A 59,135-nucleotide genomic window follows, 5' to 3' on the forward strand; every position below is an offset into this window, starting at 1 on the left:
TTTATTTTTATTTTACTTTCACATACATGATTATTAGAACATTTTTTATGTTGATTTCTTTTTTAAAATGTTATTTTTGTTCGATAAAATTTTATTTTTAATTTTCAAATATTTAGTTTAAAAATAAAGTTAATTATTTCTGGCAAAAAAATTTAAACTTATTTAATTTTATTTTGAGAGAAATAAAATATCTGAAATTTTATATTTAAAAATATCAAATTAACATTTTGAGAATACATGTTATTAATAATATTTTTAGCTTCTATGTGACCACTTTAAATAACATATAGCCTCAATTTTAAAATCATATGTGCTTTAGATTCATATTTTCTTTATTATTTCAAATTCTTTTATTTTTTAATATTATATTTTGTACGTAAAATTTATGTTATTCTTCCAAATATTTAGTTTATATATCAATATGATTCCTTTAATGATTTTGGCTTTTTCTAAATTTTACATTGATTATGAAAGAAACAATTTTTGAAAGTTCTATAAGTAATATATAAAATGGTGATTAACATATTTTTCTTGGTGCTTCAAGATAATATATGGATATTCTCAATAATTTACGGCATCAAATTATATATAGTATATGTTATTTGTGAATATTTTCAGTTATTTCTGTTTTTTAAAGCATATAGTCCATATCATATTAAAGGTTACATACATAATTATATTTTTAGTAATAATATGCGATCAATACCAATTCCTATAAGGTACGTGAACAATCTCTTATTATATTAAGTTTTCAATAATTAGCTACAAATATCAATCTAACTTTAAAGATAAGTTTTACAAATTTTGAATTTATCTTTTTATAGTTTTGTGCTGATTTTTATTTATTTTTACATACGTGATTATTTATAAATATATATTTTTTAAACTTTGTTTCTTTTTGAATATTTTTATTTTTGTTAATTTTTTGTTTAATTTCAAATATATAATTATTTTATATATCAAGTTAATTATCTTTAATAATATTTTTATTTACTTTATCAAATTAAGATGCTGGCTTTTATATTATTATAATGATATTGTTAAATTCTATGTGAACACGTAAATAATATATATCCTCAATTTTGAAATCATATGTTATTTAGATTCATATGTAATGAAAAAGTGATTTAGATTTACATTGTCTTTATTATTTGAAATCCTTATATTTTTAAGATTATTTTTGTTATTTAATTTTATGTTGATCTTCCAAACATTTATTTCTAATAATAAACTGATTCTTTTAGTTATTTGGCAATTTTGCTTACAAAATTTATCATTGATATTTTTTTGAAAGAAATAGCTTCAATTTTGAAATCATATTTTGTTAGATTCATATGTAATGAAAAGTGCTATAGATTCATATTGTTTTTATTATTTTAAAATCTTGTATTCTTTAAGATTTTTTTTGTTAGTTGATTTTATGTTGGTCTTTCAAAGGTTTACTTTATATATCAAATTGATTCCTTTAATAATTTTGCATTTTCACTAAATTGAATAGTAGTTTCCTTTTTATTTTGAAATAAACATTTTTTGAAAATCTTGAAATTTTTAAAATAATAATTAAAATGGTAATTTGACATATTTTGGTGCTTTAAAATAATATGTGGATATTCTCAATGATTTATTGCATAAAATTACATATAGTACATATTTTTGTTGAATATTTTCAGCAGTATATAACCTAAATTTTGTAAATCATGTGTTTTAGATTTATATAGTTATAATTGTTTGAAAGTATTGCATTTTTAAATTAACTATTATATTTGTTTGTTATTTTTATGTTAATTTTCGAAACTTTATTTTATATAGTATAGATTTTTACATGATGTTTTTAACTTTGTAAGTTTAACTTATTTGATAATTATTTATATTTTATTTTGAAATAAAAAATTTCGTAATGTTAATATTTTTAGAAATACCAAATTGAAAAATGATTTGGTATATTTTTGGTGCTTTAAAATAATATGTGAACATTCTTAATGATTTATAATATCAACTTATATATAGTATATGTTAGTTTGAATATTTTCAATAGTATATAACCTAAACTTTGAAAATCATGAGTTTAAATTTAGATTTATATAGTGATACTTGTTTGAAAGTCTTGTATTTTTAAATTAATTATTCTTTTCGTTATTTATTTTTTAATTTTTTGAAAAATATTAAACATTATGTTAACTTAATATAGTATTTATATTTTTGTAAATTTACCTTATTCGATATTGATTTATATTTTAGTTTGAAATAAACATTTTTTTGGTAATATTAACATTTTTAAAAATAGTAATCTTAAATAATAATTTGTCATACTACGATTGGTCGTTTAAATCCTATGTGGACGCTCTCGATGGCTTATAGCCTCAACTTTTATATAGTATAGATTTACTTTAGAAACATTTATAATAATTGAAATCACTCTCTTTTGTTCATGCGAATGTAAACCTTTTCAATCATAATCTTACATGTTTCATTCAGACAGCTCGGAGCTAGGAAGGACCTTATGTTTTGCTACTGAAATTACTCCTACAAACTTGTACTCTAAACCAATCTTCAGAACCGTGACTCATCTTATCATTCTCTTCTCACTGGCAATGAAGATGATCTCGAGAGTGGTTCCATAGGTTCTACTATTAGCTCTGGGGTCGTTGCTGAAGAATCGAGACACAAGGTCGAAGAAGAGGTGTTCCAGCTCTACTTGAAGATTCATTAGCTGCAGAAGCAGAAGTATTACGAGGTTGGATTGGCTGCAACTCAAGCTCAATCCCTTGTTGCTGTTGTGGATAAGTTTCAGCAAAATCAAGCACTTGATGGTCATATTCTTCAATAGAAGCAACCGTGCTTGTTTCTGTCCTAACAGTTGAATCATCGCCGTAATAACCATGTCTTCTTTTCTTTCTGGTCGCTTTCCCCCAACCTTGAATTGTATCTCTTATCCTCTGAGGTATCAGAGCCGCTTTATAGTTTGTTCCCATCTAGGAATCAAACAGATTAAACTATCCATTATCAAAAGAAGAAAGCTTCCATGGACTTTCTCATTACCTGGGCGACCAATGCATATAGTGGGAGTGTGCTGTAGCTGCATAGAAACTGTCCAGCAAACCTACAAAGAGAAAATCAATTGGTAAACAGTCTTGAGACTATTTTGTGAAGGAAAAAAAAAAGGTTTTATTACCCTAAAATAAGTCGGAAGTAAACAAGGAGATGATTCTTAAGGAAGCAAGAGTTGTAACCAAACTGCCACTGAATGAAAAAAAATAAAGCCAGTATGGTTCATTTGTTAAGTTGAAGAAACAAACTTATAAGCTCAAATCAATTCAATGTATGGTTCATTTGTCATACCCAGAACCAGAAGAATGAAGCCAGTTCAAAAGAGTTCTGTGGAAGATGGAAAGCAAATTAGCTGCAAGTTTTACAAATACAAAAGTGGTTTGATGATGAGTTATGTCAAACCTGGAATAGGATGAAGTGGATAAGGGACAAGAGTAGTTCTGGTTTATTGAACCAGAAAAGTTCATCCCTAGGTCTCAGCTTAACTCCAGAAGGATATTCTGTTAAACCAGCATTCTCTAATGCCAAAGTTGCTATTACATGTTGCAGCTTGGTACCAACCAGAAGAACAAGCTGACAAAAACAAGTGGGAAGCTGGTGTTTCAAATTCAGAAAGAGGCAATGCTGAAATCAAAATGTAGTTCTTACAGTAACAGGTATGATTGCTATCCAGAAATAGAGATTTGATCCTGCAGTATCAAGAGGCAAATATTTAAAGCTAAATCTAATACACTATGAAGATTGCTCACATTTGTTTAGTCATACCTTTTATGTTAAAGAGCATGAAAGCAACTACAAACCCCCAAAGCGGCCCACTGCAGAGCATCATTGCAGAAAATATTGTTCAGTCATTTTATATGTGATTTTGCTAAAATAGTAAGAGAGCTGACCTTACACCAACGATCCTTTGGAACTCTTCCTCCATAGAACGAATCATGTAGCTGTGAAAATCGTACTTTAATGTGAGGTGGTGATTCTGCTCATCAAAGAAACCAAAATATGAAAAGGGAATTAGCACCAGTTATATATGGATTAAAAGTATCACCCACCACAATGAATCCTTTCCGAAGAGTAAGGTAGTCAGAACGAACAACAGAATGTCCAAATTGCCTGAAGAAACATGTCTGCAAGCACAAGCACAAGAACAAAGACATCTCAGTCTGTCTGAACCAACAATATCTCCATGAGGTGCAAAACGTACCACCCATATAAGCAATCTATTCTTGGCCAGAGGTGCAGATGTATGATACTGAACAAACGTTGTTTGCCTTCTTAATACTTTTTGCCTTGTCACCGCTGCCACCAAAAAAAAAAAAAAAGATCTTATCTCACTTGAGACATGAACAATAAAGTCCTTGAACCACATCATTGAACAAACTCAGCATCAATGCTAAAAAAATACTGTGATCATGAAGACAGAAAATTTGGTCTCACCAGTTAAGCAATCATGACGATCCATGCGAGCTACATCCTCCCAGATCCTCCAACTATGAATCTGGATAAGAAAAGCAGGCCAATCAACAATTATTAAATAACAAATGAGCTAGAACTTGAGCTGAAGAAAGAGATACTACCTTAACGATAGCAAGGAGCATGGTCAAGCAGCTGTAAGTAACATGTGTAACCGCCATTATAAAGATAAAGCGATGCAACTGTTCAAGGCCTTCGTATGAAACAAACGGCTCATGCCCCTGCGAAGATTGAATATACAAGTCCTCAGAAATGAACAGCAGACTCTAAATGTCTAAAGATTAATGGAACAACCTCGCTGCAAGTAGCTTGGTGAATGCCTTCCAACCTTCTTCTCTTAAAGATGCTGAAGAAGAAGGATTTGGTCAAAAGATTCCTCTGGACAGATGATTCGTTTCCAAGTTCTTCCTCTCTAATCTCAGAACGTGTGCAAGGAACGAATCTGTCGTTGTAAAAACTTGAAGGGACACAGATGTTGGCTATAGTGCTAGAGGTAGCTGTAAGAAGAAGTGAGATGAAGCCAAGCAGCATCAACTCTGGAAAAAAGGAAATAAAAATTTATTCAGAAAACCAAACGCATAAAGGTTTCATTTTTGGTGAATCAGAAGAGAACCTTGTTTCATCTTCTCCAAAGCAGCAAACAAAGGTTTCCTCTTTGTCTTCCTTAACCACTGTGAAACAATAACAAAAAAAGTCAACAAAGAAGGTTCAAGATCCTGAGGAAGTGATTTGAAATGGAGAACGGTAGTACTACTCACAGTGCTGAGGCGATGAATGGAGCGCTCAACGATCAAAGAAACAAGAACGAAGACAGACAAGACTATAGCAACAGACCATGTAGGTGATAAAGCCAAGGATCTCTCATTTGACTCTGCTTCGTTTTCGTCTCCTTCTCCCATTTCTTAAATCTGATTCCTCACACTCAGGATTGATTTTTGCAACTTCTTCACATTCCTCTTGTTAAGATTTGTGGACTCCAATAAAGTCTGAAACCGCAGTCCCGTAACGCCGCCGGTGTAAATGTCTCTAAAGCGATCACCGGAGCAACTGAAGAGTTAATGGTGATTCAATAAGGAACACAGTGAAGAAACGCCGTTACAGACTTACAGGTCGCTGAGAGAGAGTGTTTTGCTAAGGTGGGTATCAATTTGAGTAATTAGAAAGCTCAAATTATTATTTTGTTCAATGTAGAAAGCAGAAACAAACATAAGCCGACCAGATGAAAATAATTAATAAATGTTGACAAAAGAAAAAGAAACAGCAAAGGAAAGGGAGAGGGAAGATTCAGACAGATACCCGAAGACAAGCTTCTCCCCACATGATACTCTCCACTTTTCACTCCTATGGGTCCCGCTTTAGACTACTCTTTTTCTGGTCATTTGCTCGGTTCTTATTATTATTTACAATAAAGCCTCTATATCTTAATAATAATATAAATACGATATTTCATTAATTAAAAATATTTTTCAATTTAAACATTATAAATGTAACTGTTTTCCCTTAAATTATTTAGTGCTTTAAGGTATTAGATATATATTATTTAATGTAAATGTATTTTAAACTTAATTCTGCAAAACACAGTTATAATAAAAATAAGATATGAATTTAAATTTGAAAATTAATAACATAATATTATATTTATTTTATACAAATTTTTAGGGAAATTAATTATTAATTCATGATATTTAGTGAAATTACACAATTATATTATCTTTTAATAAAAGTTTATTTAATTATATGTATCTTAAAACAATATTACTTTATTTTAAATACGTATGAAAAACTAATAAATGTAATCAGAAAGTAAAGGAAGGGAATATAATTATTTGGAAAATTTTCAAAATAACCTAAAACTTAAATTTAAATGGTAAATATTTACTTCATATTCAATCATATGGGAAAATAACCTAAAATGATAATGAAATTATAACTACTTTTTATTTCTTATGATAAAAAAAATATATAAACATTTTTACAGTTTTAGTTTTGGGAATTCTTTTCGAGACAATGAATTCTCGAAAAATCTACTCATGTATTTAATTTTAATATTAATTTATAAAAAAATTGAAAAATATTTTGATGAAAAATAAATTGAAATCATGTAAATATAAACAATTTTAATCATGTCAATTTTAAATTTTGTTTCATGTGGATTAATGAATATAGATTTTAAGTCATGATTGTCCATTATTTAGAGTTTGGTAAAATATGTTCAAGAATGTATATTTTTAGGGTTAGACTTTAGAATTTTGAATCATTCTTTTAAATTAAAATATGAAATATAAGTGTTTAGTTTGCATACATTAAACACTTTAGATGTTTATTTGATGTTTATTGCAGTGTTTTTGTTATCTAATTAAATTATTTAATATTAGTTTTAGGAGTAAGAGATTTCTTAAGAAATCTGCTAAGAAGTTATGCACTAAAATACTATCTTTTTTTCTTAAACGTATTATAACTTTAGGATTGTGAGGATTCTTCAGAAGTCTACTAAATGTAAATAATACATTAGTATATTTATGGAGAATTCTATTGAATTGTAATACAGTAGCAGATTTTTTTAGAAGCTTTCTACACCAATTTTTTTAACCTAATTGAAAATTTGGAAAATTTACACATTCTTTATTTTTTTCTGGATGGCTACAACAAAAATGTAATATGTATTTTTCTTCATAATTTTCCAACCCTCTATAATCTCATTGAAAATTGCAATATTGACCTTAGTAGACTCTTTGCGACATTTCAAAGACTTAGTGTAACAATAAAACGATCTCTCCACCGGTTTACTCAAATTTTCTGAAAGTAGACTTTTGGGCAAAGTATACTTCTCTAGAAGTCTATTCACAATAGACTTATCCAGAAATCTTCTATTATAAAGTCGAATTTCTGCACAGTTTTGATCAATTGTAAAACTAACCTCATTTCTATGAAAATTTCTCGGAAAGTTTTCTCAAATTTTTTTGTTTCAAAGAAAAGTTAGCAAACTTCTTTAGAAATCTTCTATGAAAAACTTACAATTAGTCATTACAAAATTAAAGTTGACTAGGAAATTTCTCTAGAAGTCTATTTGGTACTTTAGATTTTTGGAGAGAGTATGTGTTTCATTCTCCGAGCACCCATAACTTAGAAAGATTTCAATTTGTTATTGACCAAAGAGTAATTTTAATAAAATTATAATTTTGAAATCTTAAATTTTGAATTTTTAGGATGAAAGGAAAACGTAACATTTTTTTTTTATCAGCACCTAACTTCTTAATTGGAAACTTAGAATATAAAAAATAATCTAAATAAAAACTAAAACAAAAAGTAAAAGTCATTTATTGGTTCAATCGGTCTCGGGTTCTGGGTTTTAGTTGATTTATGCGAGTTTCCAAATATTGGGTTTTTCACAAAATTCAAACCGATTTTTTATGGAACACTGGATTTACCGGTTCAATCGCGGATCCAGATCGGTTTCAAAACACTGAAGCTACCTAAAGGCATCAACTGCATTGAAATAATGAGGTCTTGAAATTTCCCTTTATTTTACTTAATCTGCTAATTCGTTATACAATTATGATTTTTGTAGTTATGTTGGGGGAACGTGCCAAATCCATTAAAAATAGAAATTAAAAAGCCGTCGACAGAAAAAGGAAAGTAAAAAAGCAAAACCCGAATGGATTTTGAGGAGGGCTCCACATAAGGCTTACTTTGCAGTTACAACTTTAACAAGTACAAATTTGAATCCATACGTGTGCATGTATAGATTAAGTCCAGTCCATTTTCGTTTTCGTATCCAAAAGCTACATTTGGATACTAGTATTAAAATGTTGTTCGTTTGAACACTATTGTATTAGCATCCAGATACGACATCTATAATATTTAGATATATGAAATGCAAAAGAAATTTAGAGTTTATATGCAATATTTAAATTTCAAAATCTACGAAAAACTTACGTACCTTTAATAAAAATATAAAATTAATCAAATTAGTTGTTATAATTATTATATATTATTCTCAATCAGAAAATAACATTTTTACAACGAGAACAGAAAATTTCATTTTCTCGTCAAAACAAAAAGCATGGTTTCCTTCTAAAACTCACAAAACTGTGTTTTATCCACCAAAATCGTAAAATCGCATTTTTTCGCCAAATCTTAAAAATATGTTTTCCGCCTAAACCACAAAATCATATTTTGCCTTCAAAAAGATAAAATCAAATTTTTTCGATAAAATGTTAAAATATGTTTTCCTCTCAAAACTGAAAAATCATAATTTTCCGTCTTATATTTTCCCGTCAAAACTAGAAAATGTGTTTTCCCTTCAACACTAGCAAGTCGCAATTTCATGTCAAAACCGGAAAATCGCAATTTCCAAAGAATTCTTAGAAATAGATTTTAAAGAGATAAACTTAACGACTTTGATACTCTTTGTATGCTCTCCGAGATCGTTTTCAAACCATTCTACTTGTTGCTCCGAGTAAACTGCTATTTTCACTCTCCACATCCCTTCGCTGGGAGCTCCACTAGTAGTTTAGAATAATAGGTCCTAATAGGAGAATGGAACTAATAGGTCTTTTAAGCGGTTTTGAATTTCGTTCTATTGTACTCGTAAACTAGTTTCTTAGCTGTAACGAGTTCGTTTCGATAATGGAACGCCTTGTAGCCTTTTTTTAAACTCTAATCACACAAGTAATAAAAGGGCAATATACTGATCAGAGAAGACGTCCACGTCGGTAAAAAATCTGTAGCCAATAATATTGCCATGTCAGCAACAATGCCACGTTAAAAATCATTGTTCGAACCAGGCTTTTTGTGGCCTTTGAAATTAATTGTTAACATGTCCTTCCTCTAAACCTAACATTGGCCCATTCTCTGTCTAAAACCTAATACCTGTAAAACGAAAATCCTCTATGGACGTCCTCTCATCCTATCACCACTTCCATCTGTACAGCTTCTCCTTCACCTCTTCAACGTATTCATTCAACATATTAAGCCTCATAAAGCCCAATAATTAACTACAGATATCCTAGCACCATAAATCGATTTCTATCCCACCACCTCCAAACTATATATATCCCTCATCTATTCTTCCCATCCCTCTTCACCAGTCACGGAAATCAATCGATCAAAGCTTCTAATGGCAACCAGAGGACGAAATCAACCTGTGATGCAACCATGACCTTTTCTTCAGTGACGTTGTTGCTGGCTTGGCTGGAGCTTCTTCTTATTAATAAAGAACTTTTAGTTTCTCCACCAGAGTTCTTGGAACACAACAGGTTTGTGTTGATGGTAACATTAGTTTAAAATTTGAATGCACACTCTAATTTTGTTTTTTTTGTTAGGTTGATGCACATATTTACCGGTGGAGATGGGACACTAAGATTGTGATTTCAGATGTTGATGGAACTATCACTAAGTAACAGCTTCTGGATCCTTACTAATTTTTCTTCATATTAGAATTATAATATCTAGACATATGCTAATGTGATGATCCTTTTGCTGCAGATCTGATGTGTTAGGTCTGTTCATGCCTTTGGTTGGAAGGGAGTGGACACAGTCTGGTGTGGCCAAGCTTTTTCAGCTATAAAGGTAATTTTCAAGGTTTAAGTTAGTTTAGCTTCTCAGACTTTAATTTGGTAAAACATGAGATCCAACTACTGCTTATGTAAGATACAATTTGTAATTATGGATCTCACATTATGCTTTACTTTGTATTTCTTTCAGGAGAATGGATATCAGCTGCTGTTTCTGAGCGCTCCTGCCATTGTTCATGCATATCTAACAAGAAGTTTCTTAAATAATCTAAAGCAGGTAAGACTTGACATCTTTTTTACCATTGAATTGGTACTCGAATCCATATTTAACAATACAATAACATTAGTCTAATTACCTCAAATGGTAATCATGTGAGGCTATGTATAGCCTTTTTGTTATGAGATCTCTTTGCTTCTTATGGATTTTTTTCCTCCGGCTTGCAGGACGGAAAAGCTCTACCGAACGGTCCTGTAGTCATTTCACCAGACGGGTTGTTTCCAGCATTGTACCGTGAAGGTATTAATCTTAATACCTTGAAGATTCATTATTAGCATGTTAATGTTTCTGTTACTTGATAATAAGTATCTCTTTTTTTTTAACTCATGTATTTTATAACTACCTTGCAGTAATAAGAAGAGCACCTCACGAATTCAAGATCGCATGTTTGGAGGTAAAAGTTTATCTTTGACATAAGAGAGAACGGTTAATCCAAAGGGATGTGTTTAGATAAGAACAAGTTTACAAATTTAATGATGTGCAGGATATCAAGAAGCTTTTCCCAGAGCACTATAACCCGTTCTACGCTGGATTTGGAAACAGAGACACTGATGACCTGAGTTACAGCAAACTCGGAATCCCCAAGGGAACGATATTCATAATCAACCCAAAGGTAATCAAATTTTCTTGATAATCTGACATGCATTATTGATTGTTTGTTAGAACCAACTGAGAGAGACTGTGTTTTATAAAATTGACCAGGGAGAGGTAGCAGCAGGACATCGAGTAGATGTCAAGAAGTCTTACACATCACTTCATTACTCATTTTAATTGATAGTTGTGAACTCCATCTGACTCAAAAAAATGGTTTAGGGTGGCTCAAAACCAAGACATTTCTGCCATGGTCAATGCATTTGAGGTGACAGGTCAAGATGCTAACCATTCGTGAGATCTTGCCTTATTGAGAAGGAGATGAAATTAACAAAAACTAATAAGTATGTGTTTACTTTTTATTAATATATATGCAAATCAAAACACATCAATCTCTCAAAACTAGAGGAAATATATAATTAATAAAATAAAATAGTTTGTTTATATAGTATAGAAATAATCAGAATGAAGATTATCAGAATGAAAAAAGAAAACATAAATCAAAACTAAATTGTTGCTACGAAGACCAATTTCACCCCACTTATTTATATCCAACAAAAATAACATATTACAGTATTCCAACCAACTAAACCATTATATTACTTTCTTCCACGTGTATTTAAAAACTAGATACACATCCGTGTAGTGCACAGAGTTAATTTGATGTTTTAATTTCATGAAAACATAAAAAAATGATTTTTTCACATTAGTTCTTGGATTTTTCAGTATATATCGGCATAAGACTTATTTTAGTAATAACAATCCATTTCCTTACATAAATTGTGATTAGTATTTATATTTCAAGATTTATGGTGTTTTAAAATAGTATATTATTTTTTATATCTATTTAACTTTTAAATATTTTTCAAAATATTATTAGTTAATTGAAACATATAGAATTGTAAACTCTCTCTATTTTTTATATTTCTTAAGACAAATTAAAAACAACAATTCAAACTATTAATGTTACACACCACCAATCAATATGTATTATTGATAGTCAGTTAAATATTAAATATATTGCAAGACAAACATCAAATTTGTTTACTTTAGCATCAATGGTGTGATTATAAAATTATTTTTTTATTATCTTAATATATATATTTTTTAATTTTAACGCATATCACAATCTTAAATATATAATTCATATAATTTTTAAAAATTATCTTTTCTTTTGAATTTTTAGAAATGAAAATTGGTATTAAATAAATTATTTTACGAATATTTTTTAAGGATATTTAAAAAGGAAATTTTCTTTAAATAATACTATTATATAATTTTAAATTTTATTTTTTACTATTAAATAATTTTTACAATTAATTATTTCAAAATTAATTGAAATAATTAATTTTAAATATCTTAGTATGTATATTTTAATCATGAGGTATCTTAACACATGTCACAATATTAAAAGGAAAATTATTATCATTTCATATTTTGGAATTATATTTTTTTAGTGTTTTGAAAATGTAAAATTACAATTAAATAATATTTTTATAATAACTTCTTAAAAAAATGTTTTTGTTATTATCTTAGTATATATTTTAAACTATGAGATATTTTTTGCACATATCACAATCTTAAATATATAATTGTCACGTACCACCAACATGTTAATTAGAGATTTTAAAAAACCATACTTATATAATAAGATATAAACTATTATATAATATATCTTATATAAGTGTTAGAGTTTTCAAAATTTACCGTATTTTACGAAGATTGTAACCTAAAGACAAAGGAATTGAGTTTATAAAAAAACAATTATCCAATGTTTCACCAACTAATTGATAAATAACTTTTTTTTAACAATGATTTTATTATTAGGTTGTAGATAACAAAATTTATGAGGTTGACAACACAATTACTCATAAATAATTTTTGGTAAATGAATTAAGTATTGTATGTAACACCAACATCTTCAATGATTTGTTAAGTATTATAATTTTCTACAAAATCTAACATTTAACTTCTTTCTTACAAACTTTGCTAAATAATTTAAATATATGTAGAATAAATTAATAAGATACAATCCGCGTGTAGCGCGGAAAAAAGATCTAGTTTACTTATAATATAAACAAGATTTCTCACCTGATTTGTCCCTAATTTACTTATTAATTACTATCTCAAACCTAACTTTCAATAGCTACTCGCCGGGACGTGGGATTAACTCTGGAAAACATGAAGAGGATCTCTTTAGAGCTTCAACTCTGCAGGATTATATTCATATTATCACTTGGATCAGTTATTACGTCTGCTTCTCTAGGAAAAAACAAGATTTTTTCCCTTCTTTTTGTATAGCAAATTGTGATGTGTAAGATCTGGAGCCTGGAGGTGAAACGTTTCAGCGTTATGTTTTAACAAAACAGAAACGTTTCGTCGAGATATATATATATGTATTCATCGCTCATTATATGTACGTATTAAGGCGTATTAATTCTACCATCAGATATATGTCGTATTAAGGCTTATTAAACCATTGCAACCAGACATATTCCCAGCTCCCCTGCAATTGTAGTTCTCACCTCATTGAGAATAATGATTATACCAAAACTAGAAAAAATATTACACAATCAGAATTTCAACATATAACGAATCACTAATGCAAAACTAGTTAACTGAAAACATTAAATGAGAAATGAAAATCAAATAAAACAATAATATTTTGTTTATTTCTCGAAAAAATTGATGTTATAATCAAAGAAATCTTTGTATGAGCAGGTTTGAAGAGAAATGAAAAACATCAAATGAGAAATGAAAATCAAATAAAAGAAATCTTTAGTTTTGTCTAGGTGATTATGGCTCAAATTTTGATTTGATCAGATTTTCTTTTTAACTGGTAGTTTTCCTTTGTTTGGGATTCTATTTTCCCTTTGTTTTGTGCTTTGGCTTTGGAGGTTTGTCTTCTGACATCTTTTGACATAAAAAGCCATCTCTTTATATCTCACCAACTATCTCACCATGTATTTTACTTTGTATGAAAGAATTATATCTTCTGTCTTTTTGTCGTACACAATATCCACAATTTTTATTTTCAAAAAAAAATATCCACAATTTTTTAATATCATGAGGTTCGAAGCTAATGGATGTATCCCCAGAACTGAAACCACATCATATACTATTAGTTTCATTTCGTCTCAGTGGTTATTAAATAGGATCTCCGGCACAATGGCTAAGATCCTTTCCAATATCCACATTAACTAACGAAGTCATGATTAGATTTAGTCTGAACGTATGTAGGATACATAAATAACACTACATGCATTGATGTCAGACTCTCACACGATATGATAATCTCTAAACAAATTAATAGTAGTGTTGAACCCATGGGGACGAAACCGTTTGACTCAAGAACCAGAATCAAACACACAAACTTGCCGATACACTCTCTGATGTAATTAACGACGTAAGTAAGAAAGTTGAGTTTGTAGAATAATAGATATAAGAAGAAGAATGCGGAAAAGATAGAAGATGGACACAAGAAATTGTTTACCCAATGGTTCACCTAGAATGGTTTACGTCCACTGGGGTCTGGCAAGAGGGAATCCACTATAATCTAAAGTACAAAGAATATAGAACCTCTCTTTCTTTCACAAACCAAGCTAGGTCTTTTATTGGACAAAGAAGAAAGAGTACACACGAGGTCCTCTTATCTAGTAGTAGTCTATTAGGTTAACCTAGTCGAATTAGGGCATTCGCCCCTTTCCATATCTCCATAAAAGTGACATTTTCTTTTCCTAACATGATGTTCTTGTCTTGGTTTAAGTAACTCAATCTTGTTTGATTTCCATCACCAAATCCATCCTGACGCTCATGACAGACTCTCTGACGTAGCCACTGATGAATCCCAACAAGTAGTGTTTCATTACTCAACCAACTTTCAACTTTTTTTAAACCGTCAACTTTCACAATCAAAACGACTAAACGAGACAAAAACGCACGAGGTCACATATTAAAACATAGTACCAAACGCAATGGATGATTTTAATATCATGTGGCATTTGACCGAACGTGTATCACTTTTTGGACATATGTAGCTGGATCTTAATAGTTAAGTGTGTGTTCATAAAAAAACAAATGTAAAGTCAAGTGTGTACTAATTAACTAAAGAGAATCAATCTTTCATTTACTAAAATCAACATCACGATTCACGCACACTTGATGGCTTTTTCTGTTTCTATTTTTTTCATTTAGATTCAATAATGTCACTCTCACAAAGCTTTTAGACAGAGACTCATCAACTTTTGCATTCTTTAGGTTTAGGATTGGCGTGAGACACAAATTGCAACTGATGCACGTGGTCTACAAACATTATTACTGATTCAAAACAAATATGTACACAAATATGTACACATAATCAAAACACATATGATCATGTTAAAGATCATCACTTGGTTAGCTATATTTATTTTGTTCTCTAATTCTATAATCAAACGATGGTCCATGTGGTAAGAGAGACTATGAACTGAAAATCAAGATTTAGGACTGTCACGGAGATCTGAAAACCAGATTTAAGAACACACAAACCGAAATATTCTTCAAGAACTTTTAACATATCTTTCACACAAAAAAAAATCTTACAACGTTTTGTTATGGATTTGTTTATGCAAAACCTAACAAAAAAAGTAGTAAAACTGATGATGATGGTGATTAGTTTTAATCATCCAAAAATACTCTGAAAAGTTTCAAAATATCAACAAAAGTAACCATACCAATAAAACAACCATCTTCATCAACCACCCACACATAACTTACCCTGCGAGCAATCGCTTGTATCATCACCGCCATTAACGAGCTTTTCCGGTTACACACTATGGCCACCGACTTCCTCGCCATCCTCGCCGCTCTACTCACTGACCGACCATATGGCTTCTTCCTCCTTGTGGGAGATTCTTCATCCGACGAAGAAGACCCCGACAAGGAATCGACGAGTGAGATCAAACCCACCATCCCTTTCTCTTCAAGACGATTCCTGACGACCCTTACGTGACTCTCCAGCGGACCACTACCGTCAATGTACGTCATTAGCTCTCCGGCGGAGAGTGTAGCAACCGCTGCCGCCGCTGTTTCATCGCAGCACTCGAGTGTCATCGGCAGAATCTCGCCGATTAGAGCTATACGTGGATATTCTACTACATCGCATCCACCATCAACAACCAAGACGGATATATTATTGGCAATGGCAAGAGAAATGGCGGTAACGGCAGAGGCAGCTGAGGAGTAGTAATCCACGGCGAGGAAAGCGCGTGAACTGTTTATCACGCCGAGTTCGGAGACAGACATCGAAGTTAAAGGAGAGAAGACGCTGATGGAACCAAGAAAGAATCTAATTATGTCTTCTTGGGTGATCCAGCAGAACTGGCGGCTGTTCTTGTGTGTTGTTGTTGTGGTGGTGAGCGAAACGACAGCGTTTTTTCGGGTCAGAACCTTGTGCTGTCCTCTCTTTGTCTGAATCGGAACAATCAGATTTTGTGCTCCTCCGGTTATCAGATCAATGGCTTCAGCTAACCTGAAACATCAAAACCAAAATCAATTTTTGAATCTCATGAACTAGAAAAAAAGAAACCCATTGCATTGCAATGCCTGGATCTTGATGTATTGTCACATACTTGCATGAAGATTGGACATGGACGACGATGGAACGACATTTATGGAGAAGAACAGAGACAGATGCATTGAAAGCAGAGGAAAGAGACAAAACCTTGTTGTCGAATTTAGACAGGTAACAGATCACATCCGCCATGCAGATCTTACCCAAACACTCGCAGTCGCACTTCTTGTTGTCGTCATCATCATTGGTTTCGTCGTGATTACAGCTCCAGACGCTGAGGAAAGGATCGTCGGAGGATTTGAGAGAAGCGATGGCGTCAGCGACGGTGGCTGTGACGGCTGAGAGACAACGTAGTGGCGGTTTACCGATACAGAGGTCCGATACCTCGTGAGACAAAAGGGTTATTGCCATGCAAGAAGAATTACGAGAAAGAATTAAAATTTTGTTTTGCAAGTGCGAAGGAAAAAGAGAGAAAAGAGTATGTATTTATAAGAAACAGGAACATGGGTACGATGTAAGTACACGCAGAACAACTCTGTGTAAAGGCTGATTGGTAAAATTTATATCAATCTCTTACTCAACGACAGTTGCTATATTTTTAGAGAAACCGACCAATAGTGTTTGAGTATTAGATATTTGATATCAAATAAGATTATATTTTTAAAATAAAACAATAAAAATACCTAAAAATAGTTACAAAAAAAAATATATATATTGTTAAACCGTTAGCAAAATATTAAATTCTATACCCTAAATTCTAAACTCCAAACCCTAAATTATAAACCTTAAATCTTGGATAAACTGTAAACCATTGGAAAATTTTAAACCCTAAATCATACATTAAAAACTAAATTTTAATAACACTAAACCCTAAATCCTAATCACTAGATCCTAAACCCTTGGGTAAACTCTAAACCCTTGGATAAATCATAAACTCTAGGGTTTAATTTTAAATATTTTAAAATTAAATCCTAGAGTTTATGATTTATCTAAGGGTTCAGGGTTTATCCAAGAGTTTAGGGTTTAGGGTTTAGTGATTAGGGTTTAGGGTTTAGTGTTATTAAGATTTAGTTTTTAATGTATGATTTAGGGTTTAAAATTTTCCAATGGTTTACAGTTTATCCAAGATTTAAGGTTTATAATTTAGGGTTTGGAGTTTAGAATTTAGGGTATAGAATTTAATATTTTGCTAACGGTTTAACAATATATATATTTTTTTTTGTAACTATTTTTAGGTATTTTTATTGTTTTATTTTAAAAATATAATCTTATTTGGAAATTCAATTTTGTTTCCTTTCTTAAAAGATATCAAATATCAATTACTCAAACACTATTGGTTGGTGAATCTAAAGGTTCACCCTAGGGGGTGAACCCAAGAATTTCTCATATTTTTAGTCCTGTTTCAAGGAAAAGAATTACAAAATTCACTAGATTCGACCATTACTCCATTTTTTCCTTTAATTTTAAAACTGAATAATTCTATTTTGAAGTTGAGTTTTACTTCAACCATACTTCATTTTGCAGAGTGATGAATAAAAACAATTATTTACTCTATTTTTAGAGTAAAGAATTTTTATTTTATATTATAAAATGAAAAATTGAATAAAATTTTATTCCAAACTTAAGTTTTGAATAGAAAACAAAGTGAAATTCAGATCTTATAAATGGTGAGAAATAAACAAATACAAAATATATGGAAATAAATGATAAATAGGCATTACATATCCAAGAGTCTTTATAATTCTATTCATTCTTCTACATTGTATAAAGTCAAATGAAATATAATTCAATAATGAAATATAATGCTAAGAAACAACTCTAGGTAAAAAAAAATACTACTAAGAAACAGTTACTTGTACCCTTATTTATAAAAGAAACATAAAAGTTACAAAACTAAAAAAAAAAAAAGGAGTTAAAAAAATTGAGGTTTGTAGCATATTTTTTTTCGAAATTTAAATTGATGACCAAAAGGTTAAAGAGTATTTTTTACTGATAACATAATAATTTATGAATACAAAATTCAAGATTATATGGGGTATACACTAAACACATTAACTTGACAGTTCAGAACCAGGATTAAATTGACGTCGACCTTTTTTAGCTAGCAGGTGACTACTTTGTAACACTACCGTGGATGAGAGAGTATATTATCGTAGACGTCGAATAGTGACATATATAGTTTTTTTTTGGCTTAAAATGACTTATATATAGTTAAATGCTATTGTTTTATATTTTGTAGATGAAGAATATTATAGAAGATACTTGTATATATAGTTGTTTATTTCAATTAAATCATTTACAATTAGTAAAACAATATCTTTCATATTCAATGCTGTTAGACATATATCCTCTGTATATTAATCGAAGATCATTATTTAAGTTGTAACATTGTTTTTTATGGGGACGTGTCATCACGATAACTCACCTCACAGACAATGTAATAAATACAATAATTTGCTAGATAAATTAATTGGACCGTTTCAAGTAACATGTTTGTGCCATCTGATGCAGAAAGATATTTGAATATATTCTAAATATATTAATTATCTAGTTTATAATTTATTTTGATATTTATCTTAATTAGTTAAAATTACCTTAAGGATTTTTAAATAGTTGTAAGGTTATCTCATTTTCATATAAATAAGCTTTTATGCCTAGAGTTGTAGACAAATTTTAATTTGATTAATAAAAGAAGTTTTCGTAAAGAGATTTGTATAAAAACCACTAAAAAGTGTATTCTCAAATCCTAAAGAACTTTTCCTTTCAATTCATCCCTAGAGTTGAAAACCTCCTTCAAGAATTGTCTTTGATCCAATCCGTAGGAATCAATAGAAAAGACAAATCCCTTATGATACACCAGATCCGGCTCATTACAAATGTAATTTTTATTAGAGTTAGAATATTATAACAAATCCTTATTTTATTTTTTTCATTGTTTTTTTCATCTTTTATTACTTTTTTTAGAGCGCAAATTGAGTTACCCCATATAATTAAACATTGAGAAGAGTATTCTCAAACCCTAGTTTTTGGATACTCTTAGAATCAACGGATTTGAATCTATCCCTAAAAGCTCTTGCTACATTAGTTGATTGATTATTAATAAAAGAGTTTTTCAAAAGTGGTTTCAATAAATTACAGAAAAAACTATTTTTAAACTTTAAAGAGCTTTTAGAATACTGAGAAAAGTATTTTCAAATTCTAGTTTTCCGGTATTCTTAAATTCAATGGTTCTCCCTGAACGCTTCCGCTGCATCACCAACTTTAATATATATGTTTTTAGTGTCAAAGCTGTACCGATAATACATCGTTAGCATAAACGTCAAAGCCGTATTCAAATCGCAAAGTTGGTTTACAATTATTTGGATTCCGGTTTTCACGTAATGCACACAAAATCGGTTTAAAACATTATACCCACCTGAACCACGAATCATGTAATGTAATTATTTAATATTTAAATTGATCATATTAACTTTATTTGATAAATTTCAACAAAAATTATATATGTACACCCTATTCCATGCTTTTCCTTAATATGTTTCTTTTCATATACCGTTCATAGCGGAGTATCATCTAGTTAAATTATATAGCACACGTCTACAATTTTTTGATCAAAGAAACAACGTGAATTCAACCGGACGCATCACTACCATTCATTTTGAGGAAACAGTCTTGTCTTTCCAAAGAGAAACCAAGACCATGCCAATGGCTCGGACCAATGTGTGATGGCACCTAAAGCAAAATAAAGCTTTAAAGAGCACTTTTATCCCCGCACCAAATAAACATTGCGTCACTGATTCCCTGAGAATATGTAATATTTTCTGGTGCCTAAAGTTTTAGCTTTACCAGCTTTAGCCACAGTAGGCTCTGCCATATATATATGTGTCCATATCACTGATAGTTTTAAGAAATAGAATGATCATTAAAAATCAACAAAAAATTATATTTTTCATGGAATTTGATGAAATAAACCATTCTACATCGACAACCTAGCCTTTATCTATGTGGGGAAAAGAAACCATCTCGTCGGAGTTCAAAATTCCTAAATATGTATATTCGAACCGACATGAGAGGATTGCTTAGTCCTCAGGCCACTCATCAACTTAAACAAAGCTTACATTATCAAGTTATTTTGAATGTTACCTTTTCCCTTTGGTACAGTTTTAGATAACTTAAATATGCGAGACATTTAAACATCAATAAGAACCCTCATATGTTTTCCAAACTAGTTCATTGAGCATATATGAGGGCAAACGTCCCCAATGTTTAATTATTGATAGGTGTGATCCAACTTATAAAAACAGATAAAAAGGTCCACCTGTCAACTAGTTGTTGGATCACACCTATCAACAAGCCAAAGGCCATCATATGTTTATACTATTGGGTCATGAATTAATTTTATAAAGGTACATTATTGAAATATTTATATGATATTACATACGTTCTCATGATCCATAATATATTGGTCGAAACTCAAAAGCCACGATATGATCAATGTCTTAAAGTATATGAATATTTGTGTGACTGATATTTTGGTTAAAATTGCAAAAGGGGTCAACTCTTGTCGCTTTTAGTGGCAGTATTAAAATTTTAAACGTGTTTTCTATATAATACTGCCACCGATAAGACCATCTTGTCTTATGCAGTTCACGTTTTTCTTGCTCGTTTAGAGCATCTCCAATGGTGTTACCCACCATTGGAGTCCTTAGCCATATTTTAATATTTTTTTTTCTTTTCTGAATAGTTAAGGACTTTGATCCTAATTATATGTCCAATGGTGTTACTACTATGAAGTCCTTATAATTTTTTTTTTTTTTTAAGAATTAAAAATTATGAAAGTTGCAAAACATTAAAATTGAAAATTCATTTATTGAATGATTAAATGCAAACATACAATAATTATTCATCTTCATCATTACCAAACTTGTTCCAAATATTTTCTACCAAATCATTTTTCAATCGTTCATGTAACTGCCTATCACGAAGATGAGTCCGTATAAGAAGCATATTAGCGAGATTTGGAGGCATCTCGGAAGTATTGGGTGCATCCACATTCGAACTTCTGGTCGAGGTTCCTTCTTCAAATTCAGATGTATCATACTGAGTGTATCCATTGCGTTCATTTTCTACTACCATATTGTGAAGTATGATACATGTTCGCATAACCATCCCTATCTGTTTCTTGTCCCACAAAATAGCCGGGTTTTTCACTATTGCAAATCGAGATTGCAATACTCCAAAAGCCCGCTCCACATCTTTTCGGGTTGATTCTTGAACTTTAGCAAATAACTCTGCTTTAGGACCTTGAGGAAGTGAGATAGATTGGATAAATGTTGACCATTTTGGATATATACCGTCAGTGAGGTAGTACGCCATATCATATTGGTGTCCGTTGACCACGTATTGTACCCTTGGAGCTCGACCTTGTAAAATGTCATCAAAAATAGGTGACCGATCGAAGACGTTAATATCGTTTAAGGTACCTGGTGGACCAAAAAAAGCGTGTCATATCCAAAGATCTTGTGAAGCGACAGCCTCCAAGACAATTGTCGGCTTTCCTGATCCACGTGTGTACTGTCCTTTCCAAGCAGTTGGGCAATTTTTCCACTCCCAATGCATACAATCGATGCTTCCAACCATTCCAGGAAAGCCACGTATTTCTCCAATGTCGAGTAGTCGTTGAAGATCTTCTGTAGTGGGTCTTCGTAGATACTCTTCCTTCATCTCCCATATTTCACTATCCTTTCTTAAATCTACAAAAGAAAGTTTGTTAAAACCAAAACCATAGTTGTGCGTACGAATAGTTGGACCATTATATCAACCTTATATATCAGAATCATCTAATTCTAGGTTGTCAATCAATCATTGTATCAACCTTATACAATATCAAATATTCGATGGTGGATTGAAGCCTACTAAAGATTTGAATTGGTATTTTGAGAAGCAACACAAAACTCTACTATCATACTGGCAACACAAACCAGTGACCATACCTGCCGTGAGCATACAAATATGAAGGGAAGGGTTGATGAAACGCAGATACTCGAAATTAAAATTTCATCATAACAAGTTTTTAGTACAAGAAGAGCAAATGAGATAGCTCTTCGCCGAGTCTACAACCAGACTTATAAATACAAAGCTAATAAACAGACAAAGTACCCGTGACTAGGTTCACATGGAAAAATAAGAGAAAAAAACAAGCATCCCGTGAATACATAAGGAAGAGACAGCAGCTTTTGTCTTCGTCAGGCACATGGTCTTGTACATCACCTGAAATAGAGAAAATGAGATGATTAAACATAGTGAAACGAACAGCAAATGTGTACTAAAGTTAGAGCTAACAATCATCACATCATTTCAGACATAAGTTTCATTTTCAGAGCTAATTCCATGTCATCTAGTGGCTCAGTCTTTGCAAGTAAACTCTCTAGCACATTCTGTCTAGAGATTTGTTTTTTGAGCGCCAACAGTCCTTCTATCTTTTCCAATTCTTCTTCTTTTCCACCTTTCTTCTTCTTGCTACCAGCCTTAGCTGCCTTAACTCCTATGGGTCTTTCTTCTGGCTCCGCGAATGACCCTTGAGCATCAGAAGCAACTGCTTTGCGCTTCTCCCGACCGCTCTCCTTCTCGAGATAGGTGGAACACCATTTCACATCATGTCGAAGCTCCCTCCACGCATGTTCCAAGTTGAACTTACTGCCGTGGTCATTGTAGAAGATATCCAAAGCAGCCTTCATCACATCGTTGTCATTTTGCCCGCTCCTCTGCTCCCTCAATGCCATCTCGTAGCAGCCCGAAAATTTACACACCAAATCATTGATCCTAGCCCATCTTTGCTTGCATTGCCCAAGTTCTCTTGGGATTGTCCCAACCAGCTGAGGACTGCAGTTGTAGTACTGTACAATCCTCTGCCAGAACTTACCAGCTTTTTGTTCATTCCCGACTATAGGGTCTTTGCTGGTGTTGAGCCAAGCACCAATGAGGATTATATCCTCCTTTGGTGTCCATTTCTTCCTCTCTTTGACAGTAGACTCATCGGAACATTGGCTGTTAAAGCAAAGGGGTTCCGATGAGTCAAGCTCAACACACCCTTGGCTAGCTAAAAGGTTTACAAAGCAAGTGGAGTTTTCCATTTTCGGATTTCACTCTGTGTTTCTCTTGTAGAAACGCAGAAGATTAAATGGGGATCTTTAGTTCAACTCTATTTAATCCTAGTAGGAAACTGTCCTATCATAACAGCTAGAGAGTGAGTTAATGAAGTTTTCGTTTGAAAGCGAGATTTAATGAAGCAGTATGGATATTATTTGCAAACTCCTACTAATTTCACACGAGGCAGAGATGAAGGATAATTTAATCCACTAACCTCACAGGGCTCTCTCGAGTTCAGCCACACGCATAAGCAGCATTCTCACCTCGTCCTGCAGCATTCTCACCTCGTCCTGAACATACATCATACAGTTATTACAGAACTATAGTCCTACCCACATATAAGTAAAGTCCTAAAGACATAACAGATCACTCATCACTCACCTTAACTGCCTGGCACTCTCTCAGAAGCTTCGCCTGCTCGTGATACCGTTCTTTGAGCCTCTCAACTTCTTCATGAATAGCCGTAACCCATGGTTGCCTGAAATGCAGCCCATCATTCTGCAAAAAAAGATAAACATTTGTCAGAATATGAACCATAAAAATAACCAGATTAATTACAGTACATACCTCAAAGTCTTTGCAGATAAAGTATCTTTTTCCCGGGAGGTAGTCGTACGTATCATCTTCATCAACGGTTTCTTTCGTGATTGATCCACAGGGGCAAATTTTGGGAATCCCCTGTTGCGCATTTGCAACAAAATCGATCATGTTGTAGTACTCTTTTTGTGCTTTCTTATCGCGAAGTTCTTCCTCCATTTCAAAACCTGCAAGGAAAATCATGTTATCAGATTCATAATTAGCTATAAGGATAGCTTAACACAAATGGTTTCGACTATCCTGAACCCGTAATCGATTTACAAATCAATCTCGAACCGTAAAATTATTTATAACTCTTCACGGAACGTAAATCAATCCAGAAGTCAATCCCAACTCAATTTCAAACCCTATATCTATTAAAACCATACGATAGAACTCTCAAACAACAAAGAACCGATTCGAGATGCAGAAAATAACAAACCTAGACGAAAACCGTAAATCGAAAAAAATCCCCAATTCGATTTGAAACCTAAAATCGATTTTTACCACACGATAGAACCCTAGAACTGACTAATCAACATGCATCAACACCTAATCCAAAAATATTGAGTTAAGAGCACGCGATTTACCTTCACCGTTTCACGATCTCTGAATCGCCTTTCGCCTTCGGGAGAGTTTTTTTTTCGAGACGGAGAAAGAGAATGAATGTTTTTTCCACATACGAAACACAACCCCTACCACGACCACTCCCGCCTTGCCACGTGATTAAGGATTTGATCCTTAAACCCCTTAGTTTAGGATCAATCCTTCGGTTACGACATTTTAAAATTATTTTTTTAATTGCTTTTACCTAAGTTATCGCGCTTAGGATTCATCACGAACCCGCGTTGCGGGTGCTCTGACATATTCTCGGCCGCTACGTATACTGTATATACAATCTTTAAATTATTAGGAAAGATTTTAATGCTGACCTCATGTGGATGTCTTCACTAACGTTTTAGTCCCAACTTTCTATTGACCTCAACGTGGATGTCTTCCTCACGTAAAATGAATCTATGTGTGGTCAGCATTAAGGTCTCTTTAGTTCCGTTATGCATACTTAGACCATCATTATCCACGGTTTCTTAGGGCGGGGTTCTTAGGGAAATATAATGAAAGTTTCAAGTTTGTTTCCCATCACCATAAACGGTCATCGGGTGGAAAGAATTCCAGTACTCAAAACTCTCCTATGACCACGGATTGGAAGAACATGATGGTGAAATTGAGAATTAGATATGATGCAAACACTAAGCAGTGACCTAACATACATTAGAATCAATATAAGCAAATTAAGAAGGGACCTGTGTTTTCTTGAGTCAAGTAACAACTCCTTCGACGTTGGAGTTACCCTTGAGCATCAGGTATATAACCAGTCACTATCATCCTCACACAACATCATCTAAACCTATCCTTTTGCATCAATCTACTCAAGCTCATCTCTCGTACACCACTTTTCACTACATAACAAAGAACATGATGAAAGATGACGATGACATTGTTCATCTAACAGAGCCTAACTACACCAGAATCTTTACCACTCTATTATCTCAACAAGAAAATGGGTAAAAAGCTATGTTTTTTGCATCATCGTCAAGCTCCCAAGAGTACTATACTATTCAATCACATTCCACAAATTAACAATCTTCATCTCTCATACCTGCACGGAGAAATCAATCAAGCAGCTGCAGAAGGAATCATCCCAGCATTCCTCGCATACGCAAAGATACCACCAGCATCAATCACATGCCCGTGCTCTAACCTCCACAAGGTAATTGCTTTCATCTGTTTCTTTATCAGCCTCAACCAATGGCGCTTCAAAACATAAAACTAAGTCAAATCAGAAAACTTATTAAATGGTACGTATAAAATACGATTAATTATATGATAACACATATTTTTGTAACCTGTGATGACACATATAGGATATATAATAGTGAAGGAGTGGGCGTTCGAGTTCGTTTTCGGGTCTGTTTGGGATTTCGTGTTCGGTTCAGATTTTTGAAAATTCGGTTCGGATTTAGATAACCTATTTAAATTGGTTTGGTTTAAATATTTGAATAAAGAATTAATAATTATTCAGGTTTTGTTTAAACTTCATATATCCCAATCAGATAAAAATCGGTACTAGTATTTTTTTGTGAACTTCATAAAATTTAGGGAGTGGCATTTGGGTGGAAGCGTCACACATATGTCAATAAAGATTATAATGAACAAAGCTTGAATGAACTGAATCAGAGCTGTTCTATTTACCAAGTCAGAAACAGCTCTTTTTCTGATTCATTCGTGGTAGTCAGATTCCATCTCGTCGGAAAAATCACGGTTTGTTCTTTTCTTCTTCTTCTTCTTCTTCTTTGCCGTCTTCTTTTACCTTTGGTTTCCTTCTTAAAAACTACATTAGAAAACATCGAAAATCCTAGCGTGACTAGTTATTTTCATGTGGTTCTACTCTTGCTTTTTCTCTTTGTGTATTCAACCGAAATGTTTGATGTATATTATGAGTTTCATTTGGTTTGATGAAGCTTTAAGAACCTCTCTTCACTTGTTATAGTTTTTTTTATTACCTTAGGGATACAGTTAGGTTAAGTCAAACTACGTACTACTGTATTTTTTTTTCTTTTTTTTTATTAATGAAATTTTATTCAACTCGGGAATCCAGGTCGGGTTACAAGCACGATTTGAACAAAATTCCCAAGTAAGCCTATTACATCCTAGTTTCGCCACCCACTAAACCCGACACGTTCCACTATTCAGCTCTAAGCATTCCTAGGACCCAGTTGCTGTTCTCGACCATTGGCGATGACCCTGGAAATGTGAGGTTCTCCTCGTTGCCTCGGATGCCGGGATTTCCCGAGTCGCCTTTGACGTAGCTAGCTTCCAAGGATCGCCTCATAACTTATAACCCTCCCTGTCGTTTAATCGCTAGACAGAAAATAGAAGTGGAGGTGTCGAGGAAACCTTACCCAGAGGAGCTCCAAGAGACCAAACTGTACACACCGCTATCCCGCCACGAACCTTGCAGAAAACGAGTTGATTTCACCGCCGCCACCATATCAGGTTGCCTCCAATACCTGCACAGAAAGTCACTACACTGCCGCAAGATCAAGTGAAGCTTTACGGCACTGGGATGTGTAGAAAACCAAACGTGTGACATGGAGACGATTAATGACCCCCGAGAATCGCCTCCACAGTTTGAGACCTCCGAGAACCAGACGTCAATGACTGAGCATGATAGATCCCCAAACCCGTGTCAAACGGAGAGGAGATAGGACAATTAAGAACCCGTGAGACTCAAAACCAAGATGAAAGCCGCCGCCTTTAGCTTGATTGAACTGATAGGAAGCCGAGATGTGAAGAGTCGAGATGAAGTAGTATGACGAGCAGCCTCCTATAGCCATAGACAACCACCAGAACTCGCTTAGAAAACAGGTATAACCACACGCCGCTCCCACACGATTCTTAACAGAACCAAGCGCCATCACCCTGCACGTTAAGCTCACGAATCGCCTCTGAGGCCCAAGAAGACCATCGGAGCTCACCTAACCCTCGGGTAACAGAACAAGTCCACATCGACACCGACATGAACGGAAGAACCAAAACCCTAGAGAAGAAGGATTCCCGACCCGGCAAACAGCAGAAAACCACCACCTAACCGATATGGAGAAACATCCCGAACCGCAACATCCGCGAGATGAAAAAATGGAGAGAATCAGAGATTTGAAAATTGATTCTGATGCGCCCCGAATCAGCAGCAGAAACAAATCAAGAAGGTTTGGCTTATGGGTTTGCGATTAAACGAGATGGACTTGAAGTATATTGCAAATGTGTTTATGAACATGTATCCGCCAAGAGAAAGAAAGGCCCAACAAGAAATTATAAGTGATGGTCGTATAATATATCAATCTGACAGCAATTCAGAGACCGTCGACCAAAGGGAAGCACGAGACCAGCCGAAGAGTCTTATGACTACAATCCTTCAATTTTGGTCAAGTCAAGACATTTTGGTCAAATCAAAGTCTTTGGTCAAGTCTTCCTTGTTTTTATAAGTTGCTAATTTCTATGTTTGACTAGTCTTTTGTATTCCACCATTTTGTATGCTTTGCCTATTATATAAAGGTCATTTGATCAATGAAATAAAATACGCATTGATTATTATTTTTGGAACCTTGAGATGGATGCTCACTTCTCGTTTCTTGGTGTGGTTAGCTCCAAGTTGACACCTATTTCCCGTTAGACTTGTGCGTCATATCAAGCAACAGATCGAGATTGCTTCTTTGTTGGACCGGTGCGTCACATCCGACAACAAATTGGCTTCAGGAATATCAGCAGCCTTCCGCATCTGCTGTGCGACCCTTCGATCCACCATTTCTTCCATTGTTGGACTTGTGCGTCATATTAAGCAACAATCGAAGCTCGGTCGTATCAAGAGACTCTCCGCCCCTCTTGTGTCACCATTCAATCCACCAGTTCTCCTTTTTGGCGAGTTCATATCCCTTAGGTCTGATTGAGTGATCCTTCCCTAATTTAGGGTGTATCAGATTCTCTCCCAACTCAAAAGCCGACCATCCGCCGCGATAACCGCCTCATAACCTCGCCATGAAGCCACCAAAAGACGAGACGTCTCGGGATTGACAATCTCGCGCGCGACCTCGCACCGGAAAAGGGACCCAACGGCAGGACCACGAGCATATCGGAAAGATGATGAGGGATCTGACGAACAACAAAGAGAAATTGAAGAACAAAGGGAGGAGGAGGTCCTCCGGCGGCCGCACGCGTGCGGACGCGCCTGAGACAGGTGACTGTTTTACTTTTGAAATTCTGTGGTCGGAAGAGAAGAAGGAGAGGATAGAGGAGAGAGGTTTTTCCTCCTTATTACTACTGTCTCTCTGAATTTTGTAGTTTTATTATTTTGCTATGCAGAATATAGTTTTGTATTAGATCGAAAACACATGGTTCATAAAGAGAAAGCGAATCAGGCTCGTTTCACGTTGAAGAAAGACGAGATAAGCCAATTACCTAATGATTTGACATGTCAGATACCTAATGATTCTCTTCTCTCCACAAAGGAAACTGTTAAGACTAGCGTTTTGTCCACTAGATGGAGGCATCTCTGGCTTTTTCTAGTAAGAATAATTTATATTGTTATATGAGCTATGTGTCTATTGATACAATATAAAGATCAAGTTCTTATGAACGTTTTAGATTCTAATATAAAAAACGATACCATGATGGATCGGTTTCGAGTAATGAGTTAGAATATGGGTTTATTGATTGATAACCCTCCTACTTTACCTTGTATTTATAAATATCCTTAATCTCATGATCATATATTAAAGTAATAATAAAGGAATATATTACCATAAGATTTAAAACATATGATTATATATTATGGTGCACTAATTGTTAATTTTCTCGGCAAAATAGTGAAGATACTAAAATTGTGAAATTACATTTTCCGCTAAAACAGTGTTTTCTTGTTAAAATTGTAAAACTATATTTTTGTCAAAATCATAAAAGTATATTTTTAAAAGGCCCATGGACACCCATTGTCCATTTGGTTTTAACCCAGTTGGACTTTGAACCAATTGGTCTATTGTCCAGCTAGCCCATTTATTAATTGGGTGTGTCCATAGCCCACCCGAAATGAATTGGAATGGGCTAGCCCATGGACGGCCCGCCCAGTTGACAGCTCTAACCGAAGAGATGTATTGGAGAGTTGTGTTGGTTACACACAGCTCTTTGATTTATAAAAGGCTCACGTACATCATATTATATGGTTGACGTGAAAGTCTCTCCAAAAACACACCGTAATTGTAATGATTACCATAAGGAGAGATTAAGGAAGGTTTGGAATTTCTTATCCATCAAAGAAATCACCAAAGAGAAGGTTAATTAAAGAGGAGAAAATCAATTGATGGAATTGCATCCAAGGATGAATCAAGGTTAGTGTTTCTACCTTCTATAGAAATGTGTTAGGATTGAATTAAATCAAATCTAGATTAGATCTTGGTGTAGATTTCATAATTGAAATCATAAAAGTTAATCTTACATTTGGTATCAGAGCCTATCTAGAGTTAATTAATTCATTGTATAATAGATTCTCATTAGTTCATGAACATATACGGATGAATCCGTTTTAAAGAGTGTTCATGATTTAATTATTGAGATGTTTAGGATCGAGGCCGTATGTAGTCGTGCTCTGTCTGACGGTCTCGTAATCTCATTAGTGTACGATCTCGTAATGAAACCAATGCACTCGAACGAGTGTTTGATAATTGTATGAAACGTTAGAATCTTACGATGCCGTAAAGGGCTTAGATGTCGATCATTGAATAAATGGGTTGTTGTTGATTTGGAAATTGAATTATCAGTCAACAATCTCGACAATCATAACCATTTCATCGAGAACGTCAGGTGGCCTAGCGGCAGTACTGAATGTTTCTCACACACGACTACCTGAGGTCGCCAGTTCGATACTCGGGGAAAGCGGGGTGGTACTGGATTAGCTAAAAAATCCCTACGGGGATTTCTGGCGAGATGGCCCTTCGGGGTGAGTCCAGTCACTATAAAAAGTTCAACCTATAAAAAAAAAAAAAAAACCATAACCATTTCATCATCGAAAAGAGTCGGTGTAATCAAAGAGCATAAAGACCAAAATGGTTAAGTATTTACGTTACGGAAAAGAATAATCATTTTGGTCTTTAATCTGAAAATAGAATTGATTGCATGCAAGATTCTGGAATTTAGGTAAACGGTTATAAAAGTTTGAAAAAATCACCATCTAAAAGTTGTGAAATGATAGTTAATGCAAATTAGTGTGAACGGTCACTAACTAGCCGAAAGGTGACAAACAAAATAATAGCCGCATAATATTTCTCAATTATTTGATAAACATTATGGTTTATGTTATATGTTATTTACAAAAATGAGGAAACCTTATGTGTTATAATTTTTTTAAAACAACTTTAAATTACAAAAATGAGGAAACCTTATATGTTATATTTTTCTTATATGTTATATTCTGAATTTTCAAAACGAATTTGAATTACAAAAATGTAAGTTTTCCTTAAACATACGACTAAAAGCATTAAAATGACATGTATGAATTCGATGGTTGACATGAAACCTTTCAAAACCATATGAAAGATAAAAGTCAAAATAATTCAACTGTGGAAACAGTACTGTTCACTTTTTTCAAGAATGTGTTCGGTAGAAAAAATAAAGTTTTTATGTCATAAATTGCTTAATATCCAATCCGATCAATCCATGATATATTAATTAGAGTTTAGTTCCACAATTTTTAATAAAAATTGATCCGGTCCATCGGAAAGAAATTATATAATTACAACAAAAAAACATTGTATATGTATAAATAAAATGATTAGATATATAAAATTATTATCGATAATATATACAAATAAATTCACCTTGCACAAGGCGCAGATCTTATCCTAGTCCTCATTTATTTATAGAGCACTAAATTCACAGCAGTTAAACTTTAATAAAAAAAATTAAAATCACAGCTTTTGAAATAATCTACAGCTGTACAAGTGTTCTGTAGAGCCAAATATCCACAACAATATTTTGGGAATTTCCATAAAATTCTACATAAATAAAATTTAAAGGCGAAAGCCCTCATCCAGACATTGTACGTGTAAGAATCCGGCATGACATCCTCGGCCTTCATCTCCTGAATCATCCCCGGAACCCTCTCGGCCTGCCCTGTCTTTGTGTAAAGAGTCATGAGGCTGTTGTACGACATGGAGCTAACGGTAATGTTGAGCTCTTTCATCTTGTTGAGTAGACCTTCTGCTTTCTCAGTCATCAACTCCTTGCAGTAACAGTTCAAAAGAGACGCGTAGGTGAGCTCGGTCTTGGATGTTTCCGGAAGATCGACAAAGTAAGACTCCCCAGCAGCGATTCCACGAGCTTTAGCAATGAGATCGAGATGGATTGCTTGGTCACTCACCGTCTTGTTCATCCCTCTATGTTCCATTACTTCAGACAGCTTGAGAGCTGGGTAATAGAGGCCGCGGCTACGGAGCTTCTTGATCGTGTCTCCGACTTCCCATTTGAAGACGTGTTTGGTTCCCTTGAGGAACTGATTGAGCTGCTGACGGACACTGACCTCAGATCCGCCGTCCTTGAAGAGACGATGGTAAAGGGGTTCGTCGAGGTACTTCTTCGTCGATCTCTTTACGATGTCTCTCGGCCGGCTCAGATGTCGCAGCGCCATTTTCACGTCGGATCACAGTAAGCACTAAGCAGCGAGAGAGAGTCTGAGGTTTCCGGTTAACCCTAGTTGACTGTCAAACTCGAGAGAATGGACAAAAGGGTTAAACCCGGGTCTATTAAAGACACAGACCTAACCCCCAGGTGGGAGGTGCAACCCACGGATGGATCCTCTCCCGGGTATTCAAATGGGCCGTAAGCATGGGTCCATATCCGCGTGGCCACATGTGGAGCTAGTAGTCTAGTGGTATCACCTCCTTAGGAGGGGGAGGTCGGCTGTTCGACTCGCGGGGAGGGGGAGGCGTGTCCAGGGCCCGTAAAAAGGTACAGACAAAGGCTGGCGCCGGGCCTAGGTGGTGGACTGCAAGGTCAACACCTGGTTAATCAAAAAAAAATTCTGGAATTTACGTAAACGGTTATACAAGTTTGAAAAAGTCACCATCTAAAAGTTGTGAAATGATAGTTAATGCAAATTAGTGTGAACGGTCACTGACTAGCCAAAAGGTGACAAACAAAATAATAGCCGCATAATATTTCTTAATTATTTGATAAACATTATGGTTTCTGAAACGATTCAAATAAAGTAATATTTAGTTATATGGTTAAGTGTTTCATATAGTTTTAGAAACACATTTAGTTATAAAATATTTTATTAATTTAAAATATTGTACATAAAAGGTGTTTAATTTAAAATGCTTCCGCTGCATTTTAATAATAGGTAATTTGTGTTATGAAATATTGACACAATATAGAAATGATTATGTTATGAATTAATAACATGATATTAAAGATAAATTTACCTATAAGTATTTTAATATTTATATAGTTTATAACATGTTAGTCACCAAAGTGGCCTTGTTATTTTCTTATAATTATTAAAATTAATGTAATATGATTGATCATGATTAAGGAGATGTTAAATGACAGGAAAGTTGTAGTGATCAATTATTTTATTTTCTATATTCTAGGAGATCACCCAAAGGTGGATCATTGAATATAGTTAATAATATGAAAAGGATCACTCATTTCTTTACTATAGTTGATCGTATTTACACCTAAAGGTAGAGTCCTATTGACTTGAGTTTGAAATGATTAATCATTAAAGTCTATTTTAGCATCACTGAAAGTGTTTGTGTTTAAGTATTGCCCAAACGTTGCTTAAATACAAACTTGAAAGTTTATATTAAGGTTAGAATCTGAAATAAAGTTTCAAAGCAGTAAGGGGTAAGTATGTATAAAAGCTTGCAGCTTCATCAATTGTATTTGCATTTGTTAACTCTGTCATTAAGCTCAATGAACTCAATTATGGTGAATGGTCCGAAAAGATCCGGTTTACACTAGGTGTAATAGAGTGAGAATTCACCATAGCAAATGAGGAATCCTCAGCCATTACGAAAGATATCTCCGAATGTGAAAAGTCTCGTGTGTAAGAGATGAGAGCAATCTAATAGAATGAGTTTGAACTTTATGAGAATGATGATGTAGAAAGAGTTAAATCATCGATGCCTTAGACAGAGAAAGAGAAGGAATTTATAGAGTATATTTAAGGAGTGTTTATAGTCGGATTCGGCTGTAAGTCGAATGTAGGAAGTCTCATAAATGAGCTAACTTAAAAAATGGTTGACTGGTCCCAGCTAATCTGTGATCATGTGACCCACATGTCTAATCTGACTGTAAAGTTAAAGACCTTTAAAATAGAGGTGCACGAGCAGTTTCTGGTCCAATTCATCATGAACTCTATACCTCTTGAGATTAGTCAGTTTTAGGTGAATTACAACACCAGTAAAGATAATGAAACATTAGAGAGTTAAAGGCTATGTTTATTCAAGAGGAGAGGAGATCAAGGAAGATGAAAGACCAAGTTGCTAACCTCATAGGTCTTGGAAGTGTCAGTAGCAGCAAAAGAATCCCAAGTAGAAAGAACAAAAGGAATAACAAGTCTTTCCTGAAAGGACTTAAAAGTCAAATCTGAAATGAAATGAAGTGTTTCTTTTGTAGTAAAATGAGACTCTTCAAGTAGAATTGTCTTAAAAGGAAGGGTTGTTTTGATAAGAAAGTAAACATTAAAGTTTTGTTTGCTATGGAAGGAGTCTTATAGAAATTTCTAGTATTACTTGGTGGTTGAAATTAGAGGCACTAATCATAGCACATCTAATGAAAATTCGGTTTCTTGTGGCATCAAAGACTAGGTCACATTTCCAAAGAAAGAATGAGGTTGGTGAAGAGTGAAAGTCCTCCTCAATTGGATTTTAGTGACCTACATGTATGTATAGACTGCATTAAAGGAAAGCAGACTAAACATACTGTAAAGAAACCAGCAACAAGAAGCACTCAGTTTCTTAGGTTAATATGTGACCCTTTCGATGCTCCTTCATGAAGCGGTGAAAAGGACCTCATCACCTTTATTGATGATTACTCACAGTATGTTTATACTTATCTACTGCATGAAAGGTCTAAGTTCGTGGATGTCCTAAAGGTGTTCACTGATAAGATGGAAAGGCGGCTAGATAGAAAAGTAAAAGTAGTGAGATCTGATAGAGGAGGTGAGCTTTATGGAAAGTTACTTCAAAGTAGAGGCATTTGTGCACAACACAGTATGTCCAATACTCTTTAGCATAATGGTGTAGTAGAGAGGCTGAATCGTACTATAATAGAGATGATTAGAAGCATGTTAAGTAATTGGTCTTTACTTCTTTAGTTGTGGGTATATATATGCATTAAGAACTGCAACGTATGTGTTGAACCAGATTCCTAGTTAGGAAGTTCCTAAGATCCCTTACGAACTATGAATGGAAAGAAACCTGAAACATCTACATGTATGGGGTTGCTCATCAGAAATAAGGCTATATAACCCACATGAAAAGAAACTTGATCCTAGGGCTGTCAATGTACTTTTTTTTATTCGCTATCCTAAAAGAATCAAAGGGGTATAAATTTTTATTGTTTTAACCATAGCACGAGAATAGTTAAATCGGGGAATCTTAGGTTCACCACTAGTGAAATTCGGGTTGAAAGTTCATTCACCTGAAGTTGCACTTGAGGTAGTTGTTTCTACACAATCGAACAACATGTGGTTGCACTGATCTCACTAGCTAAAATATATAGTCAATGAACTTGTCACAATTCAATTAGAGGATAGTGAACCACAAGTACCTTTAAAGCGATCTGAAAGGGAAAGAAGATATGTCATATCAAATGATTATGTGGTTGCTATAGAAAGTGAATGTGGCTTAAACATTGATGAAGACCCGATCTCATTCAAAAAGCCATGGAAAGTGACAATTCTGGAAAAGGTTGATGCCACAAAGACGTAAAAATCTATGGGTGATAACGAAGTTTGGTACTTAGTAGAGTTGTCTGATGGTTTCAATACCATAGGTTGTAAATGAGTCTTTAAAACTAAACACAACTCGAAAGGTAACACTGAAAGATACAAAGCTCGTCTTGTTATTAAAGATTTCACCCAGAAAAGATGGCATTACCTATAAAGAGACATTCTCTCCAGTTTCAAAGAAGGATTCTCTTAGAGTTGTTTTGGCTTTGAGGGCTCATTATGATCGTGAGTTTCACTAGATGGATGTTTAACCGCTTTTCTGAATGGAGAACTAAGCTGAGAAAGTCAATATATGGACTAAAACAAGCTTCTGGGAAATGGTATTTGAAGTTTATGATACCATCACGTCGTATGGTTTTGCAGAGCTTATCGAAGATCAATGTATCTGCATTAAGATCAGTGGGAGCTTATTATTGATGTTAGTCTTATATTTTTGATGTAATTGTGCTTGCTGAAAATAACAAAGGCATCTTACATGATGTAAAGTAGTATCTCTCTAAGAACTTTGAAATGAAAGATATGGGTGAGACGTCGTATGTGATTGGAATATAAATTAATCTTTTTGAGATAGATCACAAGGATTGTTGAGTTTGTCTCAGAAATGACATATCAGTAAGATCTTAAAGATATATAAAATAAAAAAAATGCTTCGTAGGAATAGCTCCAATTCCGAAGGGAGATAAGTTTACTAAAATGTAATGTTTTTTAAAAAATGAATTGGAGTGTAAAGAAATAAAAAGATTTCCTTAGACATTAGTGGTTGGGAGTTTGAATGTATTCAGCTTGATATCAGTTTTGATATTGGAAAGTTGGGCCGATATGAAAGTAATCCCAGAATTAACCACTGGAATGCTGCAACGAAGGCTGCAAAGAAAGGTCCTCTGGTACTTGCAAGGCACCAACGAGAACATGCTTACATAAAAGAGATCCAATCAATTAAAGGTCATAGGATTTTCAGATTCAAATAAAGCCGGATGCGTTGATGGTAAAAATCAATGTTTAGGTATTGTTTCTATTATTTGTGGGAACAATTTAAGGGAAAGTGGAAAGTAGTCTGTCATTGCTACTTCCACTATTAAGGTTGAATTGTGGTATGCTTTGAAGCCACAATTCACGTATGGAGCCTGCGGAAATTTATCTCAGGGCTTTAGATTGTCGACACTAACGCCAAACCGCTGAGAGATTATGGAGATAATTTTGCAGCTATCTTCTTTTGAAAGGATGACAAGTATTGGAAGGGTGCTAAACACATTAAGTTAGAGTACTTGTTTATTAAAGAAGAAGTTCAGAAACATAGTGTCATTTGAGCATATAAGAAAGGATATAATGATAGCGGATCCGCAAACTAAAGGTTTACCACCCAAGCCGTTCAACGGCCATTTAGAGCGTATGGGTACTATAGATAAAGCCTTGCTATTATATTTATAGAATTCTCATTAAGCTTTATGACACCTAGGAATTCAATTAAAGTTAAGTTTCTGATTTATTAAATATGTTACCATTAAAGGATGTGTATACACTTAAAGTTCAAAGATAACATATGGTAAAGTTTTTTGAGAATAAAGATTATTCTCATATAAGGATAATATAAAGTTAGAATTGGTTTGTGATACATGGAAGGGACTATGCCGGTTAAATGACATACAACCGCCATGATTCGATCAGTTTTAGTTTTAGTAAAGATCAAGTGAACTTGATGAAAAGTGCACACTAAAGTTATTGAACTCTTAAGACGACACAAAGGTCAAGTGGGAGAATGTAAGAATATTTTATATTGTTATATGACCTATGTGTCTATTGATTCAATATAAAGATCAAGTTCTTATTAACGTTTTAAATTCTAATATAAATTACGATACCGTGATGGATCGGTTTTTAGTAATGAGTTAGAATATGGGTGTATTGATAACCCTCCTACTTTACCTTATATTTATAAATATCCTTAATCTCATGATCATATATTAAAGGTAATAGTAAAGGAATATACTACCATAAGATTTAAAGCATATGATTATATATTATTGTCCATTAATACGGTTAAAAGACCGAAGAGATGTATTGGAGAGTTGTGTTGGTTACACACACCTCTTTGATTATTATAAAAGGCTCACGTACATCATATTATATGGTTGACGTGAAAGTCTCTCCAAAAACACACCATAATAGTAATGATTATCATAAGGAGAGATTAAGGAAGGTTTGGAATTTCTTATCCATCAAGAAAATCACCAAAGAGAAGGTTAAAGAGGAAAAGATCAATTGATGGAATTGCATCCAAGTATGAATCAAGGTTAGTGTTTCTACATTCTATAGAAATGTGTTAGGATTGAATTAAATCAAATCTAGATTAGGTCTTGGTGTAGATTTCATAATTGAAATCATAAAAGTTAATCTTACATTTCTTCCTTGTTTGGAGTTAAAATCTCGAGAGTTCTCAAGTCTCAAAAACTTTATGAGTTACGGCGACAGATTCTTCGATTCCACTAGGGTTAACTATTGATAAAAAAGACGTAGACCGTGGCGGACGCAAGACAACGGCTACGGGGGCACATGCCCCCAACTGTTTAAAAAAATTTCTTCCCTGAATACTATAAAGTTTATCAAATGTTTCCACTTTAAAATTAATCATAATGGAAAAAACCACTGTGCCCCCAACTAATTAGCTTCCTACATCCGCCACTACGTAGATGATGGTTATTGTCTCACGTCATGGTTTGATGTTGCGGTTTAGCGTAAGATCCAACATCTACAAGTTCTTTCTTACTCTTACGCAGACCGTCGTTTTAACAAGATGCCACAAAGACTTTACAACTGTATGCTTAAAGCTCTTTCAAGTGGCTTTGGCTGATGCTGAGTTTGTTTCCTTATCTAGTTTGAAGACTATGTATTTGGAGTATATCAAGTTTCCTAACGAGGCAACTTTTGAGACGCTCGTCTTAGCTCCCCCGTGCTGGAATGTTTAAAGATTTTCGTAGCTAGCGATAATAAAAAGGTCTCTCGGTTGCACTCTCGGTCATTGAAGAGGCTCACTTTCGAACGAGTTTCGTCTTTCGTGTTTGATTCAGCAGGAGTTGTTATTGATGCTCCTCGACTATGCTTTTTGAGCATCAACGATAACATATCAAAAAGTATCATAATACACAATATGGAGTCCGCCGTTTTACAAATGTCTCTCGTTGGTTTTGTCCGTTTGTTAGAAATTGATGATGAGTTTTTCGACGACATTTATGAAGAAGGCGTTTCATTGAGGAGAAGTAACATCCACAAGTTTCTCCATGGGATCTCGATGGCCAAGAGTATGAAAATAAGTAGAGGCACCTTCAAGGTATACACAACATGTAAAATGTTGGTATGGTACATGTGCATTTTCTATCATGAAATCTTCTCACCCACGTTCTGTTTTCATTTTGGTTCTAGCTTATGTGTCACTACTCGAAACTCGAACCGTTTCCTCAGTTTGGTAACATGTCCTACCTGGATATCACCCTTTGTCTACACGATTTTAAATGGTTACCAGCCTTTCTTGAGAGCTTCCCAAACTTGACGTACCTCGTCTTGGTGATGGTTTACTAAACCCTATGTGTATTATTTTTATTTTTATTGGAGTAAAATTCTCTATAAAACTTGCACATATGTTTTCACTATGGGGTGTCCGCGTTTTGCACGAAATATTGTTTTATTGTTCTTAAATATGATTTTCTGATGATGTGATTATGTGCTCAGTATTTATCTGTGAAAAACATTATTTGATGTTTTATTATGTTATGTAGTAGTAGGTAATAAGTTAATATATTATGTGTTTGTCTTTTTAATAATGTGTTGTTGTATGTATAATACTACTTGTTAGTGGTGAAGTGACTTTCTGATTAAAACATATTGAATTTCAATAACTTTATCTTTAGATATTTGTTGATTCTAAGATTAACGACGTCAAAATTGTATTTTAATTTTTCACATTTTTGAACATACTCTTTTTAGGTGTTTTTTGCATTCTCCCCCATCTTTTGACCTTGAGCCATCACCATCTATGTATTTCGTTTACCTCTCCGGTGTGCAGTGCTTCTCACCATCACTGTGAAAAGACTCACCTCCGTGCTCTTGTTTTTCCTCGCCTTCTTTTTCTGTGAGATTGTCTGGTATTTGTTATAGATCAGACATATTATTTCCATGTTGTGCGGTTGTTTCTTACGGCATTTTATGTTATTTCGGTCAATATTGGTTCTCTTTTTCCTTAGGTTTTGGCTAAGGTTAGAAACTACATCTCGTTGGGTTGGGTCAGGGTTTAGTTGTCATTGATGTTGTTTTCTTCGTCACTGGTTTGCCATCAATAGTCGCTGCTCGACTTGGTTTTCAAGATATGGTTTTTGGTGATCTGACTTATATGCTCTTTTTCATATCTCGAGGATGGTTCCACAGTTTGTTGATTTCATTTTGTCTCTTTTTTATCTCTTTGTTCTCTCATCTTGATGCAACTTTCATCACTGATCACGTCTCTTGTGTCTCTCCCTTTCGCCATATTAGCTACTCCATGTTTGGATAGTGTTTTTCTCTGTGTATGCTTTGTGCGCTTGAAATGTTGTTTATGGTCTCGAGAAGGTTTGGTTTTTCGGTGGTTGGCTTCTATTCTCCCCCACTCAGGTTGTTTATCTTCTTCTCATGTATCCCTTGGTGCAGGTGTGCGGAGTTAGTCTTTTAGAACTTTGGTTTCTTTTATTCAGAGTTTTGTGGTTCTTCGCTGGCATGAGTGCCTTGTACGTGCTTGTTTAGTTTGTGAGATACTTTTTATCTCTTAGCTGGTGGTTGTGCTTCCGTGCTTTAGACATGCGTCTTTTTGTTTCGTGATGATTTTGTTCTTCCGATGATTATTCTTTCTCTGACCAGTATTTTTGATTTTTTGCGCTGGTGCTTGATCGCGATCCTTTTTGTTCCGGAGATTGCTTTGTCTCATATTTTATCTTTTTAACTTTTTCTGACATCTGCTTGGTCTAGCCAAGATATTCTATGGTAAGATGAGAAATGTTAGTCTTCTTTGTTCATCTTTTTTCAGCTTCAAACTTTTATTGAGTGAGTGTTACTGCAGTATTTTGCTTTTTCTCTCTGACCGTAGAATTTTTATGTCTAATTTCTTCTTATTAGTTTGGTCATTTTATATTTTTAATAGTTGAATAAATATATAATTTGTAAATTAAATAATAGAAAATTGTTAAAATAATAAAATAACAAAAATTTATGTTATTTTTAGTTTTGAATAAATTAAATATGTAAAATATATTTCTATTATTTGATTTATTTCTTTATTCATTTTGAATTTTAGTGAACAATAAAATAGATTATCAAACTTCATACGATAATAGTTGGTGAAAATAAGATTAGATATTTCACGATTAAAAAGTGTTTGGCCAAATTGTAATAATTTAAAAGAAAAAGACCTAAAATGTAAAAAAATTACATGGATGTCACGCGTCGCAAAAGTTCAATGCCATTTGTCAGAAGAGGGGAAAGAACTAACTTTATATATATATATATATATAAATTGCGTTTATGTTTAAACCCTCTCTCTCTTTTTTTCTCTCTAGGTATGCGATGACAGAAACGATGAAGATGATCTTATTGAGGACGTTAGTCAAAAAAAAAAGGATCTTATTGAGGACATTGATCAAGTGAGTTTATCAAGGCCTGAGTGTTTGCTATCGTCTCTCAAGTTTGTTGATTTGATAGCACCGGTCCAGTATGATGTTGAAACGAAGCTGGTAAAGTACTTGTTAAAGAATTCGGCTGTCCTCGAGAAACTCATTCTACGTTTGGCTTCTTATAATTCAAGAAGAGACGATATGTTAAAGAAACTACTCAAAATCCCAAGAGCCTCTACCAAATGTAAAGTCGTCATCCTCAGAGTATAGTGAGGTTTGTCTCTGACATGTTAAAAGGTTGGCTAGGCTTTTATTAATTTGAAAAGACATGGATGAAAATGAAACACGGTTTTATGGATGTGCGTATCAGTTTTACGGGTTTTTTGCTCGTACAGGTTTCTGAACGGCAAATCTTCGAAATAACACATTTCTAATTTTATGTCTCAAAAAATAGCCTTCAAAAACTAAAATGACCAAAATAGCATTTTTTCTTTTGAAAAATTTAATTCTTTTTTATTGTTTAAAATTTGAAATCTTATCCCCAAAACCCAACTGCTAAACCCTAAACTCTAAACCCTAAACCCTAAATCCTAAATCCCACCTTTTAACTCTAAACCATAATGTCTAAATTAATTTACCATTGGGGTATAAGTGTATATTTATCTCTTTTGATAAAACATTAAATGCTATTTTGATCATTTTTATTCTTAAAAACTATATTTGTGACAAAAAAATTTTAGTGCTATATCTTAGTCATTTTATGAAAAAAATATCCCAAGGTCCATTCTTTGCACTGATCTAAAATATCAAATTGAAAAACTTGGACTAGATCAACCGGATCTCTGCTAAAATATTAAAAGGAAAATTGGCAAAATAACTATAACTCAAAAAGGGACTTTTGTACTTTCATCTAAATATATATATAAATATATCAAACTTAGTTGATAAAACCAATTTAGCTACATGGTTATTATTATTATTTTTTTTGAAACATGCTATTATAGTTATTCAACCATCAATAACACAACAAAAAAAAAATTTGCCAAACAAATTTACTACTACAAATCGATAAAAAAAACTCTTTTTTTTTTTAGTTAACGGGTTTAATCCCCAACACGTATCCAGTATCCTTCTTATTCAACCATAAGTGATCTATGACGTGTTTCATTCGACCATACTAAGCCTGAGCATTTTACCCGGACCCGAAGACCCGAACCAGAACCGACCCGAAAATACAGGTTCGGATCCGGGTCCAGGTCCTTATTAAGTATCTATTGGGTCTTTTTTTTTTGGATCCGCGGGTCTCGGTTCGGGTCCGGGTCCTATCCGAGACCCGTTCGGATACCCGAATTATCCGCAAATAATTGTATATACTAGGTATATTTGGGTAATTGGGTATATTTTTGGTATTTCAGATTTCTTTTAAAGTTTCGGGTTTGGATTTTCGGGTATAATTGTAGGTTTTTGGTGAAATTTTAGATTTTTAGAAAATATAATTTGGGTATTCGGGTAAAATTCGGGTATGTTTTAGGTTTTCGGATCTGATTTTGGATAAATTTTTGGGTATTTTTGCGGTTCTTCGGGTATTTTTAGAGTTTTTGGGTCCAGTTCGGGTATTTTGGGTCTATTTCGGGTCCTAAATACCCGAACCGACCCAGATCCGAAATGTACACGAATATTTTGAATATTTTACAAGTATTGAAATTATACACCCGAACCGACCCGGACCCGACAAGACCCGACCCGGAACCGACCCGAAAAGTTATAGGTACCTATATGGGTCTAAATTACTAGGACCCGAAAGACCCGGATCCGACAATATCCGACCCGAACCCGACCCGAAGATCCGGATGCCCAGGCCTAGACCATACAAGTGCATATTTATATGTAGTTGAGGAGGTATGCTGAAATCAAACAATAACAACAGACCACAGCCGAACTGATGGGCACCAATAAAACTTGGCCCAAGAGTCTCTAAAGGCCCAATATGAGTAGAAGAAAAATGGCAAAATAATTGATTCTGTAACTCCTCGTCCGTCATCGTCTCTCTCCCTCCCTAGTTTGTTTTCTCTCTAATGGAGACGGCTTCGAGCGTAGCCGCGACTCGCAAAGGAAAAAGTGGCGCGCCGTTTCGGATTCTTGAAGATGCAGTCTGTTAAGATGTTCTTTATCAGTTCGTGAAGTAGTACAAGAGGCGTGCGTCATGAAGATATAGCTGAATGGGAGTTTGGGTTTTGTGATGTGCTTGGGCTTGCTGAGCTTAGAAAAAGAAAGAGTATATGTGCTTGAAGACATATGGACGTTTTTCATAAAGCAAAAAGAAGTTTGCTTGAAGATGAAGTTTTCCATTAATGAAAATGGAAAGTTACCTTAAGTTTATTTGGAATACTTGAAGAGCAAGTTGAAGACGTGCAGAGCAAGTTCTGGTCTGCTATATAAGGAGGGACGTGCCTTATGAGAAAGCTAGATCTCAGAGAATAAAGAGAGAGAGGTTTCCTTGGTGTGTGTTGCTGCTTGGTGTCGAAAGACATTCTGAAGCATTGTCTGATGGAGTCCGATGTGGACTTAGTTTGGTTGCATTGGAGTTGGCGCTTTGTGTGGTGGAGTTAGCCATCGTGTATAGCTCGTGTGAGCTTTGTGTGTGCTTAGGTGATCAAGTGTTTTGGTGTCATTGGTGTGCGTTGGGTGCTGACATACCTGGTGAAGTCCTTCCGTGGAGGTGGAAGATTGAAACCTAGACTCAGGGGGAGTTTAGCAAAGATGGTTTCATTGAAGAGATCTATGAAGATTGCAGCTGTAGAAGACAGTGTGCTCCGGTGAACCGGATGGGATCTATGCATGCGTGCTTTATTCCTGATCTTTGTAGATTGCTACTTAGAAAAGAGTGGTAAACACTAGTGTGTGTGTTGTATCATATAGCAATTGTAGGTTGCTCCTTGTTCTAAGTCAATGAAATCTGGACGAGGTCCCGGTGATATAGGAAACGAACCCCGTTAACAAATTTTGTGTGTTTTACTTTCTGTACTTGTTTTTCGTCGCCTCATCTGCACTAACAATTCTCACAAATCTAATCATCTCTCTGCTTCACTTTAGTTGCTTCTGTCTTGTAAAGTTCACTCTTGAACTTGTTTGTGAGAGTGAGAGTGGAAGCAAGCAACATTGTTTTGTCGGGTTTTTTCTTGTAGAATGGAAGAGAAGGTGGTGGTGATTTGGATTTCTACTCTCTTGCTCAGATGGTGAACTCTTGGAGCGGATTCGCACCGTTTCTAGGCAAAAAGGAGAGCTTCATCAGCCGGAGTTTGAACTCCGTGCTCAGATGATGGCGATTGAGATCCAGAGAGCCTTTGAGCTGAGTATGAGAACGCTGCTTCTATAATGCAGGTTGAATTTATCTAGTATCGCATTGTTTCTTTGCGTATGTCATCGAGTATTTTTTTCAATGTTGTTGTTGTTCTTTTTATAGGAGCAACTTCGTGAAAGAGAAAGACAGAGAGCTGCATGCTGTTAAACTGGATAACGAAGCATTATGTTGTTTTATATATCATTCAATGTTGTTCTTGTTCAGTCATATGATTCATATCTGAATGGTTTGATACTAAGTTTTCTTTGTAAACTCCCACCAGGCCTGGGCGAACAAAACAAAGAACTTGCTACCCTCAGGTGCCTTCTTGATTCTTGAAACTCTATTAAGGTCTACCCATTTTTGTGAAGTTTCTTACGTGTTGGGCCTTTGACTTGTACATTTTTTGGTATTGGAATATGTAACAAAAGCTATAGCTTTTTCTTTCTTAATATGCAGAAGGGAGCGTGATCACTCTGATGCTGAGAGAGTCCCAAAATTTACATAAATTATCTGAAACTTCAGGAGCATTTTCAAGAGAAAGAGAGACAATACGTTGAATTGCAGGAATAGGTTAGTTTTTGTTACACGCTCAAACTTGTTTGAATGACTCATGGATCTTGCAGTTACATTTCAGTGTCATTTTTGAAAATGAAATACACTAAAAAAACAGAGTCCTTATCCTTAATGGCTAGTAGAATAGGATAGTTCAAGAAACAGTCATGTACAAGGATGAGCAACTGAGAGAAGCGCAAGGTTGGATTGCGCGTGCTCAGGAGATGGATGCTTTACAAATCACTCCTTGCAGGCTGAATTGCGAGAACGTACCGAGCAGTATAACCAGCTCTGGCTTGGTTGCCAAAGACAGGTTTGGTTATTATTATTTTTTTCATTTTCTCGAGATGATTCTACTCTTTTCTTATGTTGTTCTATCTCACTGAGTTCAGTTTGCGGAGATGGATGGAGAGATTGCATGTACATACAGTGCAACAGCTTAAGCTTGACCTTGCCAATGTAAAGGAAGGTGGTGGCTTGAAAACGAAGTCCAACGGTGCCTCCCACTCCCAGACTTTCCAGAACAGAGGTAACTTTTTAGGCGTCAGATGCTAAAATTGTTAAGGAGAAAGGGAAATAATTTTACGCTGACTGTTCAAAATTCTTGATATTTTATGTTCCACATCATATTCAGTCTGATGGCAATGAAACATTCCGTGCTAAAGCAATTGAAATGGATCGTATTTGTTTCCCAACCGTGACTGTATTTTCTCATGTAATTGTTTGTACAACATTCAAGCAGGTCAGGTGACGCCTCTACATTCTTTTGTCATGCATCAACAAGAGATTCTTAAGCCTCAGGGAACTTCACCACCTCATGTTGCACAGTCAGCAAAAGGTGTGAGAGATTGAAGAATGCATTCTATTGTTTAAATTTATAAACTGTTAGTGACCATGTATAGTCTTTCTTACTTTCTTCTCAGGCTGTACCAGCTAGTTCACAGTTGCCTATGCAGAATCATGTGCATCCATCTCAAGACGTTCATGGCTTGGTTAGATCTGATGCGACGAGTGAGTACCAAGTACATGCCAAAGGACAGTCCCTTGTTCAAGGGTATCAAACTAGCCATGGAGCACAATTCGGATCAACTACACCATCGTCCTCTGTGAATGAACAGGTAAGGGATGCTCATCATGAGTAACATATCTTAGAGAGTAAGTACCCTCTTAACAGGTAGTGGAATCTGGCAATGGATCCAATACGTCAGAGAATAACTTTCAAGACATTTCTTCACAGTTCCGTGATGCGCTAAGGCTAGATTCCAATGCCCTAACTCAGAAACCTGAGGTATGTACGCTTTGTCTAAAAAGTTTTCGTTGCTTGTGGTTATTGAGAAAACATTATGAATCTGTTCTGGATGTGATATACTTTCCCCAGGAGGCTAATGGTCAGGTGAACAAAATGGTGCTAAAACTCTAGTCTCATCTGGCAACGCTGAGAGGAACTTAGAGAGTGCTCTTCTCGATGAAAGGTCACTTTTGGCTTGCATCGTCGTACTATACCAGCAGGTGGAAGAATCAGAATCAGCTCAACGGTGAGATTCGTAACCACAATTGATACTTATGTAATATTTTATTTACTATTTATTTATTATTTTATTTTATATTTATTTATTCTAATATAATTGATGCTTATGTAATATTTTATTTTTTATATTGTATATTTACTTATCACTTATTTTGCAATACATTTTTAAGATAGATGTTTAATTATTTAACTTAATATTATAATTTCTTATATAGCTATTTTTTTAATTTAGTTTTCAGGTTTATTTATTTAATTTTTTTGTAAAACTATATGTAAAAAAATGTAATATTGTATATTTTCTTATATTGTATATTTCGAATTTATTTATTTAATTAGTTATATAAAATGATAATATTACATTAAAAAAATTACCTAAAAAAATGTCACGTGGCTCCTTTCGAAAGAATGATTTTTCGTTAATGTGGACGTTCTATGGAACTTCAAAAGTTAACTTTTATCAGTATAAACTAGGGCCGGGCAAATAAACCGAACCCGATAACCCGAACCGAATCCGATCCGATAAAAATGGATCCGAACCGATCCGAACCCGACGTAAATACCGAATGGATCTTGTTTTGTTGTATTTCGGGTTATGGGTATTATCCGAACCAAACCCGAATCTAAATGGACATCTGATAGAACCCGAAACATTCAAAACCTCGAAACATGATCTCAATTCCTAATATGTATCCAAAATACACTAAGAAATATTGAACATCTAAAATACTTATATATTACATGAAGGTTGGTGGTTCTATTACATGAATGTTGGTGGTTCTATTACATGAAGGTTGATGGTTGAAGATGTCCGTTGAATCGTTGATGTTCCTTATTTTTGAATCGATTTTACTTAAGTTTTGGTTATAAAATAGGTACAAATCAGGTATTTTAAAACTGAAGAACCGATTTTACTCATGTTTTGGTTATAAAATAGGTAAAAATCAGGTACTTTTAAACCGAAAAATTGATTGGGACCCGAACCCGAAAGTATATTGGGTTGTGCCGGTTTTTTGAAGGTTTACTAACCCCGACCCAAACCCGATAGAACCCGAACCAGTCCCGAACCGAACTTTCATATAATCCGAATGTGACTGATTTTGATAAACCCAATTAGATAAAACCGAAAACCGATTGGGACCCCGAATGCCCATGCCTACTATAAACTAGAGATTTTCCCGAGTTACACACGGGGTATTTGTATAATTTTTAGTTAATTTTTAAAAATTACACTTATATATGAACACAAATTCTGTATATATATTACAACTGATTTTAAACTATTTAGTTGGTAAAAATTTTAAATTTTGTTTGTATTCATTCATTGTTTTGAATCTAACAAATTGAAAATAATTTAAACCCCTAATTATGATTTAAGTACATTTTTTTTTAGGTTTCTTATAAAACAATTGTAAAATTTACAACTGATTAAAACTTTGTTTTAACTTTAGTATCATTGAGTTCTAATACAAAATTGAACAGTTTCGTAATAGAAATAAAATTGACAAAGGCTGCAAATTTATTGTATTTTTAATATTTATATATATTTATATATATACTTTACATCCACACGAAATCGAGAATTCAAGTTTAGCTTACAGTTAGAATTGAACAAAATTGTCTAATTCAAAACAAAAACCTATAAAACAAAAACCTGATATATTAACAAAAGACTATATGTAAACCGATGGAAATGAACGTTCAATTAACCACATCAAGACTATATGTCTGACTATTGATTCTTTGTGGCAGAATGTTATCTTAATTGCTTTTTTTTGCTATCCAATACTACTGTTCAATACTACTGTTTAATTAATTTATTTGTAGTATAGCTTGTCAACATATCGGTATACAGACACCGAGTGTTGCACAGAAGGTCATGTAAGAGACTTCCATGCACCATTGTCACAAATGGTCAGAGTTAACTCCGTAATGAAATACTACTATAATACTTGACGGAAGCTATAGCGATTGTGATGGCAACTCTGATTCTTTTGTGTCCAAGGAATCCAACTCGCACATCCGAAAATTATCTAAAGCTTCGAATGTGCTTAAACTGTATCCGAGCATACACCAGCTGCTCCATGAACTTGAATATCCATGTCCCATATTTTCAACGCCATGTTTGGAGCTGAAACCTGAGTACCATAATTGACTTTGGTTCTTGAACGTCTACTTTGATCGATTTCTGACAGAATCACAAACTAACAAATATATAACATATTTTACCTTGGTTATCGCAAGAAATCCTCACGCTTTTTTTTTGTTTTCAAATTTATATAGAGATACATCAAAGGCCTTACAATTTTTCAAGCTCGCTATACTGGAGCTGTCTTCCCTACAACACCCAAAAACAATTCAATAAATAATTAGTTGATAGGAAACGTAGAATCACTGCATAGACTTTCTTGTGAGAGAGAATCTTGTTTGTATTGCTTGGGACACTAACCATTGCTTAGAGTTTTCTCGGTCTTTTCCCGGCTTTGCCACCCAAGTTTGAGACTCTTGTTGTTTCAGGAAAATCGGAAGTGACTGTTGCATTATTACCTGAATATGGTAGCGAGTAACGTCTAATGGTTTTGTCAGACCCTTGTTGCCCGGGGGAAGAAGTGCCATGTAGCCTCAGCTTTGCTTTCACAGATTTAGTAGCTTGCATATAGCTTAGTACTCCCGAACTACTATTCTGATTACCATCAATTTTTTTAAATTCCTCAGGATGAGGATGTTCCACACCACAGTCTGATTTCATCCTTTTTCTCTTCGAGCCGGTTTTGGCTACTCAATCTCCTTTTGTGGAACCGGTTAAGGTTGAATAGAATTCTCAGTAACAGGATTATGTATTTTTCTCAATCCTTGTTTCACATTTTCTAGATCAGCTTGAGGATTCTCTGCTGCTGGTAGCTTGTTGAGAATTCTTTGTTGACATAATCAATCTTCTTCCTGACCAAAGCAACTTCTATCCACTCGTGATCAGCTAAAGCTTATGCATGCAGTTCAACCATTGAGCTGTGTAGTCATCAAGCATTACAATATTGAGAAGAATCAAATGGTTCCTCTTGTCAAAAAGAAAGAGATTTGATCCACTAAACTCATCTAAGCCCTAGGAACCAGATTAAATTTGAACAGCAGCGAAGGTCTAACAGCAGCGAAGGTCTAACGATGTCTTGGTGAGACTCTGTAAACTGATTTGCCATGCTTATGTGGTGAGACTCTGTAAACTGATTTGGAAGGTCTTACGATGAACTTGTTGAGCTTCTAAATTGTGTTGGGTTTCAGTTCATCTTTGAATCGGGGCAAGAAGTGTGCTCGATAAACCCCTGAATGGTTGTTGACTGTGGTGGTTTCGTTAGGTAACAGTTATTTTGGGCAATGATATAAACCAGATATCCCTTGTGTATTACAATGATATGATGGGATAGCTTAGTTTGTGAGAATACTTTTGTGTCGATGAAATTAGTTTGCTTAAACATTATAGAAACAAAATTAGCTAAAGTTGCGACGTCAACTAAAGAAAAAAAAACTAAAGATGAAGAAGCCTTTACAAAGACTAAACTGAAACACTTTGTCGCCAGCTGTGACATTCCTTACACGGACTGTACATGCTTTCATCAAGCGAGTAGGAGACACATCTCTTGCGATTGTAACCAAACCTTGAAAAGTATACATATCCATGGGAGATTAATTCTTAGCACAGAGTTATTAAAACTGACAAAAAAAGTCAAGCCGTCAAGCTCAGTAAGACTCATCTTTACCCAACTCAAAGAGACATGGTTTTATAGCTTTTGATATTTGAAAATAATAAAAATGTAAAATTAAATGTAAAAATGTAATGTCACTATCTCTTATATTGTATATTTTCTTATTCTAATTTTTGAATTTATTTATTTAATCTTTTAATATGAAACGGTAATATCACATTATGGACATTTAAAAAAAAAGCCACATGGCATCTTCCGAAAAACGTTTTTTTTCGTTGATGTGTACGCTCTATGGAACCTCAAAATGTCTAATTTATTAGTAGAGATTCACTTCTTTTTTAACTTTTACAATAATTTTATTTAATAAATTGCAACACTATACCCTACTATTAATAATTCATATTTTATTTTTATTATTTAATAACTACATATTAATAATAATTTGTATTGTAATTAACTTAAATAATTAAAACTGAATAATTTTAATTATTTTATTTTATTATTTTATATATATTTTTAACTAATTTAAAAGTAAAAATTAATAATAATTTCTACTGTATTTTAATAACTACATATTAATAATAATTTCGATTGTAATTAACTTAAATAACTAAAACTGAATAATTTTAACAATTTTAGTTTATTATTTTATGTATATTTTTAACTAATTTAAAAGTAATTTAACTAATTTTTATTCAACATTCACTTCATTTTTAAATTTTACAATAATTTTATTTAATAATTTTCAACACTATACCCCACCATTAATAATTCATATTTTATTTTTATTATTTAAGAACTACATATTAATAATAATTTCTATTGTAATTAACCTAAATAACTAAAACTAAATAATTTTAATAATTTTATTTTATGTATATTTTTAACTAATTTAAAAGTGATTCTAAAATTCATATGATTAACTGAAAAATGTTTAAAAACCCTAAAATAGTTGAGTAAAAGCAAATAAAATAAGATTTTTCCTATACTCAAAAGAAATGATATTAGTGTTTTTTATATATTTTTATTTTTAAAAAGTATTGTACTATTAAATAATTAAATAAAAATTTTGAGTGGAATAAAACTCACAGTCAGTTTAGTTACCATCATCTCTGGCATGAATAGAATATGCAGTAGAAAGAAAGTGCTATCAAAAACACTGGATCGAAGAAAGTAATCTAGAAAGGTCTTTCCTAGCAACCAGAACTGTTTCTAAACTATTCCATCTTTCAGCCACATGGATAACTTCATCTCAACTATAGAAGTGGATATCGAACTTTAACATGCAAACTCAACAAGCGGGGTTGGCCTGGTGGTGTTGAGAGAGCTTCGGCCTCAATACGCACCCGGGTTCGAACCGCTGGCCAGGCAATTGGGATATCTAATTCCCCATAGTACCAAATGGTCCGCCTCGCGCCGAGGGGTTGGCCCCTGGGGGTGGAAGTCCCTCCAGGTTAAACAAAAAAAAAAAAAAAAAAACATGCAAACTTGTTTTATTAATGTACACAAAGAAGAGTATATATACACCAAAGGCCGGCCTTAACAAACCGATAAGCATTATCTCTAAACATTGGTATTTATCTACAACAGACACTAAAAGAAAACATGACATTAACGACCGTAACATTAGTAGCTATTTGGTCGTAATATAGGCTTTACAACCAATTAGCTTCGAAAAACGATTGGTCGTAAGATGCTGGTCGTAAATAATTATTCGAGACACATTGGTCGTAAAATTACGACTAATGAAGTTAGTAGTAAAACAAACGTAAATGTACGACTCAGACAATTGGTCATAAGTTAAACGTAAATGAATTAGTCATAAATGTGTCGCACATTTACGTCTCACGAATTAGATGTATATTGGTCGTAAACCTACGACCAATTTACCTCTTAGGTCGATGTTTATTAGTCGTAAGGTGACGACTACTTTACATCGACGTTAGATATTCATTGGTCGTAATTTGACCAACTTTATTTATTTATTTTCAAATTTAGTATTTAATTACGAATTTAATATATTAATTAAAATCAAATATTTAAATTTATTTTGATTTAAATTTTTTAAATTTTATAAAATTAAAGAAAATATCTAACGTCCAGAAACATAATAATATCCATAATATAAAACATTCATAATACAAATTAATTAAAACCGAAAAAAATAAGTGTTAAGGTTTATTTCGTCAAAGAAGTCGGAACTGTGCTCATCCGCACATCGCTCTAAATCCGCCTGCTCTTCCGGAGTGGTCTCGGGGATAAAGTTCGGACGTAGAGACTGCCACATAGAGGCAAGAGCCGTGTTGACGTTTGGAGTTGTCTCTATCATCATATCGAACATATTTGCCATACATGCAAATTTGTCCATGTGGTCGGCTATGACTTCTTTGGCCGCTGTCAAATCCCTACGGAGAGAAGATTCTTCTTCCATTCTTGGAGCGTGTTCAGCTCTCGCCCTCGGGACATCGTTGACAGACTCGATCCCGACAATACATCCTCTTTTCTTCAGGGCAACCTTCAATTAAAAAATAGATATTTAATTAGTACATATGTAAAACTAAGTTAAAGAATAAAAAATGTAAATAAACATATATTTAAAAGATCAAATTTTTAACCTGCTCAAAAAATTTGTCTTGTTCGACGGTGGACAGCTGAACCGGTGCACCTTCCAGATTTTGTTGCGACAACTGAGTCTGGACCTCCTCGATCCGAGCCTCAACAGTGTTGTAGATCCTCTCTGCTCGAGGATGCGAGAAGGTGCCATTAGAATGCTGGTGTGTCGTCTTGTAAAGTCGGACTAGAGATGGTGGTGCTCGTTCTTAGGCAGCATGTATATAAAAAAATTAAATTAAACTTATGTGTTAAATAAATAGTCAATTAATATATATATATTTAATAAAAATTAAGAAAGATCGAAGACATACAATTTGTAGTGCCCTCCCAGCGTGTGGAATCTGTCCGGAAGTATGAGGTAGTGGCAGGTTACAATCATCATCGTGGGTCAACCGAGCCGTAGAGCAAGTGAGAGACCTCTGAACTGACTTAGGCAAATTCCAATAAGCCTTCAAGCCCTTCCAAACGTCATTGCTGAGGTAGGCTTCTTTTGTGCCGTCCCCCAAAACCCGCCACTTCTCCTTCCAATCACCAACAATGTTCTTTAGGCGAGCCATCGCCTTTTTGTAGAACTCTGCCTTCACCGTCTCGTTGACAGCAGTGGACCAATTCCATTTTTGCTACAAAAAATCATTAATAACAAAAATTAAATTAAATAAATAATTATTTTTAAAATAAACAATAAAAATTATATTTAAAACTAACTGCGAAGCACTTGAACCAAGTCCTCCGAACCGCGAATGCGCTTTCCGGAAGTTTGCCCTGATGATATCTCCAACGCTCTGTCCCACACAATTGTCCGTCAAAAACTTACAAAATTTGAAATAATACATATATTTAGAATAATATGTATAATTATTATATTTAAATGTAATTAAAACTTTAATATATTAAAAATTACCAGTAAGTGTTGGGTGGTCGATCTGGGTTGATGATTGGTAAACCTTCTCGTCCCGGCATCTGAAGAAGGTCTTCCACAGTATATCTTGCATATGGTGCATTCGGTGGCACTATCAAATCTGGATGAACAGCTGCAGGAGCCGAAGCAGCTTCGGGAGCGGTGGACTGCTGCTGAGGATGGTGTGGAGGATGATGGTGCTCATATCGAGGCTGTTGTGGAGGCTCATCGCACTGGGGAAAGAACTGAGCAGGGTCATCTAACTGCGGATAGTAAGCTTCTGGGTCATATGCCTGTGGAGGCACATACGGATCGGCAGTAGGAACTTGGCTATCAGGCACATTCTCTGTCTACCGCTAGCCATAGCAATATCGTCAATCTATATGCATCACATCAAGATTGTGGAGTAGAAGTAGATTTTTCCAATATGGAAGTCCCCAAAATATACTCTTCTTGTGCCAATTATGCTGTGTCCCGTAACCAGCAGACATATTTGCAGTAGTATGTCAATTACCCCATTTCTTGACTGTGTCTTGCCCACCGTAGTAATCAATATCTTTCTCGATTTCCTCTCCAGATAAATATGGCGGAGCGGTGTCCCGTACAACCCTTTTTGACCGAAACAATTTATTTTTCCTTCGGTACGGATGGTTAATGAGAAGAAATCTCCGATGACAATCAAACCAGGACGTCTTCCTATAATTTTTCAGCTGAAATGCGTCTAGGCTTCCCATACAATAAGGACAAGATAACCTTCCATGCGTCGTCCAACCTGACAACATCTCGTATGTAGAAAAGTCACTAATGGTCCACAAAAGAACTGCTCGCATTGTAAAGTTTGTTCTCGTTGAACAATCATATGTCTGCACGCCTGTTGACCATAATTCCTTCAATTCTTCTATCAAAGGCTGTAGAAAAACATTGAGGGATCTCTTCGAATGCTTTGGTCCAGGCATCAATATACTCATGAAAAGCAATTCTTTTTTCATACACATCTCTCGTGGAAGGTTGTATGACGTCAAGAAGACTGGCCACAGTAAATATTATCTTCCAGACATTCCAAATGGACCAAAGCCATCTGTGCAGAGCCCAAGATAAACGTTGCAGGGGTTGTTGGACCCAATTTTGGTCAATACCGAAATGGGCCACGATCAAAGACATGGGCCGAGACATGCCGAGGCCCACAACCAGAATCGAGCTCGAGAAAGGACCCACAAAGATCGCGCAACAAGAAGCTGAGATCGCGGAGCTACCACAGAGATCTCGGAGTCGAATGGCTATAAATGAACGAGAAAAAACAAGGAAGAGGACACGTTCAAAACCCTAGAGAGAGCTTTACATTCACATCGATCTTATTGTCTTCCCATTTTTAGATTCCTTCTTTATCGAACTTGTTTGTATCAATCGATCTAGTTAAACTTATTGTATTCGATCCCAGTTATCAATAAAGTCTATTTTCGCCTACTGGAAACTATTTAACATCGTTGTGTTCTAAAGATATCGTTGCCCATATCATTTATCTTCCCTAGATCAACCCCGATCACTATCAAATACTTTGTGTAGAATTTAGGTTCTACATTTTGACGCCGTCTGTGGGGAAGATAAACGAAAAAATGTCTTTGCTAAGAAACCGATCTAAATTTCCTAAGCGCGACTATGGATCCCAACCAAACATCAGGAACCACTCCTTCGGGAATCAACGACATCGATCCTATCGGATCTAACTCGCCAGCCGGAGTAACCCCGGTTGGATTGATGGGAACCACTGATGCGACGGGAACAGCCCCTACGCAACGTATTCCTTCGATTGGGACTTCGAGTCAACATTGATCTCTTCCGATCAACCATACGACAATTCCGGAACAAACTGGATCTCGATTTTGGAACCAACCCGGAAACAGATCACCCTCCGACGATCCAAATCGAACCCAATCCAGACCAATTTCGCCAACTCATCTGGCCCAAACCCGAGGAGAACTAACCGAACATCGAGGAATGATGACAACTCTAATTGACGAGATCCAAAGTCAAAGGATCACCAAACAAGCCCTTGCTAATAGGCTGGATCAAGCCGAAAAGGAACTCGCAGAATATCGAGCTGCAAACACTCGAGAAAGAAACCGAACACCCCTCGATCCATTAAGGTCGACATCCAACATACAAAGTACCAGATTGTTTGGCATGCCAGAGATCCCAAGCACCCGATCCGGACGTTACACGGGAGAAAATTCAGAACGACCCCCACTGCAGGGCATCGCCCACCGAAGTTTAAGCTACAGCGGATATCGAAACAGAACTCCAACGACCGCAGAGCACCCCGACCCAATTCTATAATGGATCAACAGAGAGGCAAGGGGAGCAGAGGATGAGAATCTCACCACCAAACCTTTCCATCCCTGAGAATCAAACTCCATCCGCAGCAAGGACCTTCCGTCATGTAGGGCTCGACAACTTAACAGAACAAACTCGGAGACAAGATCCCCGCGGTCCCATCAATATCGACCCCCAAAAGGAAGATCTGGGAACCCTGAGCGACACCGGAACCTTCCAGAATTATATTGAAAGGAACGACGCCGAGCTCAAAAGAATACACACAATTGTACACATGGCGACGAGCTCTGCCCCCGACATCGATATGGTCATCGAAGAAACGAGAAGGACCCCACTTACAAACAGAATCGCCAGCGTAAGACTACATCATGTCGGGAAACTGAAATTCCCCGAATACGCTGGAAGCACAGACCCAAAAGCCCATGTGCGAGCCTTCCGCCTAGCAGTATCATGGGCACATCTCACCGACGACGAAAAAGAAGCAGGGTACTGCCGTTTCTTCGCTAAAAACCTCACCGGAGCCGCATTAGAATGGTTCGCTGGATTAGAAGAAAACTCTATCGACAACTTCACCCGGTTGGTGTCTATGTTCCTAAAACAATACTCAGTCTTCATAGAAACAAAAGTCACCGAAGCAGACCTTTGGAATCTCAAACAAGCACCTTTCGAACCACTGCGAACCTACATAAACAAGTTCCGAGAAATAAAGGCCAAAATTTCACACCCAAACGAGGTCGTCGCCCTAGCAGCATTAAAGCATGGCGTTTGGTTCTCATCGAAGTTTAGGGAAGAACTAGCGGTTCGAACACCTGTGTCATTAGATGACGCCTTAAACAGAACCTCGTACTTCGCCACCCACGAAGAGGAGATCGCAGCATTAAAGGAAAAGTACAATGCGAACAAGAATAATGTAATCAAAAAGCCGGCGAAGAAGACGAGCCAATGCTCCAAAATCCAATCGAAAAGCAAAAGCCCCAACGAACAAACGAGGTAGGGAAATCAAGCAAGAATCACCGAGCTCTCCACATCCGGCACCAAAGAAAAGGGTCGACATGATTTCATGGGGGCAAAACAGCAACTCAACTGACAAAACCAAGAGCCAAACCGAAGGAAAAATCCGCTTCGAGATCTCGGTAGCAATCTGCACACTAGAAAAAAGCCGACGAGTGTGAGAGACAAAGTTTCACTTCTTAGATTTAGGTTAGGTCAAGAGAGATGAATGAGAATCGTGGGCTGAATCCCGTAAATAAACTTGAAGAATGAATATGATTTTATTGATGAGTTGAAAGATGATCAATACAAAGGAATGTATCTTGAGATGATTATTAAAGAATACGTAATGCTTTTAACCTAGTACAAAAGTTTATCTATGGAAAGGAGATCCCTTGTCTTTTATCTTCTCCATCTTTATATAGTCTAGGTTTCGTCGGCAACCCTTCAACTGTTCTCCTAGATATTTGGCTTCAATTACGGAGCTCGCTTTAGGCTCCTCTTGACCGAGTCTCTTAAGGTGTTAGCTCACTTTCTGTCGTGACCTCTGCTATGATGTCTCCCAGGTCCAGTCGTCAGCTCGGCTTTCAGCTCCCTTTGTTATGATGGGCTTATCGCAACCCACATGCTTGCTCACGCTTATCGGTACCTCACCTGAGGGTCATATTCGGGTCCAACAGTTGCCCCCAGCTTCCGAATAAAATCCTTTGTCTCGGAAGCTAGAATCTAGCTATCGATCTTATCTTTCTGTTAAGATAATGATTAGTTCTTATCCTATTTAGATTCAGCTTACTCGATCTAACGGTCTTTATTACGTTTGGCAGAATCTATGGTTCAGATGGAGAGGGTTTGAAATGACTTTTCCGAATCTCGAGAGGTGATGGGATATAAAGCGGTGAACATTAACTGCTAGCCTTCCACTTTCTCCACGCCTCCGTTCGGTTTTCAAGGTAACTTCTCTCTCTTTATTTTACTGCGATTTTTTATCTTCCTCGTTACTTTTCTCTGCAAATTCTCTCCCAAACCTTGCAATCGATTTTCTCCTTAACCTTCCCATACTATGGATCATCCGAAAGAAGGTTCCGGGGAATCCGGGATGCCTCCCTCTGCTTCTGGAGCTAAACTACTGAAAGTTAAGCAAGAAATCGGAGCCAAGATGAGGAAGGGGAAAAAGACAGCCAGGGAGGCAATCGCGACCAGAGTTTCTAAACGGAAGAAGAAAGACGATTCTAGTGGGAGCAGTCCTCACTCGCCTTCGTTGCTGAAAAATCAAGACGTGGTTAACCTCATGGTTCAAGCTCTCGCCCAAAAGGAGCTTGGCCGTGCCTGTAATTCTGACGAAACCCCCGAGACCGCTCCGGAGGGTTGGTTCTGTTGCCATGAGAAGTATATCTCCAAGTCTCACTTGAGATTTCCTCTTCCGAGCCTACTGCTTGATCTACTAGATCATTATCAGTTAGCCCTTTCCCAACTCTGTCCCTCGGTTATCCGGGTGATAAACGGCTTTATCACTAGGTCCAAAGAGGAGGGGGTTAGCGTCGGTCTTACCGAACTTATGAGCCTCTTTTCCCTGAAGGAAAGCGCCTCTAAGGAGGGTGGTACCGGGACCTACTACCTCCCTAGTCGTCCCAATCATGTTATCTTCAGATTCTCTAGTAGTGATGATGACTGGAGGAAGAAGTATTTTTACGTTAAAGTTGATCCTTCGACGGTTCCTGTGGGTCGGAACCTTAGGGTCACTTGGACTAATCCATCTGGTTAGGAATTCTAGGGATATGCTTTTTTCGTTTTATTCATTTATGGCCGAGTAACCTTTT

At 35.0% G+C, this 59,135-nt stretch overlaps 3 protein-coding genes, 1 long non-coding RNA gene and 2 pseudogenes across 9 annotated transcripts; 3 read left to right on the forward strand and 3 right to left on the reverse strand.

The window, feature by feature from the left end:
* Positions 1 to 2,421: 2,421 nt before the first annotated feature.
* On the reverse strand, positions 2,422 to 5,717 carry LOC106324860 (annotated as a pseudogene).
* A 4,754-nt stretch (positions 5,718 to 10,471) lies between these two features.
* On the forward strand, positions 10,472 to 11,176 carry LOC106326106. Its single transcript, XR_001267145.1, has 4 exons — positions 10,472 to 10,551; positions 10,662 to 10,705; positions 10,796 to 10,924; positions 11,014 to 11,176. It is a non-coding gene; the product is annotated as an uncharacterized LOC106326106 (long non-coding RNA).
* A 4,382-nt stretch (positions 11,177 to 15,558) lies between these two features.
* LOC106326668 (CBS domain-containing protein CBSX5-like) lies at positions 15,559 to 16,864 on the reverse strand. The gene is made up of 2 exons (XM_013764583.1): positions 16,512 to 16,864; positions 15,559 to 16,411 (listed from the first exon to the last, which is right to left on the reverse strand). The coding sequence occupies exons 1-2, from the start codon at positions 16,862 to 16,864 to the stop codon at positions 15,559 to 15,561; spliced, it is 1,206 nt and encodes a 401-aa protein (XP_013620037.1).
* A 5,744-nt stretch (positions 16,865 to 22,608) lies between these two features.
* On the reverse strand, positions 22,609 to 24,850 carry LOC106326187 (glutathione S-transferase T3-like). 6 transcript variants are annotated; one of them, XM_013764207.1, is made up of 4 exons: positions 24,167 to 24,843; positions 23,981 to 24,097; positions 23,814 to 23,889; positions 22,609 to 22,720 (listed from the first exon to the last, which is right to left on the reverse strand). In XM_013764207.1, the coding sequence occupies exons 1-3, from the start codon at positions 24,377 to 24,379 to the stop codon at positions 23,815 to 23,817; spliced, it is 405 nt and encodes a 134-aa protein (XP_013619661.1). In that variant the 5' UTR covers positions 24,380 to 24,843; the 3' UTR covers positions 22,609 to 22,720; position 23,814. The 6 variants fall into 5 exon arrangements, with proteins under 6 accessions (XP_013619661.1, XP_013619662.1, XP_013619659.1 ...); XM_013764208.1 differs by having other exon boundaries at positions 22,617 to 23,889; positions 24,167 to 24,363; positions 24,766 to 24,850; XM_013764204.1 differs by having other exon boundaries at positions 22,617 to 23,889.
* Positions 24,851 to 29,121: 4,271 nt separating this feature from the next.
* On the forward strand, positions 29,122 to 41,638 carry LOC106323459 (annotated as a pseudogene).
* Positions 41,639 to 43,443: 1,805 nt separating this feature from the next.
* On the forward strand, positions 43,444 to 47,593 carry LOC106323461. Its single transcript, XM_013761579.1, is given in 17 exon segments — positions 43,444 to 43,518; positions 44,018 to 44,184; positions 44,832 to 44,899; positions 44,992 to 45,028; positions 45,168 to 45,198; positions 45,200 to 45,226; positions 45,228 to 45,281; positions 45,407 to 45,494; positions 45,497 to 45,581; positions 45,665 to 45,792; positions 46,006 to 46,103; positions 46,187 to 46,381; positions 46,438 to 46,551; positions 46,642 to 46,654; positions 46,657 to 46,752; positions 46,755 to 46,798; positions 47,582 to 47,593. Coding segments are annotated over 17 exon segments (1,332 nt in total).
* The last annotated feature ends 11,542 nt before the right edge of the window (positions 47,594 to 59,135 follow it).

This window comes from Brassica oleracea, chromosome C2 (genome assembly GCF_000695525.1).
Source record: "Brassica oleracea var. oleracea cultivar TO1000 chromosome C2, BOL, whole genome shotgun sequence".
NCBI lineage: Eukaryota > Viridiplantae > Streptophyta > Magnoliopsida > Brassicales > Brassicaceae > Brassica > Brassica oleracea.

What these genes read in the sequence shown, in the direction of transcription:
- LOC106326187 (XM_013764205.1), bottom strand. Translation starts at nt 23,583, where the DNA reads ATGGAAAACTCCACTTGCTTTGTAAACCTTTTAGCTAGCCAAGGGTGT.
- LOC106326668 (XM_013764583.1), bottom strand. Translation starts at nt 16,864, where the DNA reads ATGGCAATAACCCTTTTGTCTCACGAGGTATCGGACCTCTGTATCGGT. An exon ending in CATGTCCAATCTTCATGCAA is followed by an intron (nt 16,412 to 16,511) that starts GTATGTGACAAT and finishes TTGATGTTTCAG; the next exon opens with GTTAGCTGAAGCCATTGATC.